The sequence below is a fragment of the Anas acuta genome, chromosome 3 (assembly GCF_963932015.1).
Source record: "Anas acuta chromosome 3, bAnaAcu1.1, whole genome shotgun sequence".
Lineage (NCBI taxonomy): Eukaryota > Metazoa > Chordata > Aves > Anseriformes > Anatidae > Anas > Anas acuta.
This window is the reverse complement of record NC_088981.1, coordinates 96,091,801-96,163,889: the sequence shown is the minus strand read 5'-3', so window position 1 is coordinate 96,163,889 and position 72,089 is coordinate 96,091,801. Positions and strand designations below refer to the sequence as shown.

Below are 72,089 nucleotides of genomic sequence, written 5' to 3'. Positions count from 1 at the left end.
TAGTTTGATTATAATTCAATGCAAAGCACTATAGCAGATTTTGAACAAGGGCTAATTAGTTGCATAGATGTAAATGGAACTTGCATTACAAAAGGGTTTTATCTCATGGATTTTGTCAGACTAACTTAATATCTTTTTAGATAACTAACTTCCTAGAGAGGCTAATAAAATAAAGCTAATCTATTCAGATTTAAGCTAAATATCTGATAAGATTCCTCAAAGGGAAAATAGTATTGAACATGATGACAGTGATTAACACAAGGTGTGAAAGAAAATTCTTAGAAGGGAGATTAACCCTGGCTATACTAAACAGGCTGGAGAAAAGATGTCTCAGACAAAGCCGTGGAAGTGACCGTTTGCTTATGGCTGTCCTGGATCTGGCTGGGATGGAGTTAACTTTCCCTGCAGCAGCTTGTAGATAGAACAACACTGGTGTAACACAAGTGTTTTGCCTATTGCTGAGTAATAATGGCACAGCATCAAGACTCTCTTCAACAACACCTCCTCCACTCCCTCCCCTCCCCCAACCCCAAAAGCCAGCATCTAGGGGTGGGCAAGAGGTGGGGAGGAGACATCACCAGAGCAACTGACCTAAACCAACTAAAGGGATATTCCATACCATAGGGTGTCATATTGCACTCAGCAATAAAAGGTGGACAAGGGAAAAAAGAGGGAGGGGTCTCATTATGAAGACGTCTATCCTCCCAAACAACTGATAAAGTTATTGAGGCCCTGCTTCCCAGGATGTGGCTGAGCATCACTCACTGATGGGAAGCAGAGAGTAATTCATTTTCTCTCTCTCTCTCTCTGTGCTTCCACGCAACCTTATTCCCTCCTCTTTCTTTTCCATTTAATTAAATTGTCCTTATCTCAACACAGGAGTTTTTTTCTTTCCAGCACACTTTCTTCTCCCCCTCTTATTCTAAGGAATGGAAGTGAGAGACCAGTTGAGGTGGAGTTCAGCTGCCCAGCAAGATAAAACTACCACAATGATATAGCGGTAAAAACTATGTATGCTTGGGAAATATATAAGCAACAATATGTTGAGACCACATCAAGAAGATTTGATCATCTTAAGAACAAAAATCACACAAATTACACGAGATTTAATACTGCAATATTCACTGGCATATTAATAATAAAAAATTGCTATAAAAGGGACATTTTCAATCTGATATGATGAAATGGGAAAAAAAAAAAGTGGGTATATTTGTTGGGGGTGAATATGAAGTGTCAGGTAATGTAGTTATGAAGCAAAGCTTACGCTATTGTAGAAGACATTGAGTGAACCTCTCTTCTAAGAGAGAGGAGAATGTAAATACCACTATGCAGGACACCAGCAAGACCTCATCTGGAATATTGTTTACATCCTTAATCACTTTTCTCAGGAATAATTAGTTTAAATTGGACCGGTTTCAGAGAAAGGATATGAATAAAGGAACAGAATATTTATTTTACAAAACGAGATTAAGGAGAGCACTGCTTGTTTAGCCTAGCCACAGAAGGTTAAGAGGCAATATAATGACTTTTTATAACTACATTGAGAGGGGATATATCAAGGCAGGAAAAATCCTGCCTTGAAATCCAGTCGACTGGCTGAACTTTTTCCCCCTCATAGGGATGCTATTGATCATAGGGATGCCTATTGAGTAAGATTCGAGCTCTCAGTTATACTGAGTGCTTCCCCGGGAAACCTAACATTCGCTATAGAATTGTTTCATAAGTTTGCACATGCGTAGTTGGTTGTGTTTGTCATATTCTTGGTATTTGAACATGCTTTTCAGACAGTGTATTTATCACTAGCAATCCAAAAGAATCTGTAATCTTGTTGCTTCAATAAGCTTCACCAGTCATTTGCTAGATTGAAAGTATATTGTGCTATTTGTGCATTCATGATCATGATTAATGTGACTGGACTTACAGAACTGCAATATTGTGCTATTTGTGCATCTGTGATAATATAGTGAATGAGACTGGACTTCTAGTGCTGAATTGGGCATCACTCAGAATCTAAGTCCAAATGCCCCCAGCCTCTCTGATATCTGAGGACAAGCTGGAACACAAGGGGCTTTAGGTCCTGCCAAACTACCTTACCCTTTACTGGGTAACTGGTGACAAGAATATTTTGTGAAACTGTGTTTTAGTGCCTCTGTACAGTTGGAAAAGATATTGAAATCTATAGTATTAGGTTTTTTTTTGGCAAGTTGTGTATTTTATTGCATTATACATAGTTAACCACCCAGATGGGTTGCCTGTTCAAACTCTGGATTAAATTGATTATCCATCCAGAGGTCAGAATGTAATTTTTTTCAAGACTAATCAAAAACTAGGAGGAATTCCATCATTCATTTGTGGTGTATGTGTGTAAGATCTTTACATAAAACCACAAAGAATTTAATTTCATAAATTCTTTAATGGACCTAGATCAACCTTGATCTTTCATCTTCCTGTATGTCATTAGAGACTTATGGGGTTTCATGGTCTTTATATTTTAACTTTATTTAAGATATTGAGAGTTTCTGAGGATTTTGCTGTTATGTAATTGTTTTATTGGCTCTTCCACACTCATCTCTTAAGGTGTATTTATTTTACCCAATTTTAAGTATCATAAAGTTAAATGCAAAGTTCTGAGCAACTTAATCTTGACCCTTCTATAGTCAATAGACAGACACAGAGACTTAATATGGTGTTTTGTATGATATATTTATATGAGTTCTGCCCAGAAAAATTGTGGATGCCCCATCTCTGGAGGTGTTCAAAAAAGAGGTTGGACAAGGCCCTGGGCAACCTGATCTAGTGGGTGGCCCATGGAAGGGGGGTTGGAAATCTTTGAGGTCCCTTCCAACCCAAGCCATTCTATGATTCTATGATCTAATTTATCCATACAGACAACGTTCAGATACTTAGAAAAGCTTCAGATACTTTACAAAAAGCTTCTTTATTTTGCATTTGAAATTTCACAAGACAGGATTAAAAACCCAGGAGGTCCTCTCCATGCCTATTGGTTTGCATTCCTAAGTGCTCAAACTTCTACCTTGTTCTTTGTTTCAGAAGAGCAGAGAGAACTTGTATATTAGTTTGGATAGCATGATATCAGAGATTATGGGGTTGTGCCTTGGTGTTCTAGCATGAGAACTTGGAATATCTGCAGCACTTTCTTTTGTCTTGTGTACTGCTCTTATTTTTCTTTTTGTACCATCAATAAGCTTAATCATATAGTTGTTTGCTTTGTTTTTTTTTGTGGTCAATTTTAACACATTGTGTGGTATAACTGAAAATTTTAGAAGAGAAAGGAGAGCTGCCCGGAACTCCCAAAAGCCAGACTTCTCTGTTGAGAGATATGTTTGACTTTCATCTTAGCATCTCCTATCAAATCAAATTTTATGCCAATTCAGTAATTTCAGACAAGGGCTCAAAGATTTCTAAGAATATTATGAAAACCAGGAGCTGGACACAAGGTGAAGATCTGAATCTGTGTCCATAGACAGGAAAAATCAGTTATAACTCAACCTCTTATCTATGCCACAAGACAGCAGCCAGCTGCCAATATACTTCTTATCAAGCAATTTATCAGTATTTTTTCAATATATATTGCTTATTGCATTCCTGTGTACTGGGTCTGGCTGGGATGAGCTAACTTTCTTCATATTAGCCTGCACTGTGGTATGTTTTGCATTTTTTACTAAAATAGTAACAGTATTGATAATACATCACTGTTTTGGCTATTGATGAACAGAGCTAGCACTGTTCCAAGATCTTCTCTTTGTCTCGTCCAGCCCCCAAAATCAGTAGGCTGGGGTCAGTAAGAGGAGGGAAGTGGCCATAGCCAAGACAGTGTACCCAAACTGACCAAAGGAATATTCAATATGACATATAACATCAAACTCAAATAAAAACTTAGGGAATGAAGGAGGAAGTGGGAACATACATGGTTATGTTGTTTGTCTTCCCAAGCAACTGCTGTGTGATGAGGGCCCACTTCCCAGGAAGTGGCTAGACTGCAGATGGGAGGTAATGAATTAATTTCTCTTTTTGTTTTGTTTGTGAAAACAGATTTTGCTTTTGTTATGAAATTATCATTTTCTTGGTCCATGAGTCTTTTCACCTTCCTTCTATTTTTCTTCCACAAGGAGAGGATGGTGAGTGAAAGGCAGGTGTGTGTTTGCCTCCTGGTCAAGGTCAATCCACCACAATCTATAACAAATGTTTGTGTCTGAATCATCCATTGCTGCCACTTGACCAGCTGACTCCTTCAAGCTGGAGGCTTGAAGGGAACAGGAAACTACCAAAAAAAGGAAGGTGAGAGTACTGGAGAACAGAGATCAATTCTTTGTCAATAAACAGAACTGCCTCATATACTCAGCTGTTATTATTTATTCTTTCTTCCTAGTGAAAACTGAATTTTAGCTAAACACTCAGTCAAGCAGGGCAATTTGAAGAAAATAGGGAAAACTAGATCCTAATTCTCATTGCACTTGTAGTTATTAATGGTTTTTTTTTTTTATCAGAATCTGATCCAAAGTATTTTCATTAGTTAAAATTTTATTAGATTCAGTCTCCAAAGTTGAAGGAAAATATATTTGTTTTCCAGTCTTTTTAACATTTATATTTGATATGATATAAAATAAGCAGTGAGTATATCAAAATACTTTTAAACAACTGAGATATTTTCATAAATCCTATTTGTTTCTTTGCAATGTGTTATTTTGTAAAAGAAATGCACAGTACAGCTATTTACATGTATTTACTTCAACAGGATGAAGTAAGAAACATAGGAAGCTTCTTCCTGTGTTTCCCAAAGCTAGAGAGAAGGTGATGTTCTGATAAAACAGATCTGACAAGAACTTAAGATCAAGTAAATTCATTTTGTCACAAAACATAGAGAGCTTCTTGAAAAACAACTATAAAAAAATGCACACAACAATCAACTCCGGAAAAGCTGCTTCCTGTTCCAGTGTATCCTGCAGGGAGGTGGCAACATTTCTTACAGAATCTCTTACAGAAATTAATATATGTGTATATATATATATATTGTAAGATAAAGAGATATAATTACATATAAAAATGGAGATTATAGCATTAAAATACCACACAACATAAAATATAATATTATTAGGCACCATAACACCACAGTACTCCACTATGTGTGGAAGAATTGAACCTTATTTTCAATATCCTGTCTTTGTGAATTAATAAAACAATTTATATCCTTTTAAATGGTTAGAGCTGTTTGAATTATCATTTGGATTGTAGCTAATTCATTCATCAGTATAAATAAATAAATAAGCTATTTAATAAAACTGTAGTGAATGTTTGTGATGATCAGTAACCTAACTGAACATCAATACATGAAGAATCAAAAGAATGCTCTAAAGCTATCCTTTAATTTTCTGAAGTTACATTAGCTTGAATTGCAATCAACATATTATTTGGCAGCATCAAATTATTATGAACTTTTCTGTTAAATTTCCAATTAAAGTGATCCTTATAAATTAAATGCTAGCAAAAGTATGCTGCCTTTATCATTTTCAGTTTCCACTTTTGCAGAACAGCTGGCTTACAGAGTCCTCACATAGAGCCTCAGAGGAATCCAAACCTTTTCATAACATTATTGCGCCATCTTCTCCCACTAAACCGAGTTTCAACTTCTTACTTTGCTCTTTTCTCCCGCCCCAAGTGGAAAGTGGAGGACCAAAGCAAACAGACAAAATTTCTGGGGAAAATAATCTCTTTAGGTAATTCGCGATGCTTGTTCTTGTTCTCTCTCTGAAATGTAACATTTTATTATTATTATTATTATTATTATTATTATTATTATTATTATTATTATTATTATTATCTAATGAGGAAGAATTGAAGTAGACATTAGGCAACACTTCAGAGGGCTGAGGTGATGGGGTATGGGCCAAAGCTCAATGGTATCCATGAGGTATCTTTTTTTTTTGGTCTACATTGTCTATTAACTGAAAGGACTTCTGAAGGCAAGGTGAGCTGAGGAGGATGTAAATAAAATGTAGATGCCACATTTGGAAACTTTTATGTACTATTTCAAAATTGTACTACATTTGACAATAAAGAAATTCCAATGATTTTTAGCATACTGAATGCAGGTGACAAAGTGTTGGCAGGTGGGGGCTGCAGGGGCAACCTCTGTAAGAAGAGACTGGGGCTGCCCCATGCCAGATACAGCCAGCTTCAATGGCCCCACCTCAGGGCATGGCTTGGCCCAGCAGCCAAAGTGGTGGAACCTCAGATATAGGAAAGGTCAAAATGCTGCACAACTTGGCAGGGGGGAGTGTCAATCCTGTGAACACAGATAAAAGAAGCGGGGGAGGAGATGTTCCAGGCACTGGAGCTGGGATTCTCCTGCAGCCGATAGAGAACAGGGTAAAAGTGTAAGGAGGAGGATACAGCAGAAAGAAACCACTAGAGTGACCACATCCCCCATTCCCCATCTTTCTTGCACTGCTTGGTGGGGGAATTGTACTGGGTCTGAGATGGAGATAACTTTCCCTGCAGCAGCCCATACAGTGATGTGCTCTGCACTTGTAGCTAGAACAGCACTGGTATCACACCAGTGTTGTGTCTGCTGCTGAGCAATACTGGCACCACATCAGGCCTCCCTCCAACACCCACAGAGAGCCAGCAGGCTGGGGGTGGGCAAGAGGTAGGCTGGGGACACCTCCAGGGCAGCTGACCTAAACCAACCAAAGTGATATTCCACACCATATGATGTCACGCTCAGCAATAAAAGGTGGAAAAAGGAAGGAGAGGGAAGAGATGGGCTCTCATTGTGAAAATGTCTGTCCTCCCAAACAACAGCTACGTGCATTGAGGCCCTGCTCCAAGGACATGGCCAAGCATTGCTCGTTGGTAGGAAGTAGAGAATAATTTATTTCCTCTCTCTTTGTGCTTCCACATGGCCTTTGTTTTTTGTTTTTTGTTTTTGTTTTTTTTTTGTATTATTTTCTCCCCCCTTCCTTTTCTCTTTAGTTAAATTATTTAATTTTCTCTTAATAATAATAATTTTACCTTAATAATTATTTTTCCTTTAATTAAATTATCCTTATTTGAACATGTGAATTTTTTTTTTTCTTTTCTTCTTCCCCTCCTCTTCTGAGGAGGGGGAGTGAGAGAACAGTTGTGGTGGAGTTCTGGCAAGGTAAAACCAACAGAGGAATGTAGAGGAATCAGGATGAAAGAAGTGAAATTGAGCCTTGGAAGAATAAGTAGGGTGAAGGGTATTGTTTTAATTTCTTTTGCCATCATTTCTTACCATCCTACTGTATTTTTAATGGGTAATAAATTCAATTAATAAACTTACTCATGATGGTAATTGATCTCCCTCCCTATCTTCATCTCAACCTATGAGCTTCTTCCATCTTATTTTCTCTCCCTGTCCTCTTGATGAGGGGGTGTGAAAGAGCGCCTGGGTGGGAGTTTTGCCCTTAGCCATCTTTAACCCACCACAGTGTATCAAACTAAAATAATTATACATATGATTTGTGGAAAAAAAAAATCTTAAATCATTTTAGACCTTCATATAATTATTCTTCTAATTATTCTTCTATAATTCATATAATGTTTTTGCTTAATATTTTAAAATGTCATTTGATCTAGCAAAAAGAGATTTTGTCTGGAGAGTTAGAATCATACTGCACAGACACACAGACACTTATGAAGAGAATGTTATTTAAGAACAAAACAAAACTTAATTTACTGATATTTTTGCACCAGGTAAACACTCACATAAGGATTAGATCTCTCAAACAGGAGACTGTCACTGGTGACAGGAGTCTTTCATGCAAGGATCCTTGCGATGACATAACACCAGAGAGAGGAGATCTGCACCTCCTTCTCTACTCCCTCTGGTGAGAAAGCTGTAGACCACAATGAGGTCACCCTTCAGTCTCCTTTTCTTTAAGCCAAACCAACTATGCAACCTCAGCCACACCTCATGTGTCTTGCCCTCTAGACCTTTCTCCATTTTTGTAGCCCACCTTTGTAGTTGGCTACATAATAGTTTTATGTCCTTCCTATATTGTGGCACCCAAAACTATACGCAGTACTACACGCAGTGAGAGCACACCAGAGCAGAGTGGGACAGTCACTTCCCTCACCTGGCTAGCAATGTTGTGCCTAATGCACCCAAGGGCATAGTTGTTCCTTTTGGCTGACACAGCACAATGTTGACTCATGTTCAACTTGCTGTTGACCAAAAAAATCTTTCTGCAGGGCTGCTCTTGAGCCTCTCATTCTGCAGTCTATCCAGGGTTGCCCCATCCCAGGTGCAGAATCTGGCACTTGCTGTTGTCAAATTTAATACAACTGATAATTTCCCAAGCCCTCTAATTTGAAAAAAATGTCTCTGCAAGGCCTCTATTTCCTTGAAGGAGAGGGACTGTCTTTAATACTGTTATCATATATTTTGTTGAATGAACCAACAGATTAAAAACTTACAGAGATAGACAGGAAGGTATCATATAGACATATATAAAACTCTCATTTTACAGGAATATAGGCTTAAAAGGAATGTTCGCATGTTTAGGTATTGACTTAGGTTATTATTCAGGTTATTTGGGTTCTGCTCCCTTTGCTCAGAAGTATTGATATAACCTACTTAATCTTTTGCTTTCCCTTGTCTGTCCTGCATGCCAGTGACAGCCTTATTAATTAATACAAAATATAACTATTGGTATGTGGGAGTGCAAATGTTACTTTAATTGTAGCGTGGGTTGTTTAGTCATTTTAGTCATTTAGCAAATAATAAAAGGAATACAGAATTAATTTTGTTCAAATGCAGATATATATACATGCCTATCTATGTTAATTTGATCTAGTTGTGCTGTGCCTCTGGTCATGATAGAAGAGACCATATATTTTGTTTTAAGCTATCTAGATATCTCCCTAGGAATTTTCATTCTATTTAGTCCTAGTTTAAGTACAAAGAGGGCATGTTCTGCTTTTAGTTACTCTAGTATATATCATGACATTATCATAAAACTTGATTTTTACGTTTATTTTTTGTTTTGATAGAGTATAGGAGAATTGCTCTTTTAACACTGATTAAAAAACAAAAACAAACAGTATATTTATACTCATTTATCTTTGAGTAGAATTTAGATTTTCATTTTAAACATATATTCAAACTCACTTAAAGCTCCCAATTTACTGTGAAACATGATTACCTCTGCATATTTTTATACCTAACATGCATTTTTACGGAATGAAAATGCAATATTTTGCTGTGTTCTATAAACATAAGTCCATATTTACTCATGGTATTCACCAAAAAATATTTTTCACCTGATAGGAACATTAAAGTTTTACTATATTTCATAGCTACCATACTATTTTTGGTTTCAAACCTGCTTCAAACTGCATTGGTATTCAAACCTCACTTCAGGAAGCGCAGCCTAGATGAGTGGATGGTGAGGTGGATTGGAAACTGTCTGGATGGCAGAGCTCAGAGGGTTGTGCTTAGTGGTGTGGAATTTAGTTGGAGGCTGGAAGCTAGCGGTGTCTCCCAGGGGACAGTAATGGGTCCGTTGTTCTTCAATTTATTCATCAACAACCCAGATGATGGAACGCAATGCTCTCTCAGCAAGTTTGCTGCAACACAAAGCTGGGAAGAGTGGCTGATACCCCAAGGGGCTGTGCTGCCATTCAGAGGGACCTTGACAGACTGGAGGGTAGAACTGAGAGGAACCTCATGAAGTTCAACAAGGGCAAGTGCAGGGTCCTGCACCTAGGGAGGAATAACCCCAAACATCAGTACAGACTGGGGGCTGATGTGCTAGAGAGCAGCTCTGCAGAGAGAGACCTGGGAGTCCTGGTGGACAGCAGGCTGACCACAAGTCAGTAATGTCCTCATGGCCAAGAAAGCCAATGGGATCCTGGGATGCATTTGAAAGAATGTTGATAGCAGGTCAAGGAAAGTGATCCTCCCCCTCTTCTCAGCTCTGGTGAGGCCATACCTGGAGTACTGTGTCCAGTTCTGGGCTCCCCAGTACAAGGACATAGAAGTACTGGAGCAAATCCAGAGGAGGGATACGAAGATTATTGAAGGACTGAAGCACCTGTCATATGAGGACAGGCTGAGAGAACTTGGACTGTTTAGCCTGGAAACAAGAACACTGAGGGGAGATCTCATCAATGTGTATAAATATCTGAGGGAAGGTGTTGAGAAGATGGATCTAGTCTCTTTTCAGTTGTGCCCAGTGACAGGAAAAGAGGCAATGGACACAAACTGAAGCACAGGAAATTCTGGCTGAATATGAGGGGGTATTTCTTTACTGTGAGGGTGACAGAGCACTGGAACAGGTTGCCCAGAGAGGTTGTGAAGTCTCCTTCTCTGGAGATATTCAAAACTCGCCATCATGCACAACATTCTCTAGGTGATCCTGCTTGGCATGGAGGTTGGACTAGATGATCTTCAGAGGTCCCTTCCAACCTCAGCCATTCTGTGATTTACTGGGAAAAAATAAGCCCTATTAGTAGCGTAATTATAGCAAGTTTTTTGATATAAAGGTCTCTGCTTTTACTATTCATATAATGAAGTGATTCCTAAATGTGGAAAATTATGTCTTTATTTCCATCAAACAGTGAGAATAATTTTAATTTTTTGTAAATGCAGAGCTAATCTTGTATAAAGTTGAAAGATTATGGATCCAGCTTTGTATTTGTTTATATATATATTTATATGTGTATCTAATAATGTTTTTCTGCTTGTTGCTTAGGATATTTTCCACTCATTTGAAAAACAGTGTTGAGATAAATGCTTTTGCAAATCCATAATACATATTAAAATGCTCAGAGTATTATTCCTCTGAATAATTTACAGGATTATTGAAAAGTGATCCTCTTATCACTAATAACGAATTTCCCTTTTGTGAACCATTACTAATTCAGACCAGTCAGTTAGTGGAACATAGGTATTGAAATTGATGCAAATAATTTAATTTATTCTCATTTAGTAAACATCTAATTCATTTAAGACAAAACAGCTTGATAAATTTCAGTTAAATCTATCTAAAAGTGACTTTATTTCTTAGAAAGTCTTAGAAGGACATCCCCTGAATAACAGCCATACAGAAGGTAGAAGTCAAGCCACACAAAACTTTCTTTGGCACCTGTACTTAAAAGTAAAAATAGATACTGTATTTACAAAAAGCAGTAGGCTACCTGATATTAAAGAGGAATACACAAACAATTTCTCAGTTATTTTAATCACTGAAATGATACTTGGGAGACAGAGAGAACAAAAACTAATGAAAACATACTCTTCAAATAAGAGAAGAGAAATGAGAGGGAAGGGAAGGGAAGGGAAGGGAAAGGGAGGGGAGGATTATTTCAGTTGGAAGAGACTTTCAAAGATCATCTAGTCCAACTGCATGACTTCTTCAGAGCTATCCCAAAGTTAAAGCATATTACTAAGGGCATTGTCCAAACATCTCTTGAACACTTATAGGCATGGGATATCAACCACCTCTCAAGGAAGCCTTTTACAGTGTTCGACCACCCTTGCCATAACGAATGTTTTCCTAACATCCAGACCAATCTTCCCCTGGCACAGCTTTGTGCCATTGCAGTGTGTACCATCGTTGGTTACTACGAAGACTGGTGCCTCTCTCTCTTCTTCCTTCCCTCAGGAAGCTGTAGAGAGCAATGAGGTCACCCCTCAGCCTTCTCTACTCCACACTAGACAAACCAAGTGTCCTCAGCCTCTCCTCACAGGACATGCCTTCCAGGCCTTTTAAGAGCTTTGTTGCCCTCCCTCCTCTGAAGGAGAGAAAGTGCCTTTCAGTATCCCTCAGGACAATCTTCTCCATAAGCATACCAGGGACTGAGGACTACAGACAAAGTGTGTAGTTTCCTAGGTCTTATCTCATGCCGTTTTTGTAGCTGGATATATATATATATATTCAAATACCAAGTCTAAGATCTCACAGAGACTGGCAGAATATTTATGCCACAAGATACAATTAAATTAGTTTCCTGTGCCCACAGGACCTTTTGGATGTAGATTTATAGCATGTGCTCCTCCTCAGAATTTGCTCTCCCATTTCATTGTTCTATCTTTCCAGTTTTGAAGCATATTTGTATGATATTCTTTCTGATGGTGTAACTGAGTTGGCTAACTGCACATTTTATTTTCTGCCTACCAGTGGTTAGGCAACCTTTTGTGACACTCATCTCAAAAATATTTCATTGCCCAGAACTAAAGATACACTGTTACTATTTACGGAAATTGATTTTCTGGGAATGTCTAGGACTGGTCCACTTCAAAACATACTGCAGAATTATAGAAATCTATTTGTATAATGTCTGTTAAGAGGGGAAAGGTTAACAGCTTCAGGTCTATTTCATATAAAGTTGCAACAACGCAGATGTATGCCTGCATATATATATTGATGTTGCTTATAAAGAGGGAAGATAATGGAAATTTCCAGTAGTGACTTATCCTTTTCTTTCAGTCAATGACAACTTAGATAGGATGTGAAAGTTCCTATAAGGCTTTCAAGACTTTAGGGTTGTCAGATTGCTAGGTTTTAGTGTTATGCATGGGTTTTGGTGGTGGTGGTGGAGGGTTTTTTGTTGTTGTTATTTTTGATTTCTCTCAGTCTTAGTCTATAAATTCACAAAGCTCGTTTCACTTAAGTGATAATAGGAGGCAGAATCTCATCTTTAAGATGTGATGTTCAGCCCTGGGAAGATTTCTGAGATATTTGCTATGAAAGCGAATGCTAAAAAAAACATTAAAGTAAAATAAAAATCTCACTGAGCACTGTTTACATCAATGGGATTTGCACATCGAAGTGGGGAGAGTGGATGTTAAATTTCTAGCTTAGGAGAATTCTGACAGTTTTTCACTATTGAGAATTTGTACAATAATATTTAAGGGAACTTAGAGAGTAGTCACTAGATCACCTACTACACATCTAATAATAGAATACTGCAACTTTCCCTCAATTTAAACTAAATATGATATTCCTTATCCTCTTGCTGTTTCTGTGTATCATGTGTTCTGTGTGTAAGCTGTATTTTTTTCAGTTTGTCCTGATTTTAGGAAGAATGTCAAAGCTGAAAACATTTATTTCTGAAAGTAAGTATTTTTAAAAAAGCTCTAAATGCTGATTTTACAAATACATCCTTTAAATATCCCCACTTTATTATTTTTTGATAGTAGCCTTTTTTGAAAAATGTGGAAAACAGTTGGAAAGTTGAACCAATTTACACTTATTTTCCATCCATTGGTTGTCATGGCCTAAGGATTCTAAAATTATAGGGGACACAGCCATTCTAGTTCTGTACTTAAATAGTGACACATATATTCCTACAAAATTTGCTGAATATTCTACATTTTTTTATGTTCCCAGTAATTAATATATTGTACATATTTTCTAAGTTTTAAGACTTTGCATTAAAAGCTAATGTGACTAATCTGTAGAAGGGAAAGCTAGGAGATTTTTTTATAGGATGCCATTTTACTCCAGTAATTTTACATACTTTCCTGAACAATTAATATCATCAGCATTCTGCCTTTAGAAGATATGAAATAAAAATGAAACAGGTTGTCAAGTTGTCATCGCCTAAACTGCAGATCTAAAAAGATTTCATGCAAATGTATTTTTTTTTAAGTATCACAGCATCCATTCCATATAGTTTGTTCACTTGAAGAGGAAAAAATTGTCGTTCAAACACCAAAATGTCAAATCTGCTGTAAAGCTGTCTTTTGTATACACTCAAAGTTCCAATTAACATTATTAAGTAAAGAACATAGAAAAATCATGATGCTCTTGGTTCTGGAGTACTAAGGAGTTAATAGTCTTGCTTCTCAGTAAATCTACAGCATTCACTTGACACCTAGTCTTAGACAGCTAGTCTAAGAATAGTCTCCTATACTTTCTTTAAACCTCTGCATGTTGCTCTACTTTGAGCACTATATCCCATTTTATCGTAAGCACCAAAAAGTGTGGGGCAGGGAGACCATCATTTGCTTTTGTGTGCAGATGACTATGTGTGACTAGTTCAGACTTAGACACCTTACTTTTTTAGATGTCTGGTGGTGGGTAAGTCACATATTGAGGGTTTTTATGTTTGCTGATCTAGGTTTTTTAAAATACTTTTTACTGATAATTGAAAAAAGAATATGAATAAGTAATAATCTGAAATATTAATACAATGGCAAGCTTTCAGTAAAATAATGGCGCTTTGTATTATTAACTTGAACTTCAGTTTTAAAAATATCACCAAGCTCTTTCTGGCTTTTTGGAGTGGGTGGTTGTAAATTGTTGCTTGGTCTATATTTTGTTTCTTACAGGCTGTGGTGTTCCCTATTTTACCCCTCTAAACATGAACATGAATTTGTTTGTCAAGGCACTCAACAGGATTACATCATCTTGCTTGTCAGAGAATTAAATAGCTTTTAAGCAGTGACAAATATTAAGTGTTGCAAATTCTAACATCCAGGAGAGAAGGTAAAATTAGTGCAGTAACAGAAGGCAAACAGAAATATATTGGGCTTGCAGCCCAGAAGACCAACTACATACTGGGCTGCATTAAAAGAGGAGTGGTCAGCAGGTCAAGGGAGGTGATTGTCCCCTTCTACTCTGCTCTTGTGAGGCCCCACTTGGAGTACTGCATCCAGGTCTGGAGCCCCCAGCACAAGAAGGATATGGAGCTGAGGACAACCACAAAGAGAAACACAAAGGCGATCAAGGGGCTGGAGCACCTCTTTACGACAATAGGCTGAGAGTTGGGCCTGTTCAGCCTACAGAAGAGAAGGCTCCAGGATGACCTTATTGCAACCTTTCAGTACTTGAAGGGCTCTTATAAAAAAGATGGGACGCAACTCTTTGCTCAATGGGGTATTGATAGGATGAGGGGGAATGGTTTGAATCTAAAAGAGGGGAGGTTTAGATCAGAGGTTAGAAGGAAATTCTTCACTCAGAGGGTAGTGAGGCACTGGAACAGGTAGCCCAGAGAGGTGCCCCATCCCTGGAGGTGTTCAAGAGCAGGTTAGGTGAATCCCCAAGAAACCTGATCTAGTGGGTGGCATCCTTGCCTATGGCAGGGGAGTTGGAACTAGATGATCTTTGAGGTCCCTTGCAATCCAGGCCATTCTATGATTTTATAATATATGCTTCTTCCACCAAAATCTGTGTTTATGCTTGTTTCTTACAAAGAACTTCCTAGGAAAATCAGTGCTACAGGAACAATGCACCTCTGCCAGTGTTTAATCTCACAACATTAGCTCAAGGCTTCCCCCTTATACTGAATTATCTTTTTGAACTATCTCAGAAATCCCTCATTAAATCTATTACTCTGTTTAATCACCGTACTCCTACAAAGTAGAGAGTAAGATTCAATTAGATGATTGGGAAGATGTTGAAACAGGAAGGAATTCTAAAGGAAATGGGGAAAGGATGTGATCTTGTAGTTTAAGTACAAAGCTACAATGAGTAGTGGTTTCTATCTTTGATTCTATCATGAACTGTTTGAGACACTAGGGGCCAAATTTCCAGTGACATGAAATGCTTCCAGGTACATGTTACTGTACTGGGTCTGGCTGGAATGTTAACTTTCCCGGCAGCAGCCCATACAGTGCCGTACTCTGTACTTGTAGCTGGAACAGCAGTGTTATCACACGTGTTGTGTCTACTGCTGAGCAGCAGTGGCACAGCATTGGGCCTTTCTCTAACCTTCCTAGGGGATGGGTAAAAAGTGAGGAGAGAAACATCACTAGGGCAGCTGACCTAAACCAATCAAGGGGATATTCCATACCATGTGGTGTCACACTCAGCAGTAAAAGGTGGAAACAGGAAGAAGAGGGGAAGGGTGGGCTCTCATTGAGAAGACGTCGGTTCTCCTCTCGAACACCGGCTGCGTGCGTTGAGGCCTTGCTTCAAGGACGTGGTCAATCATTGCTCATTTGTGGAAAGTAGAGAGTAATTTCTTTCCTCTGCACTTCCATATAGCTTTCATTTATTTTGTTTGTTTGTTTTCCTCCCTTCTTTTTATTTTCCCTTTTCCCCTCCCTTTTCCCCTTTCCCTTTTTATTTCCCCTTAGTTAAATTGTTTAGTTCATAATAATCTTTATTTAATTATTATAATTATTTCCCTTTAATTAAATTATCCTTATCTCAACCCGTGAGTTGTTCTTTGCTTTACTTCTCCCCCTCCTCATCTAAAGGAGGGGGAGTGAGAGGGCGGTTGTGGGGTTTAGCTGCCCAGCACGGCAAAACCACCACAGTTACTATGCAATCAGCACAAACACTTACAGCTCATGGACAGCAGTGAGGGAGGAACTATAACTAAACAAGAAGATGAGAACTTCTTCCAAATTTTGGGTGGATCTGTATCTCTTTTCCAAATCCCTGATGTTAAAAACAAACACACTTTATGCCAAAAGGAGATGAAAATAAATTTCTAAACACATTGTGAAATTACATTCTTGTTTTCTTGCTTTTAACAATTAATTTAACAGTGTTCACATGCTCAAAGTGCTATCTAACAGTTACATAGAGTAACAGCTTAACTACCACAGTTCCTCAATTTTTAGACATTTCTAACAGACTTGTTCTTTAGGAGAGACTTTTATTTATTTTTTTTTTTAGAAATTTAGTCACTAGCAAAAAAAAATTTTTATAATAAATTACAGTGACCTGTTACAGCTATCTTATAGAAAATGATATTGCCATTAAAATGTTTATTGTATAACTATGTGTTCTGAATGATCTCTGAGCCCTTGCACTTCTGTATTATGTAGCTGCAAATAAATGATCAAAAGTGGTTAATCAACTAGTGATTCTTGGACAGCATTCTTTTTTGTTATGGAATTGTATAACTTGGAATGGACAATTTCTTTTCAGAAAGCAGATTCCTTTGAACAATGCCTTTTGAGGATCAGATCTGTTTTCTTCCCTGCTTGGCCTTCTCTTCAGATCTATTAAAGAGATATGAACACACAGAATGTTTCAGTTTGTTCAAAATAGGTTGAGATACTTCAACATACTAACTTATAAATAAAAGTTTCTGGGATAACAGTTTGGAAGTGGTAACAGTGAAGTGCACTAGGATAAGCTTCAAAGGAGCAGGAGCGATGACAGAATAACTGTATAAAGTTTGCCTTGAACTTTAGGGCAGCTTCTATTCCTCATCTAAACACATTTTTGTTCAGCATCTCCCTGAAATTCTGAAAAGATTCCCTGGAATGAAAACTACGAATACAGTTGTATTAGTAACTTTATTCCTAGCAAGCATAAAAGAAATGTGCTTATGTTCATTGCTCAAACCACTATTTTTGTGCTTTCAAACTTTTCATGTATAAAGAACTTGCAACCCAGCCCTTTTAGAAGATAACATAAAAGAAGCAATACATACCAATACAAAAAGGAACAAACACTCATGAATTAATTCACTTTACATTTATATCTCTGAGGAATTGTTTTTTTTTTCAGCTGAATGTCAGCATAGAAAATTGTAAGAAAGAGCAAATAAAAAGGGGGCTTTTCAACTAAATTAAACCTGCTTCAATTGACTATATAGTTAAACTGTTCACTCCTGCTAGATTACATGTATACTGCATATCAGCTACTACTCATGAATAATTAATATTCATTATAAATCAAGAGTTTCTCTGAGGTTTTCTCTGCCTGGATTCAGACAGATAATGACAGTCCCTTCAGGTCATCTTTGCCCACGTTTACGTCCATATTGTCAGGATATTTGACTATCATGACAGCAAGACAATATATGAGGTTGCTTTATTATATTGCTGAATTATATACTGGGAAGAAACGTCATGACCTTTAATTAAAATAGTTGGACCAGCATGGTCCTATCTATTGCCTCATTTTAGTCCTTCAAATAACAATGTTTCCTTGTTTTCTCCCTGAACTCAGATGACAGGTTTCTGGCCATGGCTGCCAGTGGTAGACAGCAAATATTATTTAGTATAATTTGAAAGAACTACATACATAGATTGCACAACAGCAGAGTTTGGCTACTAGGCTGTTGCAGAAGCACATCAGGTGTTCTTGCAAGTTTCTGACTGCTAGCATTTACTTCAGCAACACACAGAACTGATCATGCAAGTTCTATTTTCATTACTTATTTTTAATGCAAGAAGAGAAACAAAGATAAACACATAGAACTCTGAAGATTAGACCTTTCAATAGGTTGTAAACATCACTGTGAACTTTGCCTAAAAACCTTTTGGTATCTGGTGTGACTTGGAGAACAGCTTGTATAATACAGTATTTGATATCAATATTACATGATTTGAAGTAGCTTTCATCTTTAGAATATGCAACAAATGATAGAACCTCTAAGTATCAAATTGCTGTTTCAAAAGGATAAACCTATATTTTGATTAATTTACTCTGACATAGTCAAAAAGAAAGCACAAATATATATCTTTAGATCTATATAAGTCTCCTTAATATCAACCACATGCTCAGTTTCACACGTTGTATAAGACAGTAAAAGTTAAAACAACCTGATTAAAAATCAAAGAGGCCAAGCGGAAGTGAGAAGCTTATGCTGATGCCATTTTACATAGCTGGGAAAAGCAACATTCTCCATGTTAAGGGAAGTTTCATTTTCTTATCCCTGTATCTTTCCCTTTATTCCACAAATCCCACTGGAAGTGAATGTATTTAAAACAATTTTTACCACTTACATTAGCTTGCTAGTATTAAACTTTCTCGGTAAGTTTTTTCCAGTTTTCATAGTACTTAATTTTATTAAGACCAGCCATAACCTTGACTGGTCCTTATCTGCAGGAACATTCTCTGAAAAGGATAAACAATGAACTTAAAGGCCACCAAAAGAAAAACATGGGCAGCCAGCCTTAAGCAATCCTTTTACAAGACTGTTCAGATTCAAAAGGAGATTATGGTTAACATTGCTAACAGCAGCTATAAATCTAAGAGAATTGACATAGAGATGTCTTCATCTACCATGAGTGTAAAGAAAGCTTGAATAAAAGTTTGAGCTAATTCCAGTTGAAATAGTTTCAGTTACTTACTTGGTCATGTTGCCCTTTCAATATTTGAAGCTGAAGCAAAAGACATGGGAATCATTGCTTCTAAAAACAGCGCAGTTCTCTGTGCTGTGCTTTGCACACTGTTAAACAAAGCCAGATAAACAAAAACAACAAAGCTGCTGCTCATCCTGCTGATTTTTTTTTTTTTTTTTTTTTTGCTTTGCTTTGCCCTGCCCCTTTCCCAGGTGTTTGGTTGTGTGCCAGGTGGGCCTAATGGTATATAAGCTGCAGGTGTCGGTGTCCTACCAGAGAGCTCTTTTTACCTGAGTGGTACTTTGGAGGTGAGTGTTTTGTTTTTCCTTCAGCCCCTTGCAGGGTTCTTTAGATGGGTCAGAGTATATGGGCTAAGATGTTTCTAAGTTGAGAGAGATAAGCATGCCTTTTTGAGGTAATAACTAGTAGGGTCTTTCAGAGTAAAGCAAACTGTATAGTAGTAGGTACCTTTACTGCATGCAGCTCTTCTTCAGGTGAGTAATTTTTACAGTGTGCTTGTGGATAGGAAGATGATGTTATTTTATGTGTTTGCTTTGTGGTTCTAGGTCTCTTATGAGTTTTGCAGAATTATGGGGCTTACTGTGAATGTAACCTCATGCCTTCATTTATATGTTAAATATTGTCAAACTTACCACCTTGCTGTTAAAGCAATGGGAAATGTATCATCCAAGTTCCCTGTGCCAGTGAGTATCTAAAAACAGTAAAAGTAAGTACATAAGGTATAGTTTCCTCAATGGCTACAGGCAGTTTCTTATATTTCTGGAGCTTTTTTTCCTGCTGTTTTGTTGGCTGTAGAGTCTTTAGACCTTGTAGCCTTCTAGATATTAAGTGCTTGGAATTCCCATAATGTTTAGCAGAGGTTGCCAGCTAACTTGTTTTTGCAGTGTGGTGGGGTACACTTCTGGTTTTGGGTTATGTTTTAATCTCTGACTATATCAAGCCATTTGTTTAACTCTCTAGAGGATTTACAAAGAGCTTCAGTAGGCACTGCAAGGGGCTTGACTACATAGGTGTAGTGTTACCAAGAGACTGAGCAGGGTCACCTTTCCTTTCACCTGGAAATAATGAAAAGGATGTGTTGCATTCTCCTCACTTAAGCTATTTTGAGACTTAGATACAATTCAAATATCTAAATTTCTGAAAATGCTACTACAATATATATGATTGAAATCATCTATAAAGTTACATATGCTGAGAATGCAGAACCTCTCCCCCTATTAAAATGTAAGGAATCATTGATGCTTGAATATTGGGGCAACTTCTGCCATAAGCATACTCTGTTGTAAAAGGTTTATTTAATAATAAATAATAAAAAGGAAGTTATTTTTTATCAAGATAAAAGTGCAAATGAGGATTAGCCATAATTATAGAAGCGATGGAAAACACAATTTGCACAAATTTTCTTTTTTAAGTTATCAGTACTTCCTTGTCTTGCATTGAATTGTGGGATGTACTTGGTTTGAACATACCCATATTTAATTGCTCATTATATATTTGTTCAAATACTTAAAATTGCTGTAGTGTTCATATCATCATTCTCCTGTGATTTAATACCAGTTAATTCATATAGAGACTAAGGTATTTGCAAACCAGTAGCAGGTACTTCTGCCTGATTCTTTTCTCAGACAACATGATGTAAAGCACATTGAAACAAGGCTTACAAATATGGCTTTTAAATAAAATATTTACTTGAATTTGTTCAATTCTGAATTTAGGCTAAGTCCTATAAGGCATTTTTCTGTTTCATGTATCTACAGCTAACCTAAAAATAGTTTTGTGAACACTAGAGCAAAGTGAATCCTGGTATTTTATATAGCTAGTGGTTTAACCATAATTTCAGCTAATTGCTCTTCCAATTTTTTCCACTTCAGTACCCGCAGTACCATCATCACCCTTTCCATTTCTTACCTTAATACTTACAAATCTCTTTAGTTTATTAGGACTTACAAAGTAGGAAAAGCAAGTTTAGAGGCAAGACAACTGTTGCCATGTGTCTAGTTCATAAGTCTAAAGAGCTCTCTTCAGCTGCTGAAGATGAAACAACTGTCTCTAGGAGAGCTCTGTGAAGACTTTTCATACCCTTCTTATCTGAGCTTATGTAGTGTATATATCTTGTTCTGCTAAGTTAAGCAGAAACTAGCCAAAGATTTAAAGTATCTAGAAAAGAGATTTAAAAGACAATAGAGACTATATGATCACATAATTTTTTCTCCATAGAAATTCATCCAAAAACTAGGAGCTCTAAAATATTTTCATTTTAATGAAGAATAACTATATAAATACAGGCATAAAAAAATCAGTATGTATGGTTGAACACTAGCAATGAAACGTGGCTGTAATGGAATCATGGTGTCATATCAAAAATGTTTTGTGATAATCCTGAAGCTCTCATGACCAACGAGAATAAACATGTATAGTCATTGAAATGTATGTACAAATACACTTTAATATACAAATAAAACTGACAACTTCATAATTACAGATTCACAAGATGTATGAGGTTGGAAGGGACCTCTGAAGATCATCTAGCCCAACCTCCACGCCAAGCATGATCACCTACAGCATGTTGTGCAGGATGGCATCCAGGTGGGTTTTGAATAGCTCTCAGGGAAGGAGACTCCACAACCTCTTCAGGCAACTTGTTCCAGTGCTCTGTCACCCTCACAGTAAAGAAATGCCCTCTCATATTCAGCCAGAACCTCCTGTGCTTCAGATTGTGCCTGCTGCCTCTTGTCCTGTCACTGGTCACAGTGATAATAGTGCTTACTTGTTTGTTTAGCTGACAGACTTTCAGCTGTAGAGTTTTTCAGCCTGTAGACAAAAATATTTGACAGTGATATTCAGAACTCTTTTTTCTGGGGGGGGATCAGTTTTGCAAATATTTTTTAAAAGTTATTGAAAATAGTTAAACTATTTAATTTGCATTTTCATTTATGGGCATCAGAAATAGCATGCAAGTAATCTTACGTAGAAACACTGAAATTGTCAATATGTTCTCTATTATGAGTTCTTCAAAAGGTATTTCAAAGTATCTGTGCTAGTAGAAGAAAATCTCTTCCCCATCTGATCAGTTTTCTTTGTTTCTAACGTTAATATTTCCTTTACTCATCCAAGTATTTTTCTAGAAGTATAAACCAGGCATTAAAAGCCACTTAAACTGGAGGTACTCATTAACCACAATTTGATTCAATTGGTCTTGCAATCAAACCTCACTGACAGTTACCAAAAGATCTCTCTTTGACTTGCTCTTACTGACAAATGCATGCTCATTTGTTAAAATGATGATTTGACTATGATGAATGCAAGTTAATATTTTTGTAGTATGCTATGCAAAAAAGGCTTAAGGAATAATAGATGGTGGCTTCCAGGTGACTGTAGCAAGATATTACAACCTGGCCTTGACTAGAGCTAAGTGACTGAACATCATTATCTGTAACAGACAAGACAATTCAAATAAGAACGGAATGCAGTGTGCTTTGGTAGGGGCCCAGTAACAACGAGTGACAGGAGAACACCTGAGACTGATGGATAGGTGCAGTGCAATATTGCCATGGACTGACTTGATTGATGGCTTGTACTAACATGTGGCCACAACCCCTCACCCTCCAAGGATAGAGACTGGGGAAAACACTGCTACACAGATGTGCAGCATTGCATATGAACAGAACCCATACCAGGGCCAAACCTCTGTCCAGAGCTTCACCCTGAGCATGGCTAGGGCAACCACCTCATTTTCCCAAGCTGGGCTCTTCTGACCCTCTGAAATGGTGCCAAGTTTCAGCTAACTGCAATTTTGCTTGTGTGCATGTTTCTCAAAGATGAGGTGCCAATTATTTTACCTCAGTTAAAAAAAAAAAAGTACCTGATACTCAAGGCTGGTTATCTGTTGTATTGTGTAAAGAATAGAATTTATGTAAAAGGTGATTGCAATCTTACATCTCTCCTGATGCTGGGATCCTTGGCTGTTGCAACATTGGATGAGACCTGCATGTGAATCACAGTATCTTTGGTGTATTTTCCATCTATGGTGGGGATGGCCAGCCTCTCTGTTCCTCACATCTTTATAATAAATACTCTAAGTGCACAAAGCTATCAGTCTCGTATCTGTACATTGCTGAAATTCGTAGGTGGTGCACAGAGACTTTCTGAGGGCATTACACTCTTACACATCTCTGTAGAAGAGCAGTATATAGTTAGGCAGTACATGCTGACATCACAGTAGATCACTCAAACTAACATACAGGTCTTTAAAATTAAGGCCTATGGTTATAGTCTGTATAGCCTATATTCTGCTTGACATCACTATTTTGTTATAACTATATTTTCCTTGGTGGCCCACTACTGTGTACATAAGTCTCTTTCTGTAGATATATGCTAAGCTATTTCCAGCATAGCCTATCCCTCATTTGGTCATCTTTATAGACTGATTTTTGCAGTGCCAGTGGACCTTTTTTCCTATTTTGCCTCATGGCATTAATAGGATATTTCAAACTAGATTGCTAGTGTAGGACATAGGACCTGACATCTAGAGTTTCAAAAGTGATTAAATTCAATTGCAACATTTTGCCAGGTAGCTGTTCTTGAGACATACTGAAGAGACCGGATTCTGTGTGTGGCAGACTCCTTAATATAACATCTTAGATATTTTTTTCTCTGTATACTTGTTTTGAGTTAACCCTAGTAGGCAGCTAAACCCCATGCAGCCACTTGATGACTGGAATGGGAGAGAGGATGGGAAGAGTAAAAATATTAAAACTCCTGGGTTAAGATAAAGAGAACTTAAAAGGTGAAGCAAAAGTTGTAGAAAGGGAGGAAGGACGAAAGAAAAACATTCTCTACTTCCCATATACAGAAAGATGTTTAGTCATTTCTAGGAAATATGAAATTTGTCATATATAATGGTTGCTTAGGAAGACATGCATTAACTCTGAATAGCCCCCTTTTTAGCTTCTTTCCCTGAGCTTTTATTGTTAAGCACTGTGTCATATTGTATGGAATATCCCTTTGGTCATCTGGGGTCAGTTATTCTGTCTGCGTCCCCTTTCAGCTTCTTGTGCACCTTCTGGTCTTTTCATGGGGGAATGCAGTGAGAAACAAAGTCCTTGATATTTTGCAAGTACTTTTGAGTAATAGCTAAAACATCAGTGTTTTACTAAGACTATTTTGATTTTTGAATCTAAAACATACCACCATATGAGCTTCTACAATGATCAACTCCAACCCCACCTGATCTAGTGCAATAGTTCAGAGCTTTTCATGTAACTTTGTCTAGAGTGTATTTGATCTGTTGGTTGGTTGTTCTTTAAGTATTGACATGAGCCAAAAAAAATCACACTGATCATTAGAATCAATACTGAGTAAAACTGCCATATCCTGGAGTAACTTTTCTATGACCTTGGAGGAAACCTAAGCACAGATATAGGCTGAAGGTTGTGTTCACAGCACTTCAAAGACCATGCTCTACTAAAAAAAGTGTTACAACTTGGGACGAAGATATTTTCTCTGTCTTTTCCTGTCTTGATGACTGAAGCATGATTAGATATGTCAACAACAACTTAGTAATTTGTTAAGCTAAAGTTTCATTTGGTTTTAAATTCATTTTAATACTAAGGGTAATGTAAAATATCCTTGGACATAATGCTTAAAAAATAGAATTTCACATCACAAGTTTGTCGAATTATAATGGAAAGAAATGTTATTACCACTCTTTTCTCTTGACATATGACTTACAATTCTAATGTCTATCCTTCTTTGAAACTTTAAATTAATGTGTTCACTGATTGACAATGACACAAGGTAAAATCTTACAGAATTCATCTGTATTTGCTGTGATTATTGGACAAGTATTTTGATAAAACCCAAGGTGAATAAATTGTTGTGACCTTAAATAGATGATCTGAGATCCTGAAAATAAAAAAAAAATACATCAATCCCAACCCTCTTTACCCTTTTCCTATAAAATGTTGTTTGCAAGTTAAATTGTTCCAGTAGCTTTCTTACTTATTATTCTCCACTTCTTTTTAACTTCCTTTACAGCTTCTAATCTTCATTTTTTTTTACAAGTAGAATTTATTATGAAGCTTAGTGGTTTTTTTGTTGTTTAGCAATACAAAGCTTAAATATCATGGAGCAGTAACAACCTGGTTGCAAAATCTCCCACATAGAAGACTGAAAAAAATACTTTGTCTACATTATTTATAGAATATACATTAGCAGTTCAGCAGCCCAAATGGATAAGAAAATAAATATGGAATTTCAAACCAAAATCATCTTAAAACTAAAACTAAATTCTAATATTCAGCTGAGCCCCTGAGTTGTTTGTTGAGTGGAAGAAACAGCAGAAATCCTTGGCTCACATTTTCCATGCTCCTCTTGATTTGACAAGTGTTGTCATCTGCTTGTTGTTTCTTTCCAAGATTGAATAATTTTATTTTTTGGCATTTACATTTAGAAGCCTCTGTTTTGTATCTTCTGTTTTTGAGATTGGATATTTGAAACTACTCACATTAAGAGATGAGTACACCCTGGATTTATTACTGTGACATAAGGATGTTTTTTTTTTTTTACCCTGTTCCTTTCCTAATATTTCAAACATTCAGTTTTGTTTTTGTTGTTAATAGTGAGTAGAGAGCTAATACACATATGGATACAAACAATACATATCAATACACTTGCTGGATCTTCCTGTAACTAAGATGAGGTGGATAATTTGTTTCTGTTTTTGTTTGTTTTGGGGTGTGGCTGTATTTAGTTTGGTTTTGTTTGCTGCACATAGTGGCAGCATTACAGTGTGCCATGAAACAGATAGCTATATCAAATGGGAAAGGGAAATGTTTCCAAATGTATGCTACAAAAACTCCTGCTTTGGCATTTAGAATCAAGAAAACTGAACTGTGCTCATGGACTGTTCAAAAATTATGCAAATGAAAAGTTCTTTATATGCTGGGTGTAAAAGAAGTTGGTAATATGTCTTCAAATGATTTGCAAGTTCTCTTACTATGATTACTTCATAACTTATATCTAAAACTGTTAGATGAGCTGCATGTATTTTTAGTTAAAAGTTGCATGTGTAATTTACTCAACAAAAACAATTATTACTGTTCTTCATAATTCAGTTGTTGAACTGTTGGCAAAAGACATAACACTAGTAATAAAATGGACTCCTACAAAATATTGTAAAATAAAGTGATTAAAGCCTAGCAGAATAAAGGCAAGTAAAAAGCATCATTTTGCTACTGGGACTGTGAGTAAATTGCTTGTTTAAAAAAGAAAAGGTTAATGTGTGGCTTGGGGGAAATAGAATTGTTTGATAGCTCAGTAGAGAACTGACCCACCTGTATCTCAGACTTGAAACAATATGACTAAGTAATATAGTAAATTATGAGAAAAGCTTTGTGATTTTAGTGAGGGTAACAGCAGTTAACCTTTTAAAGCTGTTACATAAACAGTTTAAGACTTTCTATTAAACCAGTGGAGAAAGCATTTTCATAGATTATGGAAATGGCACAAAATCACCTAGTCTCTAAACTGCTGGTGACTTCAGACTGTTTCTACTTTTATACATTTTTTTGAAGTGCCTGAATTAAGGAAATTAACAGAGCATTGCTGGTTCAGAGTTTAAATGATCCATTAAGGGACCAGTTAGTGCATGTATGTACAAAAAGAAACAACCCAAAAGTGGTAAAGTGAGGGTAATTTGACCTTACCACATGCCCTAGAATTTCTTTATCAATAAAGAGAGCTACTAACAATGCCAGGGAGATCCATCTATATTAAAGAAACTGTGCAACAAGCAGGAAGCAGTACAATGACAGTGTACTCATACGCCATAAACTTTCTTCTTCATCTCATGATTCAAGTGATTGTCAGTCTAAGGACAAAGTGTTACCAAAAGTACAGTTATGTGAAAATAAAAGCAGATCATTTCCAACCCTAAGCAAAGACTATAGAAGATCATATGTATATTCATGAGTTTGCAAATTAAGATTAGATTGAACTAAAAGCAATGTTTTATTTGTTTAGTCTAGATGATAATTGAGTTCAAATTCCATTACAATTTAAGAAATAAGATTTAAACTGGAGTTTAGTACAAGGTTACTTATTAATTGTAATTTACCAGGGGTTTATCAGAGATAAAATGATCCATGGAAACATGGGTTTAAACTGCTACCTGATTTTATCAGATAAAAGCTCTGAAGAGCAGTTCATGGGAAAGACATAAAACAGTTTCTAAACACAAACTCCACAGCATGCTTTGGACTAATGATATGTACCAAAATTACCAAGAAGTACAATGTGTTGGAAGTTGGCTGATATAATTTAATCTGTTCAACTGCCCCTTTTCTTAGACAAAAGAAAGAAAGGCTCTACAAGAGAAGATTTAGGAGACCAGACCTAGCAGGCTGAACTTTCAAGTTATTGAACAGGAACAAGAAAAATAGTAATTAAGATTACATCAAATCAATGATTTGATAACATACCTTCTAAAATGGTTTCAGTGCTGCTTTAGAGTTAGAAGTTTTTATTAAAGAAGTTTATAATAGAAATAATGAAAGGAATCCAGGCATTACTTTTGTTTTGTCCTGTAGAGTAGAAAGTTTAAATAAACCCAGAATTCCCATAACCAACAGTGGAAATCTATGATATGAAAGACATGCAATTATTTAATATTTGACATGACATAGTATTCCCAAAAGACATCATATTTAGCACTCCTGGTTATTTGTGCTTATGGTAATTACATGAATTCTTCACACACTTGTAATTAGCCCAAAATGAACTTTTCTTATTATGGAATTTCATAACAAAGCTAAACAAATTGAATGGAAAATTCCTGTAGAAATTCATATTAAAAATTTGTGAGAATAGTCAGAAGAAAGGCTTCAGCCTGTCTTCCCACAATCACAGGATAATGTTATTGGTTATTTTTCTCAACAAAATCCTATCCTGGACCTAAGATAATATCCTATTTTATTTTATTAAAACTGAGGCACTTGCCTTCCAATAAAAAGTATTATAAATAGTTCTTCTTGTAAAAGGCAAAAAAAAAATCCAGAATATAACATAAGACATGTCATACCCTTTACTGGAAGTTAAAAGAATTACTGACATGAGTATTTTGGTGCAAGTCCCAGTGCAAGATGCATTTTTGTGCTGTAAGAAATGTTTCCTGTTTAATCTTCAAATGTAGTGCCTGTGAATAACATAGAAGTCTATGTAATGTTTTCTTAGGAATGGCTTCCTTCATGGATAAGATTTGTAGCTCTCAATATAAGAATTCTGTAACCCCTAGGGCCTTCAGAAGTAGATTTATGAGTTTGGTTTGGGCTGAAGATGTGTTATTGAATTTTTTGCCTTTACCTTTCTGCCTGAGAAAGGCCTGGTCATTTATAATAACTTCAAGGATATTTGAAAAAGGATGGAAATTCCTGTGGTACCTCTATTCCTGCAATTTACTAATCTGTGAAACCCAAAGGCCATAATTCTGAGTTCTGTAAAAGGAAAATACAAATAGCACTATGCAGAATATCAGGGTTTAATAAAAGAATAGGATCTTTAGTGGTGTAAATCAACAGATGTAAGCGGATTTATACTATTTGAGGTTATTGCCTATAGACTAATAGAGGACATTTTCTGGCACACACAGATACCTTCATTTCACAGTTAAATTTGTAATTATCAAGATCTGACTCATTCTCTAAAAAGCCCTAATGATACTTATGTTGCTGATTTAAAAGGAACAATATACTATTAATAAAATTCTGAGTATTCATAGAGGAAATAACTTTTTCTTCATGATGGGAACAGGCCTGATTTTTCAGATATCAATATTGGCTACAGGTGTTCAAGAACCCAGGAAATAAGTCAATATATTAAAATATGTCAATAAACATACTAGACTATTATACATATAATAGTCTATATAGAGAGCAATAAGGCAAGTAAGTAATATTTCTAGCAAACTTTTAGGCAGTTTAGATTGCAAAAAGGTACATAATATCAAGCTTTATTATTTGAGAACCATAAGTTTCTCACTTATGCCCACGTAAATGTTAAAAGAAAACCTTTATTAGATAGAAGACATGATTGCATATTGTCATGGTTTTTGCTGGGATGGAGTTAATTTTCTTAATAGTATCTGGATAGTGTTGTTTTTTTTTTCTTTTGGATTGATACTGAAAGTAGTGTTGATAACATACAGATGTTGCTGAGCAGTGCTTACAGAGTCAAGGACTTTGTTTCTCATGCTGCACTACTAGCACAGAGGCTGGGTGTAGGACATAACCAGGATGGCTGGCCCAAATGGACCAAAGCAATATTCTATACCATATGACCTTATGATATGAAGTTCTGAAGACCTAAAGACTGAAGTAAATAAGGAGAAGAGAGGATGTTCAGAGTTAAGGTGTTTGTGTTCCCAAGTAGTGGTTACCTGTGATGGAGCCCTGCTTTCCTGGAAATGGCTAAATATCTGCTTGTCAATGGAAGCAGTGAATGAATTCCTCACTCTGCTTTGCCTGTGCATGCAGCTTTTGCTGCATGAAGTTCAACCGTCAACCTGACCTGCAGTGTCCCAGCACTAAACCATGCCCCTTAGTGGCATACCCACACATCTCTTCAATACCTCTAGGAATGGGTGTTCCACCACTTCCCTGGAGATCCCATTACAATGCTTGACACCCTCTGCATGAAGAAATTCTTCCTAATGTCCAATATAAACCTCCCTTGTCACAACTTGAGACTGTTTCCTCACACTCTGTCACCTGAGAAAAGAGATCAATGCTTTTCTCTCTGCAGCCTCTTCAGGTATTTATTGAGCATGATGAGGTCTCTCCTGACCCTCCTTTTCTCCAGAATAAACAACTCAGATTCCCTCAGCTGCTCCTCCTATGTCTTGTTTTCTAGTCCCTTTACTGGCTTCATTGCTCTTTTCTGAACATGCTCAAACAACTCAGTATCTGTCTTGTAGTGAGGGGCCCCAAACTGTGCAGTATACAAAGGAAAAATCAGTTCCCTAGTCCTGCTGGACACACTATTTCTGATACAGGCAGACAGCTTTTCTGAACAGACAGCTTTTTTTTTTTCTGAACAGTTTATTATTTTATTTTCCTCTTATTCTTGCAAGTGTACTTCCTACTTGTAACTCTTCTCTGGGAGTAAAATCTAGTACTTACAACAGTTGCAATCACAGATTTATGTGATGAATAATTTCTGTAATCTTAGCATCTGTGTTCAGCCAGCTTAATTAGGTATTTATAAGTACACTGGCAGTCCACTTGTCCTGTTCTTACTTGAATAAAAAAGCTACAAGATGCTCTTTATTGAGGTCTAGCATTTGGGGGGAAGCAGTTGTGGTATTTTTAGATCTCACAAGGTGGCTAGTAAGCTCAAAGTGTACCTGAAAAAGAATCAGTTTTATAGATGGGGAAGTTGATAATGAAATAAATCAGATATACACGTATGAAGATGGAGTTCTACAGATACATAGCTATTCTAGATGTTAACCGGATCATAATCACTGTGGAATACACAGATTTCATGAAAACAGTCTTGAACTTAGTATTGAATTGCATCTCATATGAAAGTGCAAAGAAAGCATGAATTTAATTTATTGTTTTATATTGAAATTCTACATCATGATATATAGAAATATTCTACATTGAACAACTCTGTTAGCTGTTAATCTGAATATAATTTAAATTGTCTTTTTTTTTTTAACAGCAGTTTGTTATATTTAACAGATTCTATAGCTAAACATTTAGTGATGGTACTAATTTTTTCAAAACCTACTTTCGCAACCCTGTATGAGAAAGTGGGGTTTGTTTTCTATGACTCAATGTGAAGACAAATTTGAAGCCTTGTATAGAGTAAGAATGGTGTTAACTGTTAATAAAATATCTTAGTTCTCCCTTAATTTTACTCAATCTGCAACATATCTTGAACACATTAATAGCCTAGAAAAAAATAAAGTTTTGTGAAAACAAGCACATATCCTTAGTCCCATGGCTTGGCAGTTCTAACAGTATTCAGTCTGAGGTCAGAATTTCTTAATCTGTTCCTTCATGAGCAAGTCTGGGTGCAACTACACCTGTATAAACTGCCTAGGAACAAGGCGTGTCCTTAAGCACTGTCTCTTGATCCAGAATTCCATGTACCTGTTTGCACAATTTGGTCTATGCCTGCTAATACTCACCCAGATTATACCCAGGCACAGTTAAAGGACAGGCACAGTCAGAGGACAGGAACCGCTTGTTCTGGTTTAAGGATGATGGGCAGCAGAGAGCTGCCACACATGATGCGAGCACCACACAGCTGCTCTCTCACTCCCCCTCCTCTACAGGACGGGGAGAAAATATGATGAAGAAAAGTTCACAGGTTGAGATAACAGGGAGATTGTTCACAGATCACCATCACAGGCAAAATAAGTTTGTCTTGGGGAAGTTGTGTTTAACTTATTATCAATTAATAACAGCACAGAGTAGTAATAATTAAAGTAAACGTAAAACACCTTCCTCCTCTACCCAAGCAGTACAGGGGAATGGGGATTGTAGTCAGTTTACAGTGCTTCTTGCCACTCCTTCATCCTTATTCTTTTCCTCTGCTCAAGCACTGAGTCCCTCTTGTGTGATGCACTCCTTCCCATCCTTCAGTAATTGATCCAAAGTTAGCTTACCACAGATTTCAGTTCTTCAAGAACTGCTCAAATATGGGTTCATATCACAGGGTAACAAAGCTGGAGAAGGGTCTAGAGAACAAGTCTTATGAACATCTAAGAAAACTAGGGTTACTTAGCTTAGAGAAATGAAATCTCAGCAGAGATCTTATTGTTCTCTACAACTATCTCAAAGGAGGTTGCAGTGAGGTGGGGGTCAGTCTTCTCCCAAGCAACAAGCAAGGGGACAAGAGAAAATGGCCTCAGATTGTGCCAGGGGAGCTTTAGGTCAGATATTAGGAAAAATTTCTTCTCTGAAAGGGTTCTGAAGCATTGTAACAGGCTGTCCAGGGAAGCAGTTGGGTAATCATCCCTGGGGGTATTTTAAAGGTGTGTAGGTGTGGTGCTTAGGGATGTGGTTTAGTAGTAGACTGACAGTGTTAATGATTGGATTTGATGATATTTGATGTCTTTTCCAACCTAAATAATTCTGTGATTCTGTGGCCATACTGTGCAGTTCTTCAGGAATGGATTACACTAGCATGGGTCCCCACAGGCTGTACCTCCTGCCAGAACCCCTGCTCCACCAATGACTCCTCTACACAGGATTTAGTTTTCTTCAGGTCATATCTACTCATCCCAGTGTGGGCTCTTTCACAGGCTGCAGGATGGATATCTCTTCTGCTGTAGTACACCATGGGCTACAGGGGGACAGATTGCATCTTCATGATATCATCCACAGGATACAGGGGACCTTTTGGTCTGGAGCCCGGAGGACCTCATCCCCCTCCTTCTTCACTGACTTCGTGTCTGCATAGTTGTTTCTCCCACTCCGCTCTCACAGCTTTTATTGCAATTTTCTTTTCCTTTCTTAAATATGCACCACAGAGGTGTGAGTGACTACACAATGTCAATTATTGGATTAGCTTTGGCCAACGGTGGAGCATGTTTTTGGCATATTTGTGAGTCTTGCTCAACTCCCTAGTATACACAGATAATTGGGAATGCTGGATAGACATAAGGAGTGAGATCCTAGTCACCTAATATATTTAATTTCCTTTAGTTGCTGGTTTGAAACAGTCCCCCTAGTGCATGTAAGTTTCCTGTCTTGTCAAAGAAAAGTGATAGGAGTCTTTCAGGGTCATGTGTGAGACTCCTTTTTTTCCATCTGGGGCACAGAACTTAGGGAAGCTGGACCCCACGCAGGTTTTTCAGTAATAGATGCAGCAAGGAGCTGTCTGATTACATTCATGACCTACCTCTGAACACTTTCTGACTCTTCATAAATGATTAAACATTCATCCTCACATCACTGCTGTGATTTAAGGAGATAGCCTTTGTTTATAGGGGTATAACTGAGATCTGGAGAGATTAAACAGACTAGTCTCAAAGCCTAATAAAGACTGGTATTGATTTGAATGAGAATTAGACCAGGCCATTTGTGAATTAAATTCCTAAGTGTGAACATCTGTCTAAATCTATTTTTAGTACTAATACTTTTAACACAAGCACACCCTTTAAATTTTGTATTACTATACCTTGTGGGGTGGGGTGATTTTTCTAAATGCCCTTCTGTCTGTCAAGGAAAGATATATATTTACTTCTATATTATAAAACATGTACTGGGAAGGATGTTTTGAGATATGTTTAACTGGAAAAAATTGAAACATTTAAGCAAAATCTTGTGTTTTGTCAGACAGTAATGCAACTGTAGTTGAAGTATTTATTTAATATTTTGACATCAGTTATATAATATTTAAGCAAACTGACTAAAGTTATGAAAAATATAGCAGGAGAGTCTATTAAATTATATATGGAATAGAACTTCTGAAATATATATCTTCATCTTTCCCGTGAGTCAGATTATTTTAATATGTTAACAATAGTCCTTTTAAATTCTGAATTCATAAGTTCCTCTGAAACAGTGAAGGAGGGGAAAGGGATTTTATATTCATTTTGTAGGAAATCTGTTGCATCTTTTCTTCATTTAAATTACAGTACCTTCAAGATCTAGAGATAACTACAAAGCCCTGAAGCCATCCCAGAGGAAGAGATGACAGAATTTTGTGTATATTTTTGAGCTACAATTATACAGAAACATAATAAGAACTTCTTAGGAATTATTTTGGGGAGATACAAAGCCCAGCTTTGGTGTTGTTAACATTACATGACCCAATTTAACAGCACAGTTGACAAGCATTTCAGAGACTAGGACATATGATTACTGGAAAGAATACAGAACTGAGCACTGACAGTTACTGGTTGTATGTGACTGTTCAGGGCTCAAATGCCAAAAAAAAGAACATATTTCCATATATTTAAGAAAAAACATTTCTGGTGGAAAACAGTTCTTATCATAGAAATATTGGAAAGATGGTATGATAGGAGGAGATAGGTGTGAAAACAACATCAGAGTGAATAGATTCTGTCAAGTCAGAGTAAGGCTAAATAATTCATTATTTAGTATATGGCTCTGTAGATCAGAATTTATTTATAGGGTGCAAAGACTGTTTCCTTTAGACATGATATACTCTTAGTGGTTTATTTATAAATATCATACTTTATTCTAATTTCTCAGTGAAACTATCAAAGATGTTGTTACTGTTTCATCTGCAGTTTTAATCCGGTTAATATCAATAGTTAATTTGAATTTCAGACTGATTGCGAGTTCTAAGAAATACTTATTTACTTCACTAAGAAAATGTCAAATCTGATAAGTCTCCATTGCTCCTCAAAAACAAATTCTGATTTTATTCTCCTGCAGCTGAAATCCTCTGGCCCAGTATTTAGGTGTTTTTAGACGTTAATAAGGGAACTAAGGGATTATGTATCATTGCTATAACAGATATCTCAAAGGCAGAAATTTTTCCACACTGCCTCTATTAAGCCAAATCAGATACACCATTGTAAAAAGTTATTTTTGAAATTTTCAAGCTGATGTTGAAATAGTTTCAAAATCAGGCAAAAGGCAATACCTTCTGATCAGCTAAGCCTGATGGAAGTTTACTTGGAAAATAATACTTCATCTAAGGATGTAAAGCTGATTTCATTCAAACATCAATACTTTGTTATTATTATTATAATTAACTGAGAACCTGAAATAGGTGAATAACACAGTAAAGTACTGTGATTAACGATAAAATGTAATTATGAAAAAACTTTAAGGAGGAATAAATTTGGTAAGGTTATTGTACTGGGTTTACGTGGCAAGGGCTTGGTAGCAGGGGTCTGCAGGGGTGGCCTCTGTGAGCAGAGCCCAGCAGCTGCCCCCTGTTGGATCAGAGCCAGCTGGCTCCAAAGGACCTGCTGCTGGCCAGACCCGAGCCAGGGAGCGACGTTGGGTGGGCCGCCGGGAGAGCAGATGAGGAACCAGCCCTGCAGACCCCAAGGTGAGTGCAAAAGAAGGGCAGAAGGTGCTCCAGGTGCTGGAGCAGAAGTTCCCCTGAGGCCTGGTGGAGCAGGCTGTCCCCCTGCAGCCCATGGGTTCCACACGGAGCAGATCTCTACACTGCAGCCCATGGAGGAGCCCCCGGTGGAGCAGGTGGATGTGGCCTGGAGGAGGCTGCAGCCCATGGAGAGCCCCCGCAGGAGCAGACCCTGGCCCAGAGCTGCAGCCCGTGGAGAGGAGCCCACGCAGGAGCAGGGGGCTTGGGGGGAGCTGCTGCCCACCTGTGGGGGACCTCAGGAGAGGTCCCAGTAGACTGGTGGCTAGCAAATGTGACGCCCATCTATAAGAAGAGCTGGAAGAGGCCTGTCAGTCTGACCTCAGTGCCAGGGAAGCTCACGGAGCAGATTGTCTTGAGTGACATCACAAAGCAGTTACAGGACAACCAAGTGATCAGGCCCGGTCAGCATGGGTTTGTGAATGCCATGCCAGGTCCTGCTTGACTAACCTGATCTTCTACAGCAAGGTGACACACTCAGTAGATAAGGGAAAGGCTGTGGACGTGGTCTACCCAGACTTCAGTAAGGCTTTTGACACTGTTTTCCACAACATTCTCCTGGAAAAGCTGCCTGCTCAAGCCCTGGATGGGTGTGCGCTTTGCTGGGTTGAAAATTGAGTGGTGGGGCCAAAAGAGTTGTGGTGAATGGAATTAAATCTAATTGGTGGTCAGTCACAAGTTGTGTCCCCCAAGGCTCAGTACTGGGGACAGTTCTCTTTAACAACTTAATCAGTGATCAGAATGAGGGGATCGAGTGCACCCTCAGTAAGTTTGCAGACAATGCTAACTTGTGTGGGAGTACAGATTTGCTCAAGGGCAGGAGGGCTCTGCAGAGGAATCTGGATAGGTTGGATTGATGGGCTGAAGCCAACCATATGAAGCTTAACAAGGCTAAGTACTGGGTCCTGCACTTAGGGCACAATAGCCCCATGCAATGCTACAGGTTGCGGGAAGTGTGGGAGTTTTCTTCACAAGGGGGAACAGAGAGGCAGGTACTGAGCTCTTTTCTCTGGTGACCAGTGATAGGATTCAGGGGAATGGCTTGAAGATGCAACAGGGGAGGTTCAGAATGGTTATCAGGAAAAGGTTCTTCACTGAGAGGGTGGTTGAGCACTGGAACAGGATCCCCGGGGAACTGGTCACAGCACCAAGCCTGCCAGAATTAAAGAATTGTTCGAACAACGCTCTCAGATTTTGTGTGTGTGTGTGTTTTCTTTGTTATGTAGCTAATGCAGCACATTAGTTTGATGGCAGCAAACTAATGATAGAGTTGGCTACGACACTGAGACATGGGAGAGCTGGGTTCTCATCCTGGTCTAGCTTTCTGAGTGTTCTTTGGGAATCCATACTCCTCATAAAGCTTCATTTTCAAAATCTACATTATATTGATAAACACTAAGCTAAGTAGCTGTACTGGGTCTGGCTGGGATGTTAACTTTCCCTGCAGCAGCCCATACAGTGCTGTGCTCTGCACTTGTAGCTGGAACAGCAGTGTTATCACACCAGTATTGTGTCTACTTCTGAGCAGTGCTGGTACAGCATCAGGCCTCTCTCTAACCCTCCTAGGGGGTGGGCAAAAAGTGAGAAGAGAAACATCACCAGGGCAGCTGACTAAACCAACCAAAGGGATATTCCATACCATGTGATGTCACACTCAGCAATAAAAGGTGGAAACAGGAGAAAGAGGGCAGGGGTGGGCTCTTCTTGTGAAAATGTCAGTCCTCCTCCCGAACACTGGCTACGTGCGTTGAGGCCCTGCTTCAAGGACGTTGTCAATCATCGCTCATTTGTGGGAAGTAGAGAGTAATTTCTTTCCTCTGCACTTCCACATAGCCTTCATTTGTTTTATTCCTTTGTTTTCCTCCCTTTTTTTTTTATTTTCCCTTTCCCCCTCCCCTTTCTATTTCCCTTTAGTTAAATTGTTTAGTTCATAATAATCTTTCTTTAATTATTATAATTATTTCCCTTTAATTAAATTATCCTTATCTCAACCCGGGAGTTGTCCTTTGCTTTACTTCTCCCCCTCCTCATCTAAGGAGGAGGAGTGAGAGAGCGGTTGTGGTGTTTAGCTGCCCAGCACAGTAAAACCACCACAGTAGCCTTTCAGATAAAGCAATTGAATTAAAGAATAAAATATATTAAGTGATTTATAAATTTTTTCTTTAGTTTGTCAGAAGAACGGGAAACAACCTCTACTTTCTCATTAGTCTCATCCTGGAATAACATATTCATTATTTACAGTGTTATCATTTGAATACATTAATTCTTGAGATAAGGCAAGGAGAGATACTGCTGGATTTTCTAACTACAGCTTTGCTACAGAGCATACCTCATTTATACGGTGGATATGTTTTATTGATTAAAATATGTTTAAAAATGCATTACATTGGGTTTATATAATGAGAAAATTAAGCATGTCTTTTTAGTAGATTTACTCCTGTTTCTGAATGATAGGGATGACTGCAAAGCTGTAATATAAACTGCTCTGCAAGGTTTTAGGGAAAGGTTAAGTACACATTGGCAATTTGGTATTATGGCAGTGTGCTGGAAAAATTTGGCTATATTTCAGTACATAGACTTAAAGCAGCAGTGGAAGCCTCAGCCACTAGGGACTGGGCTCTCTGGAGGCATTGTTCCTCCATCTTAAGAGCCCACAAGTGTGGGCAGCTGTACAAAATTGTTTTCTCAGTCTGTCCTATCCTGCATAGCACCGTGTTTATAACCATTGGGAAGCATAGCTTTGCATGCAGTTTGCAATGAGTTTACATGGCTTTAGAAAGCAATCCTCCTCCAGCCTGAGAGGATATTGCCCTAGTTCTTTGGCATCATTGATTGGTCAGTTGATACAGTCATAAGAAGGTAGACATTGTCCCAGTGTTTATATTAAACTTCTAGGATATACTGTGTATGTTTTTATCAAATGATAAACTACGCATATTTTACTTCTTTAAGAACTTATTTCAGTCCTCAGTTTTTGTAGATATCTTTGTGCTCTAGTTAAAATAATAGAAAATAATAGATAAATGTTTTTTAAAAAACTTATTTCAAAATTGGTGAGCATCATAAATATATTATGCTTTTTATGATGGATGTATTTTATGATGTGATAGGCAGTGCTTTAAAATCTGTGGAAAAATGTTCTTTAAAATATAAATTTATAACTGAAATGCCGACCCTGTTTCTTTTGGACAATTGTGCCTAAGGATATATGTTAGCAATTGAATGCTCTAGATTGTTTGCATAAGTTTTGTCATAGTCTGGATATTTTAATTCAAAGTTCTTCTGATCAGGCCATCTTACCTGCTTGCAATTGCTCAAATTGTAAATGGGCAAGAAAGCAATCAGATATTATCCTTGAAAGAAATGCAGCTGTTGCTTAAATAGAAACTGAAGTTAGGAAAAAGTTACATGCATTATTAGCTGCCTTTTAATGCTGTTATCTGAAGGGAAATAAAGTATAACATTCTTATGTCAGCTGCTCAGCTTTTTGTAGACATCCACTTGTGGCTGTTGTAGAATCCACAACAGAAATCCAATTTTTGTACTATTTTTCTTGATTATGAGTTATACACACAGCAGATTGTTAGGTCAGTTTTGACCTCGATACTATGAATATACCAGGTATCCCTATGGTGGCTCTGACTAGATCAAGTAAAGCAAATTAAACGCAGCCCTGGCAGGGAAGAAAGCCAAGGACTGTGGGAATGTGCAAGACATATTTAGGGGTAAACACCAAATGTAGTAAGAGGTGAAATAAGCGTGAATTAGGAACAAATGTTGGAAAATGGAGAATCTGGTAAAAGAGACTAGGTGGTGTGTAAACAGAGCACTTGTCAATATGCTTGTGTGTGGGTGAGACTTATACTTGACCGCTGCTATCTATCCTACACTGCAATCCTTTATGTAAGTGTCTCCTTTGTGGGTGAACTCTCTATTCTGAGTTTGGGTGTAAGCACAGGCAAAAGTGAAGCAAGAATAACAAGAGAGTATGGTAAGAGGTTTTGAGTGCCAGCAACCAGAGTGAGAAACCATGAGACCAAGGGGCTTGGAGGTCTGGGAAATTGGGATAGATCAAGTGTCTGAAACCTGTTACAAAGCATCCCTTAGTATGTATCTGTTTTTTAACTGTAGTGAAGTCAGTCCTCATCAGCCACAAGGGAAGAAGAGGATCAGGACATCTCTGATGTTCAATATTTATGTGAGTGATTTGTATTCTGTGTGTGTCAGTGAAGGCACCGCTTCATTCTGTCCATCTTGAACTGCATGGTTGGCTGCGTTAGTACTGTGTTGGCATGTGTGTGTGTAAGTGCGTGTGTGTGTCTGTATGCCTGGCTTCTGGGCACACTGGGGGCATAGCACTAGGGCAGCCTCACCTCTACGGGGCTGGGACTGGAGAATTTCCCTAGGTCCTGAAGCCCGCTACTTTCATAAGGTCTTATATGGTTCAGCTGGCCCTTAGGAGCTTACAGACACTCAGCTAACCAAAAAGGGTAGATAATATTAGTTGGTCAGATAATCCTCTATCACCAGCTTTATAGAGAGAGATCCTAATATCATTAAGTCATATAATTACTAATTTACAGGCGGTATATGCAACCATTTCTGCTCTGGTATCCTTGGCAGCTCTTTCCAACTTCTGTGTATCCTGGCATGTCAGTACAGGGCCTTCTGTACGAGAGTCACTATCAGCATGTTTCGACTGTGCTGCTATTAGTGTCTGCATGTGTTAGTTTTAAGAAGGTCTTCTTCCCTAAACAGTCTCATGCATAATTGTCGGGTAGAGTGATGTCTAATACAAGCTTTATTAACTGAAGTCTTCTCTCTAATGGATTTAACTGATTTTTTTTTTTTTCACTGAAATATTTATTTATATGTATAATAGATATTAAATATGTAATTTAATTTGAAATTAGTAGAAGAATCCACTTTTTTCAGTAACTGTCTCTGCCTTGTGTAAAATGGTGTGATTTTGGTTTTAAATTATTCCAGTGAGAGGATACTTATACTCTACCTTACATGAGGCATAGTTTACCTAAATGGAAATAGTGATATGGTCACTGTCCTTTGTTAGGCTACATATTGTCATGAATCTTAGGAACACAATAATTTACCATTAAATATGCAATTGAACTTGGTTAATGATTTGAAATTTGTTTGAATATGCAGAAATACACAGAGATAATATGTTCACATAATTTCTTGAGGAAAGCAGGATAAAATGGATTCATGAGACATTCTCATTTCTATGTCATCCCATTTATTCACTTCTTGCCAAAAGAATCAACTGTTAGGCATATGGCTGAAACAGCTCTTGCAGAATAGCTTCAAGTTATTTTGTCTTTCATGTTCCCCTCATAAGAGGCATGTGCCAATCCCTTGTCTGCTACTTCACATTTCCACAAGGAAGTCATTTCACACCACGCTGGGAAAGCTTTCAAGATTTACTTTTTTTATTTATTTATTTATCCATGATTTTTTTCCCTGAATTCATAGGTTGACTTTAAACATTTCAATCAAACTCTTTAGCTGTTAATACTAAAATTCCACTACTGTGATAAAAGTAATCTTACTTCCTGAAATCATGAGTTGCCACTGAAGTCAGTGGAAACTCTTGTTGCTTACTGCTTCTAAAAAAAACTACCACTTTAATACAAGTGTTTGAATTAGGATCATACAATGTTGAGGAAACTTACAAATGATTAGACAGAAAACTATTAGAAAAATTACTTATTTTGTAGGTCTCAACAGAAATGAAAAAAAAAAAAAAAAAAAGGACTCTATTTAAATAAATTCCATATGTAATTTTACTATCCGAAATAGATTTTAAATCTTCCAAATTTTGTCCTCATCTACACATTTCTGAGAGGATTCTGTAACTTCTCAGCTGCTGTATTTGGGATTAGTGGTGTAACCACTAATTATAACCACGTAACTACAAATGACCACTAACCACTAAAAATTTAATTTATTTTATTTTATTAAAATTAATAAAGAAATTTTAAAATATGCTGAAAGCTTTATTATAGAAGATACCTTGATCCTATCGAAGTAAATCAGAGCCAATCTGGGAATGCTTTCTGAAGGGTCCCAGAGTTTGTAGAGGTTATTGTTCCTACTTCCTGTGCCTTGTTTAGGCAGCACTGTTTAAATACAACGGTTCTGGGCTTGTGCAGAAAAGTTAGATAATATATTAGAGAGTTTTTACAAGGTTCATTAGCAGTAGGACTCAAGTTTGAAACAGGTGAATAGTAGAAATGCAGATAAAACTAGATGCAGATGTAAAAAGAAAGGACGGAATTTTAAGCATGTTATTGGGCACGCTGGTTGTGCTCAAATCCTTTTTTCTTCTTTATATGTTTACAACTTATACCACTTCCAGTTGTTTCTTTAAGGATGGATTTGGTGGTCTTTATCCCAGAGAACAAATTATTCAAAAGTATGTTAATTTTTAAAGGATGTTTTGTCTCAGCAGTAGCATTGCAGTTTGGCCCACCAACAGCAGTTAAAAACCCACTCCTTAGATTTGCAAAATTGTCTTTCAGTACTAATGTACTTTCCATCCAGATTTACCACAGTTCACAAATTGTTAACTTCATTAACAAAACAGCCAAGAAGTGAACATGGACAGAATTTAAACAACCCTTATCCTTCCTTGAACTGTTTAGGCATGAAGTTTTAGTGACATGGGGTGTTCGTATTACTAACAGATAGTCTGTGACAGAAACTTCATTTTCAAAGGTTGTTAGAAGGAGAATTTCCACATACAGACAATTTATATAATTTATTATTATTATTATTATTGTGAAAAATAAAAAATATACTAAAAAAACTCTCTGGCAAATAGATTTGTTAAAGTAATTTACTATTCTATGATGTTCAACAGCTGTCTCACATAAAACATTCTTCATCCTAGTTGCAGAAGAATAACCGTGGGATGTTGTTCAATCAAGAAAGGTCATTCTCACCTTTCAGGAATTAGTTCTGTTAAATTGCTAGTGGTAGTAAGTGGCCCTAAATGAAACTTCTCTATCCACCTTAAGATATTTTTTAATCTGTTAAATATTATATTTTTCAAATGGTTGGATTTTAATTTTAATAAAATCTGAAATACTCTCAGTAACAGTGCAATGCTATTCTGAGGTGGGGAGGTGAGGGAGGGAGGGGAGAATGGAAGAGAGGGTGGGGAAGATGGGGAAGGAGGGGAGAGGAGAGAGAGAATTAAATTTGCTAGACATAAAATTCATGCATAAAATTATTAAGAAAAAAAAAAAAACCACAACACTGTTCTACATGTGTATGTACAAATGCTATATACAGATTATTCTGTATTCACAGAGTATTACCCATCCTTACCTGTCATGCTAATGTTAATGTGTTTATTCTCATTCTTAAGAGGTACTGTGTAAAATAAATTTTCATTTTGCCAGAAACAAATCACATTTTAGTAGTAGTATCTCTCAGAATGTTATGAGAGAAGCCATGCAAGTATGGCCTGATTGTTATGTTATATTTACTGTGGAATAGCTGAGAGAACAAACCATACCACTCAGTGACATAAAATCCAACATTTATGGGTATAGTGGGAAGATAGTGATTTCTAGTCGAAGATCTTCTAAAATACAAGTACATTTCTGAAAGCTGTTGGATGTTTGTGGATGTGTACCTACTGAGAATACTGTTTTATTGTTTTTAAACTTACATTGTCATTATAAAACTTAATTTGCCTTAATAATCCAAAGCAACCCTAGGCCAATCTCATTGACCTTTTCCATATTTAAAACCACTTAGCAGTTGTTGCCTAGGTTTCTCTGCCCTTGTTGCCTCCTGTTCCAAACATGTTACAAAGAAGTAAAATTTTTAAGAGTTCTGGGCTTCACAGTTTCCTTCCTGAGTGCAAATAATAATTGTGGAGCAGAGGTAGTCCAGATCTTTTGGACATATCTGCACAATAACAATTACTTGTGCTGCTTTGTTCTTCCAGGATTGAGTACGGCTGGACAGACTGGATCCAGGTCTCATTTATTCTGAATGGTGCTTTTGGGTAGGCTTTGCTCTGTATATTAGAAGTTCCCGTGTTGGCTGCTCATGGCAGCTCCACTCTAATTCCTGGGTGAGAGAGGAGACCTTAGTCTTTACACGAGGTGTTGCAAAATAATGTGTGCTTGTGATTGCAAATGAAATTATAATTTCCTGTATTTTTTACTCTGTGTATCAGTAGCTGTATAAGCATGATCATGACTCAGAGAGAAATCCAGAGAGAAATTAACATTTTTATAAGTCCTTGAAGAGGCCTAGTTGATTTAGGCTCTGAGCATTTTAAAAACAGATTATCACCGATTTATTCTGTTTAGCTCAAAACATAAATAGATAAATTGAGGTGCCAGTACCCATCTGTTGCTTAAGAGCCTCTTGGCTCAAATATAATTTGAGTTTATTTCCCTCTTATAGTTCCCTCCTTAGATCAAGGTGCTTCATTTCTAATACAGTGTTTGTGTGGAACTCTGTATGCCCTTCCCAGAGTTTAGTTCTCTAATGGCTTAACTAAAATCAGACTCATTCTATTTGTTTTATTTGGATCAGTAAGAATCATGTTCTTTAACGGAACTTTATGTTCTCCAAACAATTTGCAGTCAAATGAGTAGAGCACTCATCTCAGAAGCAAGGAATGTGTCCTTAAGCATGTTAAGGCTAAAGCTGGAGTTCAGGGTTGAACTTCCTAGTTAAGTATTCGGGATAATTGCGAAATGTTGTTTCAGCAGCTCCTCCTACAGCTATTGTGGCTTGGAAGCATTGAAACCTTCTGAAGATAGATTACTTTAGATGTGTGCTCAGTATGTAATATTTTTGAGTCACTCTTCATAGTCGTTAGTCATTCTTCATCAGTTATCCTTTCCATATGTCATATAAGAAGTGTTAGGTATCTAAACTGTATGTTCTGAACCACAGTCCTGGGGCTCGGTATCTATATTTTAAAACACTGCCTTGTCTTCATTGGTAATGTCTAAGTGGAGTTTCTGTATCTCATGTGTATACTTATGTCAAACATTTAGTCACCAATTAAAGCTGTAAAAATCCAACTCCGTCTCTGCTGAAATCCAAAAGGTCCTATGAACTACGATGTTTAGCAGTGATCGGATTATGCAAGTTCAGAAAACTCTTGTTAGATCTTTTGGGGATCTGTATACTGGAAACAAAATCAATTGGAAATGTTGTTGCTTAATATTTCAAAAGTGGTTTCTAAAACCTACTTCAAAAGCTTAATCCCTAAATGATTGCAACAAAAATCACATCTAAGTGTGAATTTAGTTCATTTCATGAATTACTAATAGACATCCATCTGAAGCACTGGGCACCTTTACAACAAATTACAAATTGTATTACCAGTCTAACAAACAGAGGCAATAAATATATTCCAAGAGTTTCCTGAAGAAGTAATCATATACATTGCCCACCATTGCAAGCTTTTTCTAAAAGACAAAAATGTCATACATTGCAGAATGTATTAGTAATATTTAATTTCTGTAAGACACACTACAAAAGCTTACTACTCTTTACTTGTGTACATGGAGCTTTGATTTTCATGGAATCTTTTGAGCATGTAATTGGTAGAGTTCAGTGATTCACAGCTTTCTAATTCAGCTGATATTTTGGCTAGTTATTAGCCAGCTGCTCTTTATTGAAGCAGATGTTATGAACCATGCATAAAATTGTCAAGGTTGCAGTCAGTACAACTAAAGCTCTATCGTTCTCTTGTCAGGCTTTGTAATAAAACATCTAATGACATCATTTGGAAAATCAGCTTCAGAAACTTGGTATTGCTCAAGTTCACCCCCCATTATTTTGTGCTCTTCTTGAATCTTTTCTTTCACCTTCTCTTTATGGCCAACTTTCTTCAATCCTTAATTTCATTTTAGTAAAGCTTGTATTTTGTTGTCACATCCTCAGCTTCTAGCCTTCTTTCATGCTGATTTCTGCACTTGAAAACGTCCTTCAGTTAGTATTTTTCAGCTCTTCACTTGTGCTTCTTTTAATTCCTCTGACATAAAACTGAATAATCTGTAGGGGCTACCTTTTCTTCTTTCTACAATGATTGTTCTGCATATCTCAAAAGCAATAATAGGACAGCCACAGAATACTAGTTCAGTATAATGGACCTACTCACAGCCAGATATTGCTGCCTCTTTGGGGCAAGAAATGGGTTTGTCTAGTATTTTTTCTTCATTGTAAATCACAATGTGTGACTGTACATCTCCTGTACAGAACGTGACTGGGATGGAAAAAGTACAAAGTGTTATTTCACTAAAATCTGAGATTATCACTTCAATATTTGCATCATTACTTATATTTTCTAATACTTACTATAAAATATAATGTGAAGAATGACAATGCATGAGACAGGTAGCAAGAGTTGAGTTTAAGAATTGTAGCATTAAAAATTTAAGCCTGTATTATATTATACCTGTATTTTTTTCTTTAAACAGTTGTTATTCTTTCTAGATTTTTATAACTTGCCAGTAGAGTAGTACAGTATCTGTTTGAATAATTAAGTGGAAAAAAAAAAAGAAAAGTATTTATCTAGGGTTTGCCTAATCATAGCTCTATATGATCTACATCTACTAATATAGTTGTTGCCTAAAGACTGCAAATAGTCATTATATAACCACCCATTATAACCACCACATTAATTTCAGCTGAAATAACTAAGTTTTGAGTTTGACTCTGAAGTCTGTTTTTCATACAGAAAATATTTGAGAAATATATTACATACATTTGTCATTAGTCTATTATGTACCTTTACAGCACAGTAATTTATTGATATTCTTAGCAATTCTGGTTGTTGTTATTATAACTACTATTTTATTTATTTAATTAATTTTACCTCTAGATAATTTGACAAAACCCAGATAGTCTCCTTGCATACAAAAACTTGCTTCTTTTTCCTTACTAATATTTTCAATAGGCAATTATCCACATATCTATCTCATCATTTATACATAACTAGGCATGATCAGGGCATACAGTAATTGCATTCAGGTGCGCTATTGTGATTACTCTTTTCCATATGTAATTTAGGAAGTCACAAAATGAATATATGCTACTTTTAATGACACTGCTAAGTATTCTTATACAGGCATAGTACAAAAATGACCTAGCTTCTGAAGTCACAGACAAATGAGACAGAATAAGCATGACCTCTTTGTAGCAGATCATTTTGATGTTTTGTATGCAAAAGGAAGTCAAAATATATTTTAAATTAAACCTTGATGAAATCACAAATTTATTCTCCAACATCTATATGATAATTTGGTATGAGACAATGTAAAGTCAGATACTGTTCTCAGCTGAAGTAAAGGTAAAAACTCAACAGTTAATGAATCTGATTTCAAGCATAGGAATCTACATGTAAAATGCTTGGTGGAAAAGAAAACAAATGTTTTGGTTTTTGGCTTTAAATCATAAGAAGGAGCAAGAGTACCTTTGTATATAGAGAGGCTAATGGAAGCTAAAATTTACAGAAATGATTTCAAATAAGAAAAATATTGAGATATTGCTTCCTTTGGGACAGAAACATTAATGTGTCTCTGTAAAACTTCCTGAAGAAAACTGTAGTACAACTGTTGCTAGTGGTCATTAAAAATGACTTAACAGCAACAAATTCTGAAGCCAAATGCAGTGTTGCTCTTCCACAACCTGCAACAAGTATTGAAAGAAAATATATATTGTTATATTTTACCTAAGTATTGATTATTCTTTCTATCCACTAGAGGTAATTATAAAAGTATAAATGATTTGAAATACACTGGTTATCTTGAAATCCTGTAGATAAATTTTTAAGTGGCAGTTAAAAAAAAAAAAAAAAAAACAGTTACACAACTTATTTTTGAAAGGTTCTGTTTGCCAAACAACTACTTTGGCAATTGTTATGAAATTTGGACCATGTGAAAAAGGAAACATAAAAAGGTTATTTAGATAAGTTACAACTTGCTATTTGTCTTTTAGTACTCTAAACAAAAACATGCAAACAACATTTTCCTGTTGCTTAAAAGTAATGTGAAAGTATTAGTATGAAAATAACCACAAGCAAAGAATATAACTGTTTAAAATAATTAAACTGGAAATAAGTGTTATTTTCTAGCTTTTTAAGCTATAATAACAATATGTCATTGTAGACCTCACTGACATCTGTGCACGTAGAGCCATTTTCATTGTTAACATCCCTATTCTGTTCTTCTATACTGAAAGCAATTATGCATGTTATACCCTCAGAAGTACATTAGTGCTTCCTACTTTTTTGAAGTACAGTGCAGTAAATCACTATATCCTTATTTCTCTTTATTGCAGAATGTTAAACAGTTCTATATACATTTTCCCTACACACTGATCAAAAATGAACTTCACAGAACATTTATTCTGTTTACCAGATGGCCAGTTGCATCCATCTATGAAAGACATGGACTCCTTTATCTGGAAAAGTTTTCCTGAGTAGTTTTAAACTCTAATAGCTGCATCTGTGTTGTTGTTGTTGTTATGGTTTGGTTTGGTTTTCCATCTTGAACAATAGAGGAAAGATGCACATTTATGTTGAATTTGTAAAACTTGAATATGTATTGAAATCTACAGGTTTGAACAGACCCCAGTACAGCTTACAGTTATTTTGATTATTATGAATAAAAGATATGTATGAAATAATTATGATTAATTTGATTTATTTACTTTACAAGTTCAACGTAGCATTTTACTGTATATCAACATACTGCTATCAAGCAGCAGAAGGTGTGGTTTAAGCCCAGCAGGCAGCCAAGTACCACACAGCTGCTCACTGGCTCTCCCCAGATGGGATGGGGGAGAGAATCAGAAAGATAACAGTACATCAAATCATTCACTGAGAAAAAGATAGTTTACTAGGTAAAGCAAAAGCTGCACATGTGCAAGCAAAGCAAAACAAGGATTTCATTCACTACTTCCCATTGGCAGACAGGTGTTCAGCCACTTCCAGGAAAGCAGGGCTCAATATGTGTAATGCTTTCTAGGGAAGACAAATGCTGTCACAAATGTCCCTTCCTTCCTCCTTCTGTACACCAGCTTTTATTTTTCAGCATGATGTCACAGGGTATGGAACACCCCTTCGGCCAGCCTAGGCCAGCTGTCCTGGCTGTGCCCCCTCCCATCTCATGGTGCACCCCCAGCCTCCTTGCAGGCAGAGCAGCATGAGGAGCAGAACAGTCCTTGGCTCTGTGTGAGCACTTCTCTGCAACAACTAAAACATCAGTATCTTATCAACACCATTTTCATCAAAAAATCCAAAATGTGGAATCATATGAACCTCTACAATTAACTCTACCCCAGCCAAAACCATGGCAAGCTGTTCCAGACTAAGACCCAGAACAATGCAAACTCCAGAAGGAGAATCAGTGGTGATATAAACTGTCTGAGAGACACCTGGGAAGATTTTCTGATTAAGATTCATTCAGCCTGACTGAAAATACATAACAGAAGAATAGTATTTTCTGGTCAAGATAAAGGGACTTCCATAAACAAAGCCCCTAATGCTCCAAAATTTGTTCCTGCAGTCTCTCTAGAGAGTCTCTCTCTTGAAGGCACTCCTCTCCCCAGTTCCCAGTCTGAGACATTGTGGAAACTATCCTCACTGGAATCCCACTAAATTGTTATTGCATGTTGCGGTGAAAGGCAAGAAGGACATTGTGTGTCAAGGTCTGCTTGTGAGATAAGTGTCTTTTCTAGATTTTTGTAAGAAACGTAACTTTGAGAGCTTTGTTTAACAAATGCAAGACACATATATTATGCTTAAGGTGATATGCTCTTATTCTGTAGATTCCTGGAGCCGCTGGCATTTCTTTTCTGTAGGAGCTTAACCAGATCCAGGAAGGACAGTTTACAGATAATGTAGATAGGATCAAGAGAGAAGGAGTTGGATTTGATGATCCTTGTAGGTCCCTTCCAACTCAGAGTATTCTCTGATTCTATGACCTCATGAAATAAAAGGTCATGGGAGAGATCTGCAAATTAGAATTGTTTTCTTGAAAGGGTAGGTTTATGAGAGGTCTTTCTAAGCATGTCTGACTCCAGTGCTTGGAGCATACTACTTCCTTGATGGAATCTGCCTCATAGGAGCAGAATTGTGGAAAGGGGAAAAAGTAAGGGAATGGAAAATACATGCAGTTATGTTCACTGGTGAATGAAGAAGAAGTTCTGGTTGTGTGAGCATCCTGTGAACCAGGGACACCACCTGAAGCTGCAGAAAGAGCCACCCACATCTATAGACAGCCATCACATATGGAAAACCTCTTACCAGGTATCCCTCCAGCTTATGGGACACTAATCCTGAATCAGATCCAAGACACATTCTATTTTGCAATGAGAAAAGAAGAATATTTGACTGTGTCATGGCAGGAAAACATAAAAAGGATGAAAGTCCAGGAATCCCATATGTCCATGGATAAGGAGGGTAATACAGGCAAGACCAACCACAGTGTATATGGACACTTTATCACTTTACTTTTGTAGAGTGATAGGAGTAGAGAGACGTAGAAAAGTCCTTGGCTCTTTGGAAGCACTGCTCTTCAAAAAGTAAAAACATTAGTGTATCACCGGTATTTTCATGAAAAATCCAAGACACAGAATTATGTGAGCCTCAACAAAGAAAATTAAATCTATCCCAAACATATACATGGCACGAGGCCATGTATATGCAATTGGAGAGCAAATGTGTGCATGGCTTCATGTTCCTATGTACACTTTCTGCATTATGAGACTATCTTCAAATCTTAATATATGAACAGTGAAACATAAGTGTTTTGCCCATTGTTCATTATAAAAAGTTAAATGACAAAGATGACCATTGCATTAAATAGCGTGTGGTGACAATTATCAAGTAAACTGTTGCTTTTATGAGAAGTATCATAATTAATTTGTTGTCAGTTATTTAAGCATTAAATAAGGCTTTCCTAATTTTATCAAAACTTCATTTTCATTGATTTTCTGTTATTACGTACCTGTTAAAATCTTTGTCATGCACAACAGTACTATAGTTAGGATATTTTAGATGATATTGCTGGGATATTAATCAACAACATTTAGCAAAAAAAGGCAGCAGAAAAGTTTTCAAGGATTTATAGAACATTACCTTTTATTTTTTTTTCTTTCTCTTTTTGTTCGTGAAAAGTAGGTCTCACTACATGAAGTATTCATAATTGCTGAAAAGAATAATCAATCAGTTTAATTACTTTAATCTAAATTAATGTACATATTAATTCTCCTTTTGAATAGAAAAAAAAAATCTTAGCTGAACACTTGCATCTAGATATTTTTTAAAAGTATTTTATTTTCAGGTGAAAAAATGCAAATAATATATATCATTTCTTCTAACTATAGGCACTTTTGCCTTCCTTGAAGTGCTGGAGTTTATTCAGTGCATAAGTTAAGACTAATGTTATGCATCTGCAATGCAAAACTGTTAATGCTGTCATGTGGCCTGCTCTTCTACTTATGATTACTTATGTCCTAAGTCTTATCTCAATGTTTTTAAATTAAAAAATGATTTTCTATTAGACAAGCTATAATTTAAAGGATAATAATAATAATAATAATAATAATAATAATAATAATAATAATAATAATAATAATAATAATAATAAAGATCCTGAGGGTTCATCATTGTTGAAGATCCTGTGGCACCTTTTGATGCTTTACTGAATCTACTCTGTTTCACACTGTTGTGGGTTAACCCTAGTAGGCAGCTAAGCACCACAAAGCTGCTCACTCACTTTTCCTTCTACTTTATGTGGGATGGGGGAAGAATAAAACCAAGAAAGCTAAAGTCAAGATAAAAATCTTTTAATAAGTGAAGAAGTGGAAGAAGAGAGAAAACAAAACAAACAAAAAAATAAGCAATGCAAAGGCAATCAAACACCACCTTCCAAGTGTAGACCAGTGTCCAACAAGCTCCTTAACCTATCCAGCCCCTGCTCCACTTCATTTTACTGTTGAGAATGATGTTCTTTAGCATGGATTATCTCCAGTGAGTTCAGGTCATCTGCTTCGTTGTGTTCCTTCCCAGCCTCTTATACACTCTTGAATCTATTCGATGGCAGGGCAATGTGAGCAACAAAGTTGCTTGGTGCCATGTGAACACTGCTCAGCCAGTACTGAAACATTGGTGTACTGTCAGCATTGTTTTGGTTACAAATCTAAAACACAACACCATAAGAGCTGTTAATGAAGAAAATTAATTCCATCCCAGCTAGACCCAGTATGGATATATTTTAAATAAGTATGTAAATATGCTTTCAGTATCATTATGACAATTTATGCTGAAGGATTTTGCCTGATCAGAACCTATAAGATTCAAGCATTAGTTATTCACCAGCACGGGGATAGGCTACTGCATTTTCTGCAAATATAAGGTGATACTTGACAATCTTTCTTTGACAGCCTGCCCTCCCAACCCTCCTTATTGCCCTGTCCCCCTTCCCCCCTCCCCCCCCCACCAAAAAAAACAAACAAACAAACAAAAAAAACCACACACACAAATAAAATAATCTTCTACATCTTAATTTTTACATTCCTGTAAATGGTAATGCCCCAGGGTCAGATCAGGTCCTGTGTTTTTAATTCACAATTGCATTTGGTCAACCTGACCTGAGGGTGAAAGGTTTTGTTTGTTTGTTTTTGTTTTTGTTTTGTGTGTTTTGGCTTAATAATACAAAAGGCTGAACACCATGGAAGCAAGTATCAAAAGTTAATTCATCCTGGCTGAGCAGCAGGTATTTTCTGTGGACGTCAACAGAAGTCCATTATTTATTCATGCTTAACATTGTTATTGAGTATCAACCAAATGGAACTCGCTTCTTGATACAAAACAGTAAAGGGACAGAATTTCACCTACACAAGATGGCTGTAGAAATAGAACAGACATTGACCCAATCCTGTGCTATCACAGATCTCTGATAAGACAATCCTTTTCATAAACTTACCATCTTTTAAGATCCATGTTAAAACCAATTTTCTGATCAATATTACACTGAATAGAAATCCATCCTAGAACTAGATATCTTTACCAATTAAGGTCATTTTCACACAGATATAATTCTTGTTTTATAAATTAAGTCATTGGCCTTAAATTTAAATATTTTTCCATCTTTTTTAGGTTTACACTGATGTGTTCATCAACACTTGTCAAATTCACCCTTTCCTTTTACTAGTCTAGAAAACAACAAAGACAAAAAATTATTAGATAATCTTGGGCTGCATAAAAAGAAACATGACCAGCAGGTCAAAGAAGGCGACTCTCCCCCTCCACTCCGCTCTCATGAGACCGCACTGTGAACACTGCATTCAGCTCTGGGGCCTCCAGCAGTTGTGTGTCTATATATCTTCTCTCATAGGCATGTATCTCAGTCAAGCTGTGGAAAGCATTCACAGGAATTAATGTATTTCTGATTTGCTGTGTGAAGCACTTACCAAAACTAGCTACAGCTGTGAACAATGTTATCACTAGATGAATAATTCAAGGAAGAAAGTGGCCTCATAAAAAAGACATATAGTGCACAGTATAAAAATTTAGCTCTCCAACAGCAAAGTTTGACTTAAATAATCTACTTCATTCTATATAAATTCATTGTTTTTTCTTCCAAAACTAGTATATATTCAGGGTGTTGATCCTAATTTATAAAGAACTTACTTTTGCATTGTTCTAGCTCTTTTAGAGACTAAGTTTTTGGAGATCACATTAAAGGTGTCACAGAAAAAAGCTAAATAAAATAAAATAAAGTTTGTGAGCTTTCTACTGTAAACCTTCCAAATCAGTAGCTGACATAGCTCTGTATGCAAGAAACGTGATCTGTCATTAACGTGACAGATGAATCAATTAAGTTATCTTCTTGATAAAACTATTACTGATAATTATATGTAAAGAAAGATTTAGGAAAATATTACAATACAGTAAAATTAACAGAGAGTAAAAATAAATAAGAGAAGTCTATTATTTTGATGTTTATATTTTACATTAATACATGGACAACAAAGATGACTGCAATACAACACTTTATTGATAACTGTGATTTCCAATTAAAAATTATCAATCTTCTTGCTTCTATTTTCAATTTCAGTATTTTGTACCTGCAGAAAGTGAAATATTAACATTCAAGGAACATATGTCATCTTAAATATCATCTATTACAGAAAAATACACATAATGATTCAAATTACAAAAGATCCTCTGTATGCTTCTAAACTGCCATTCTCTCCCAAACAATCATAACAGAAAAGGGGATATCAGTCTTCAACAAATGGTTATTTCTTTAGTTAGAAAAACAGCTGTGAATCAACAGACTTTTAGACTACAATATTCTCACTGCATATTGTGTATCACATAAAATTATAATGTAAGTCTTGTTTTAAATAGTGCACATTAGGAGTAATCACTATAGTTAATAATATATCAATATATGTTAAGTAATCAATCAGGTATTTAATCAATGGTTAAATCCATGTATTATGCCTGGCATTTGAATGTCAGTATTATAGAATCATTTAGGTTGAAAAAAACTCTAAATTCAAGTCCAGCTGTTAAGCTAACACTGCCAAGTCCACCATTAAACCATATACTTAAGCACCATTATCTACCTGTCTTTTGAATACCTTCAGGGATGGTGACTTAACTTCTTCCCTGGGTAGCCTGTTCCAGTACTTCACAGGCCTTTAAATGAAGAAATTTTTTCTAATAGTCTGACCTTAACCTCCCCTGGCACAACCTGAGGCCATTTTCTCTTGTCCTATTTCTTGTTGCTTGGGAGAAGAGACTTACCCCCACCTCACTACAACCTCCTTAGAAGTAATTATACAGAGTGATATGGTCTCCCCTGAACCTTCTTTTCACCAGGTTCCCAGTTCCCCCAACCCCAGTTTCCTCAGCTACACTTCATAAGACTTATTCTCTAGACCCTTCACCAGCTTAATTGCCCTTCTTTGGACATACTTCAGCACCTCAGTGTCTTTCTTGTAATGAGGGGCCCAAAACTTAACACAGTATTCAAGATGTGGCCTCAACAGGGCTGAGTACAGAGGGTCTGCTACTTCCCTAGCTGTGCTGGCCACACTTTCTGATACAAGCCAGGGTGCTGTTGGCCTTCTTGGCCACTTGAGCACACTATTAACTCATATTCAGCAAGCTATTGACTAATAGCCCCATGTCCCTTTCTGCTGGGCAGCTTTCCAGCCACTCTTAGAATCATAGAATCATAGAATATATGAGTTGGAAGGGACCCACAAGGATCATTGAGTCCAAGGATCATCTTTGGCTCAGCATAATCACTGCTCTCTAAAATTTAAAAAAAAAATAAAATGTTTATATCAGTTTTTAGGAACATATATTTTTATACAAGTGAAGTCAAAAAACAGGCACTACTCTCTATTAACATACTGTTACTAGTGCCATAATGTAGGCCACCTATTTTGCTTTGAAATAACAGTTTCTTTGTATTTAACAGTTTGGAAAACCAAGATGTTATTGAATTTATAAATTCTTACAGTTTGAAATTTGTGTGATTATGATTACTATCATTTTGCAACTGATGAGTTTTAAATGGATGATTTTCTAAAGAAACATCCCACTTTCACTCAACATAGATAATTTAATCACTTTAACTTTTGAAGCAATGGAAAAGCGGTGAGAGACACAGTATAATTTTTATCAACTTGGTCGTCTGAAAAATCATTGCAATAGTCTAGGATTCTGAGTTACTGAGGCAATTTGAAAGAAGTAATGGAGTTTATGGTTCGATTGGGTGTAATTTTTAGTACAACTTGTGTATTGTACATATTAAAAAAGCACAGCTCAGCATAATTGTATATTGAATATACTACATATTTTTATTATGCATGCTAAATCCATGCAAGAGTGCCAACTAAATATTGTTCAATTGTGAAGTAGGGTGGGAGCATTGCACATGATCAGATATATAAAATAAACCTGGCTCTACAGTAGTTTACACTGGTCACAGTTATTTGTAATTTGCCTTGTCTTATTTATTTGTGTCTGCAGTATTTTAATCTTTGGCTAAGGGAGTTGTGATTTCCCACTACAATATGCTAATGCTTTATGTGTTAGTGATAATGTCAGAACTGTAGATCTAGGAGTGCTAAATTAACTATCTACCTTCTCAAATTGATCTGGGACTTAAAATCTACTACCTAAGTGTATATAAAGTAACACTAGACAATATTACACAGGCATTCAAGAAAGGTTTTGGTTCTGAAATTATTTCCTTTCTCTGTGTGGGTGAAACTTTCTTCTGTGATGAGGTCTTTACCACATGATCCTTATGCACATTTTGTCAACTCTGATAAACTACTTTGTACTACAGTAAAAGTTGAATAAGCATTATATTGAACATGTCATATCCTTCAAATAATCTTAAATCATCTAGTAATGTATGTGTCAACCTTTTCTTTTATCAAGAATCAAACCCTTAGTTTGTTCTGAGAGAAATAGTTTTCTCAGTATGACATAACTATTTGTGGTTAAATACAATGGGCAAACAAGGTAAATGCTAACATATTGTAGTTTTGCAGTGTTTGAGGGTCTCTGTAGTAACTTTCTGATTAGTAGGTACTGTAAAACTTACTTCCTTACTATAACTCACTTGTGATACAGCCTGGACAGACGTTTTCTGCGAGTTTCTTCTGTACTTTGAGTAAAAAGAGGGTAAAAGAGCTTACTTTTCCGTTCTATTTTTGAAGAAGGAGGTTTAAACCAGCATAGAAGTGAAAAATAATGCTATTATTTCCATTATCAATAGTAGAAGTTCCAATATCTGAAATGTACGAATTTCAAACAAAATATAGACAAAGTTGGGAAAATATGTCTATTTTAATTTTTAACATATAATGCCCTACCAATTTATTTTATTCAATTCCTTCTGTACCTCAAGGTTTTGAATATGTTTGTCTTTTTATGAATATAATGTGTGTAGCAGGATTAGCTACAAGGAGCAGGATTAGCTAATTGAAGCCTCAAATAGTGTTTGCTCAGTGGTTTCTTTAATGAGCTGTAAAGTTCCTTTGACATGTGTAATTAGTCAATGCCTGCATGATGTTACAAATGCCACTTCATATAGCATCAGCACTTACTAGTCTCTAACTGATTTTCTTCCTCAGTAATCTGAATTAGGGTTTAGTAGAACAGGGAAGAGTTACACTGAGGTAAAGAAATCTCATCTGAAGACAGCTGAAGAACTATTGTTAAAGATGTTTGTCTTTCCTATTTTCCTACACTGCACAATTTTGTTCTTTGTCAGGAATTCATACAGAAATTTCTGCTGAGATTCATTCAACCCACTGAAGAATTATAATAAAAAATGCAAAGTCCTTATCTAATTTTTTTTCTTTCAACTTATTTTGTTGATTCATACTTCACCATTTCACTCTCTGTTAGGCCTTAATGCTTAATGTTTCTGAAAAACATTTATCTACAGAATTAGAACAACTGTTTTGGATTAGTGGCAATGTTCTTCTACTTGATAAGAGGTAATGTTACTTTGTTTTGTTTATTATTAGTTTTTATTGATTATTGTGATTATTAATGATAAAATATGTACAGCATCCATGAAAATAAATAAATAAATAATGCCCTTTCTTTAAAGCAGAAATGAGTACACTGTTTTTCTCTTCCTGTATCATCATAACTGTGTAATAACTGTTTTAATTCTTTCTGGTATTAGATATACTGCAGATTGTTCTTCAAATCACATTTGTTTCTTTTGGGTTAAGCCTTTAATGTAAACTTCTTTACATTAAGATGTAAGATCTTGTGGCTATAATATATTTAAGAAGGAGCAAAAATTGATTTTTTTGAGTTTGAAAGGTCTAGTAACAAGTGAGAGCAAAATCATCTTATCAGGATTTATTTTTTTATCTTAGTTTTTTTTATCTTACTTTTCTCTCTTATTTTTTTTTTTCTTCAACTACTTTCCACTGCTTCTTTGATTTTTGATTTTTTTGTGTGTGTGACATTTTAATTTCCTTGTATCTTTCTTGTAAGACAGAGTTAGAATATAATTTCTCTAGGTTCTCCACTTATTGCTTAGAGATTGTGTGTTGGATTTACATTGCAAAGTTTTGGTAGAAGGAGGCTGCAGGGATGTGGCCCCCATAGGAAGAATCCACAAGCTGACCTGTGTTAGATAACGGCCAGTTTCAGCCGGTTTCAAAGGGAGCTGCTGCTGGCCAGAGCTGAGCCAATAAGCAATGTTGTTTGTGCCTCTGTGAGAGCAGTTTCAAGAAAGGAAAAGAAAAATAATCCTGCTGCACCACAGCACCTGGGAGAATAAGGAGTGAGAAGCAGCCCTGCAGACAACAAGGTCAGTGAAGAAGGAGGGGGAGGAGTTCAATCAATCTCACTGTGCTGACTCTGTTTTGCCTGTGATGATAATTGTTGAGTGAGCTCCTGTCCTTAATTCAACCCTTGAGTCCTTTGCATCCTATTTTCTCCCCCTGTCCCTTTGAGGAGGGAGAGTGAGAGAGCAGTTCTAGCAGAGTTTGGCTGCCCAGCTGGGTAAAACCACTACGGATTATGTTATTTTGCTATGCCTTATCTAAACATGAAATACATGTAAGGTATTTTTATATGCTTTATTGTATCTCAAACTATGTGGAGAATAATTTTGCCTTTCTTTCAAGTCTAAGCTTACTGCTCATTGAGCTTAATGGTTAGGATCCCTCCAGACTTCTTTAATGTTTGTCACAGAGTTGTGTTAACCATAGAATCATAGAATGGCCTGAGCTGGAAGGGACCTCAAAGATCATTTAGTTCCAATCTGTCTGCCATAGGCAGGGACACCACCCACTATATCAGGTTGCTCGGGGATTCATCTAACCTTGTCTTGAACACCTCCAGGTATGGGGCATGCACAACCTCTCTGGGCAAACTGTTCCAGTGCCTTACCACCCTCGGAGTAAAAAATTTCCTTCTAGCCTCGAATCTAAATCTCCCCTCTTTCAGTTTAAAACCATAACCCCTTGTCCTATCGTTATCTACCCAAGTAAAGTGCCTGTCTCCATCCTTTTTATAAGACCCCTTCAAGTATTGAAAGGATGTGATGAGATCACCCTGGAGCCTTCTCTTCTGTAGGTTGAACACCCCCAGCTCTCAGCCTTTCTTCATAGGAGAGGTGCTCCAGCCCTCTGACCATCTTTGTGGCCCTCCTCTGGACCCGCTCTAACAGGTCCACGTTGTTCTTGTACTGGGGGTTCCAGACCTGGACAGGGTACTGCAAGTGGGGCCTCATAAGGGCTGAGTAGAGAGCAACAATCACCTCCCTTGACCAGGATGTCATGTGGGACCATATCAAAGGCCTAGTAGAAGTCCATCAATCAGTCTTCCTTTGTCAACTGATGCAATCACTCCATCGTAGAGAGACACCAGATGATTTGGCATGATTTGCCATTGGTAAAGCCATGCTGGCTGTCTCTGATCACCTCTTTGTCTAGCATGTGCCTCGACATTGCGCCCAGGAGGATCTTTTCCATAATTTTGCCAGGCACAGAAGTGAGGTCTGTAATATTATTCTGCTAGCTTAACTGTATAAAAATTCTTCCTTAGCTAAAAGTTAAATGAAGTCTAATGAGAATTAGAGGTCAGAAAGAATTTCTAATGAGATTATGGACTGATAAAGTAGTAATTGAAGCTACTTCAGCATGTAGTTTCTAAAGAAGTAGAGTCTATTAATATATTTTAAAAGGCATAAGCAGAAGGGAAAAACATGTTAGTGGGTTCATAGTCCTACTCACCTATTAAATATACAGCTGTTATCTTTCTCCAGTGTCCTGGTATTTCCAAGATCTTCTAGGGCTTCTTCCATTAGCACCTAAGTATTTTTCAAAATTAGTCACCCCTGATGATAGTAATTTATTGAGGATTGCAGCTCAAACGCCTATGAGAACTAATTGAGATCCCTAAATGAAATGTATATGGGTTGTCATTTCAAGTGATAACTAGTAGTTTTAGGTCACTGCTTAACACTGAGATATTCAGCATAACTATTGTGTTCTGTAAACTTTCAGGGCTTCAAAAGAATATCATCATATGTTTTTTAACCATAATTAAAAGAAGCAGCTACCTCTCTCACGTAACAGGTCTTAAATTCCTGAGTTTCTTTAAGTCGAGCATTTGACAATAAAACATAATATACATCTTGGTAAAACACTACTCACTCGATCTTTATCTGTGTAATGTTCTCAGTTTCCTTCTTTTCTCATGTTACTGTCTTATTCTGCAGTGTCGTATTATCCTTTTGTATGTCTGCACACATACGGTTTTGAATATAATATTTTTTTCAGTGACATTTTGCAAATAAGATTCTCTGATGCTATTAACTGCTATAAATTGATTTGTCAAGCGATCTGTTAAACGACTTTACTACCCCAATTTTCGGTTGCTATTTTCATCTCAGGAGGCTTGTCTTTATGCAGGAAAATGCTTATTTGCTATTGCTTTATATTTGTATTTAAATTCTTATGCTTATATCTGAACTTGTCTTTAGAGCTCAGTTCAGAAGTTATTTACCTGTGATGTATGTGATACCTGGAATCTCTCATCAATTAATACAATATAGTACTGCTATGTGTATAACAGATTTATCTAGCATTTCCACCTAATTATACTAGACCTGTCTTGGTCTTGACTGATTGTTTGGGTGATATTAATATCTGAATGGTGGAGAATTTTTATGAAGATAAATCCCACTAAGCCTGGCATTTTATTAACAAGTTCTAGAAACTTGTTGGATATTGCTGTTTCTCTGGCAAAGTTAATTAACTTTGATAAATAATACAATACTAACATCTTTGACTATAAACACTTTAGGAGCTACCATATTTTATTTTTGAATTTGTCAATTGATGAGCATTCACATTTTTTAACAAGTTTTATTCATATTTGCTGCTTAGTATCATCATGCTGAGTTCCATGAACAATTGAAGAATATGAGATGTTAAAAAGTGCTTTTATTATCCTAGATGGTAGTTATAACAATACAATATTTTCCCAGCCTATGCTGTTCTGAAATTATTCTTGATAGCTAAAGCTGCTTTCAGAGTTTTATTTACTGGACGTTATTTTTTCTTCTAACTTCACTTGTCATATCTGTCCCTTGATTAATATTTTAAATAGAAAGCTGAATTGTGTTTTGTTAATTTGCTTGTTTGTTTGCTTTGCAGGGGTTAGGGGAGGTTGGTTACCTGTAAGGCCATTAAAATACACTGCCTCAAGATATTTTTCTTATTTGCTTTTATTTATGTCACTACTTATTGTCCCTTTCTATATGAGAAAAAAAAAATACTGATTTGTTTTCAAGCTCATATAGTTTGAAAAAAATGCACTATGACCCATGTTTTTGAAATTATAGTTTTGTTTATATCTAGAGAACCTCATACATTTTAGTCCACTGTCCAAACTAATGAAGGATATGTTTGATACTGATTTTAATTATGTATGAATTACAAACTAGCTCTGGACATGCAGTAAAATCACAGAGGAAACTATTAATGCAGTATGTATTTTTTTTATACTGTATGCATATGTATATTATTTCAAAATGTTTATTATTTATACTATTTTATAATGTATGTACAAAATCTTGTGCGGATAGTAGATATTGGATAACTATAGTAAATATTCAAAATGGTAAGAATTATGTAGTCAATAAAATGGCAGATGCAATAATCAGACAGTCTTTTAAAAAACGTGAGCCCTAAAAATGCAGAAGTTGGCCTTCAGAAAAGCCATATGGATGGTAATCCACTACTGAGTACCTAGCTGAAGAACATAGGTCCTGTGGATTCACTCATACATGCCATACTTTAGCATCAGCTAAAATCCATTTTGTTACTTTTGTGTAAAAGCAATGAGATTTACTGAGCTTATGCAGGGATACTAAGATGATGTAGAAATGGTAATGACAGACATGGAGAAGGCTGAGATACTTAACAAATTCTTTGCCTTGGTCTTCACTAGTGGTCAGGCTACCCACATCTCTCGAGTCCCCAAACCTCTAGGCATGGGCTGGGGGAGCAGAATCCCTCCCACTGTAAATGAAGAGCAAGTTCCAGACCTCCTGGGGCAACTTAACAACTGCAAGTCTATGGGCCTCGATGACATGCATCCTAGGGTCCTGAGGGAACTGGCTGATGTCAGTCAGGCAAAGGCCCTGGTGACTAGAAAACGGGAAACGTCACTCCCATTTTTAAAAAGGGTAGAAAGGAAAACCCGGGGAACTATAGCCTGGTGAGGCTTATCTCTGTACCTAGCAAGATCACGGAAAGGAACCTCCTGGCAGGAATGTCAAGGCATGTGCAGGACATGGAGGTGATCTGAGACAGCCAGCATGGCTACACCAAAGGCAAATCATGCCTGACCATTCTGGTGGCCTTCCATGATGGAGTGACTGCATCAGTCAACAAGGGAAGACCAACCAATGTCATCTACATGGACTTCTGTAAGGCCTTTGACAAGGTCCCACATGACATCCTAATCTCTAAATTGGAAAGATATGGATTCAAAGGGTGGAGCAGCTGGTGGATAAGGAATTGGTTAGATGGCCACACCCAGAGAGTAGTGGTCAATGGTTCTAAGTTCAGGTGCAAGCCAGTGATGAGCAATGTCCCTCAGGGGTTTGTCTTGTGACCTGTGTTTTTCAGTATCTTCATTAATGACATAGACAATGGGAATGAGTGTACCCTCAGCAAGTTTGCAGATTACACCAAACTGAGTGTTACAGTTGTTGATACAACAGAAGGAAGAGATGCTATTCAAAAGAAGTGGGTGCATGTGAACCGAATGAGATTCAACAAGTCTGAGTGCAAGGTGCTGCACCTGGGCCAGGGAAATTCCACACAGCAGTACAGATTAGGAGAAGAACTCATTGAGAACAGCAATGTGGAGAAGGACTTGGAGGTTCTGGTGGATAAAAGGCTCAACATGAGCCATCAGTGAACGCTTGCGGCCCAGAAGGCCAACAGCATCCTGGGCTGCATCAAAAGAGGTGAGACCAGACGGCTGAGAGAGGTGGTTTTTCCCCTCTATTCTGCCCTTTTGAAGCGTCACCCGGAGTAGCATCCAGGTTTGGGGCCCCCAGCACAAGGAAGATGTGGACCTGTTCAAGTGAGTCCAGAGGAAGACTATAAAGATAGTCAGAGGGCTGGAGCACCACTCCTATGAAGAAAGGATGAGAGAGCTAGGCTTGTTTATTAGCTTGGAGAAGAGAAGGCTCTGGGGAGACCTCCTTGCAGCCTTACAATAGTCAAAGGGGTCTAATAAAATGGATGGAGAGGGACTCTTTATTTTAGTAGATAATGACAGGACAAGGGGGAATGGTCTTAAACTGAAAGACAGATTTAGACTAGACATTAAGAAGAAATTCTTTACTGTGAGGGTGGTGAGGCACTGGAACAGGTTTTCCAGAGGAGCCGTGGATGCCCCATCCCTGGAGGTGTTCAAGGCCAGGTTGGATGGGGCCTTAGCCAACCTGATCTAGTGGGTGGCATCCCTGCCACCCACTAGAGAGGGAGGGAGGTTGGAACTAGATGATCTTTAAAGACCCTCCCAACTCAGGCCATTATATGACTCTATGATTCTAAAGTGTGTAAACACAGAACCTGAGAGTAATACATGGCCCTCTATCTCTGTTTCAGTCTCCAGTAACATGCCAAAATAAATCTGTTTTGGATAAAACCAAAGGAAGATGGAAAAGATCATTTAGTCAGGTTTCTGTTTAACTCCAGTAAACTCCTCTGTTTATTTTCCATTGTGGTTTAGGTTATCTTTCAATATCTCAGGTTTCTAGATTTCCCTTGGAAATATTTGCATTGGGAATTTTAAGCAACCCTTTTAAAAAAAATCATTAAGAAAAGTTTTAAATTTCTACAAACTTCTCAGTCTTTATCGTACCCTTTATTCTTTTACAGAAATATACTAAAAATTTTTAGTTATGTGGTACTCAGCTAAATCAAATATTATTGTCCGTATACCAATCTGTCTCAATCTGTCCCTGTCCCTTTTTGACTGATTTCTCTGTGTTGATTACTGTTTATACTTCTCTCAGTGCCATAGCAGCTGTTAATTTTACTGACACATCCACTGTTCTTTCTTACTCGTGATATCATTGATGAGAAATTGCTATTTTAAATTCAGTAGCTTTTGTGGCCATGGAAGATCAGATACATATTTTTTTTTGGAAATGATTTTGCATTTTAAACTTATAAATAAATAGATAAATAAATAAATAAAAGTAGGCTTTGGTTAGAAATAAGGAAGAGATTCTTCATGATCAGTGTGGTGAGGCTGGAACAGGCTGTCCAGAGAAGCTGTGCATTGTCCCTGGAAGTGTTCAAGGCCAGGGCTTTGATCAACCTGGCCTAGTGGGAGGTGTTCCTGCTCTTGGCAGGGGCTTGGAACTAGATGATCTTTAAGGTCTCTTCCAACCCAAACCATTCTATGATTCTGTGATCTGAGATATTAAAAAATAATTGTTGGTAATACATACATAGGTAACATAGTTATACATTCTTTGAATTGGTATTAGCATTCTGTGTAAAATGAATTATTTATTTATGGTTATTTTCTTATGGTTGCATTGAAGTTCTGCCTTGTTAACCTTGCTGTTCAACATCTCACCTCATGGAACTGTACATATATAATATAGATAAGAATATACTAAGCTCAGTACGTCTTAATACTCCTTTTAAGATTAAAACCTTTCCCTTCCGATAAAATCAAGTAGCTCTTATACATTCTAAATTGACTGCTGTAGTTCAGAACCGTTACTTCCTGTAAACAAAGTTCAGCCAAAAAATTCATAATCATAAATAGACATGGTGTAAGACATTCAAATCAGTCTTAAGTACTACTCTGTAACTTATTTGCTGTTATGTTACAGAAGAATTTGCAATACAAATGTTGTAATTCATTAAGAAAGGTAGTGTAAACCATATCCATATCAAATAAAAGAACAAGGTCTACCTTGAAAATCTGATTTTCAAAATGTTAAAAACAAATGAAATCCACCTAAAATTTGTGATGAGTTCTCACATACAATCAGAATATTACAGGGAAAGAAAATAAATAATAAAGTTTAAGAATACTTGCTATTAACAACAAGATAACTAATTTCAGACATGGCAAAAAATCAATTCATGCTATATGAGTTAGTGAGGTGAAGAGAAAAAAAAGTGACATAATTCATATTTCATGACATTACATGAGTTATGTAATGTCAGGTAATATCTTATGAACTGTATATTATTTTTATTTTGTATTTATGGAAATTATTTGTAATAATGTTTTGAGGGCTTACTAGCAGGTTTCATAGTAATCTCACCATTTCTAAAGTGAACAGAGATACACATTTTCAGAAAAGCACAAAATGTTTTTCAAACAATATTGTCTACTTTCATTTATCATTTCACTTGGAGTTTTTTTAATATAGGTAGAGCCTAAATGATGCCTACATGATGTTATCAATTAATTTTATTTTTAAAGGAAGTGTTTTTACCTTCTTTTAAACTTACCAAAATTTTCAGATGGAAATTAATATATATATGTAGTTATGTATTTTAACAGATACAATACATTAAAATGATTTACTTCCATTCTGAAATGAGTACATACAGATTTCATAAGTGACATAGAAACTTCAATTTTAAATTTAATTAAAAAAAAAATCATTAAGTTGTTCTTGAAATAGCATGAAGAGCTACTGAATCTGCATTTTTTACATTTTTTCTTTAAGTTCTAATGATGAATCTCACTGGTGTGCTTATAATCAAGGTAAAATTGATCTTATAGATATATTTTGGACATTGGGTTCTGTAATAAGTCTAATAAATTTTCATTCTTCCATTGGATATTTGTGCATCTGCATATTAAAGACAAGGTGCCATCATATGGAATATTTCCTTTTACTTTTGACTGGTTAAATAAGAAACTTGAAGAGAAGTTTTTATTTGAACACATAAAGAAATTAGATTTTTTTTTTTAATGTATTCCTCCCTATGAAAAGTGTACAAGTGTTTATGGAAGAGGGCAGGTTGCACTATACCACCCTTTTATAAAAGTAACAGAGCAGAAATGCACAGTTTTTATCCCTGTCATTTCCCAATGAAATACACATTTTTAAAAGAAAGAATTGCTATCTATGGTTTAATTGTTATTGAATTGTTTGTTATTGAATTGTTATTGAATCTATGGTATGTATTAAGTATAATGCACATAATGAAAGTTCATTTTTAAAATTAAATTGCAACTGGAAAAATGCACAAGAAGCACAAAAATGCTACTGGAAGCATTTAAAGTGAAGTACATGAAAAATAGGAAAGAAAATTATTGTGTTGTCCATATTCAATTCAAATATTTTTCTTCCATCTTCCATAATAAATGCATACTTGTGCATTTAGTGTCATGCTCTTATTCCTTAGGAAAGATTAATTTTTAGATTCTATTGTCATTTAGTATTTCAATAGCTCAGAAATACTATTTAAATGTTTTACAAATATTATTCGCCAATTTAAAGAGAAAAAAACTGATCCACTAAAATTTCTAAGCAGTAGAAATGTGCAGGATGTGGTCAGCAGGATGTGGTCAGCAGAGGATGTGGTCATCCTCTGGAAAGGGTAGACAACAGCAATTCTAACTCCTCCACCTTTATGTTAAATTTATGGGAACAATACTGACAGCAGCAACAACAATATAACATTAACATAGTTAATAATAACAGTAATTATAAATAATGCAATCAAATTTCAGATGAGAATCTCCATTTTGCAAATATGTGGGACATTTTTATGACTCCTATTCAAGTAGGTCATTGAGTGAATGAATGTCTGCATGATGAAAAGCAACCACAATTTTGCAGAATTCCAGAAACACAGCCACACAAGTGGCTCAACACTAAAATCCATCTCATCATCAAGCTACTCATAGAAACTCTGAAAGTTAGAAATTTGGGCATGATTAATGAGGCTGTGAACCATGACTTTGTCAAAGACAAATTACAGACATGACAGAACAGATGTAAATTAGAATTGATTCAAAGAGGGACAATGAGAGCTGACATGGACATATGTTGGCAAAGGTCACAGTTTAGACAAAATGGTATTTTAATTAAAAGTCCAAAGTCCAAAATAAAATCTCTCTCTTAAAAAAAAAAAAAAAGAAAGAAAAAAACTAAAAAAAGGTGATTAATTCTGCAACACTCATTATAAGCACAACAAAACAAAACATTTTGATTAAAAAAATAAAAATCAAGTTTTCTGTGTTATACCATGGTTTTCACTTATGTTGACTTACAGAAATATTTGTCTAGGGATCAATATTTTTTTAAGATAAGTACATGTTAAGATATGGAACTGTGTTAAAATGCTGAAATGATGGACCACAAATGATGTACCAAATAACTCAAAGTCCCTGTTAAAAACAAAACAAAACAAAACAAAACAAAACAAAAAAGCAACAATAAAAGCCTACCTTGTTAAGAAATTTCCTGCAGTCAGTGAAACCAAAGTAGGAATTTCCGACAGAACTAATGAAAGCTGTTGTCTTAACACTGTAGACTTTTCTATAATGTATCAAGCACCTATCCACTCTCCTGCTTCCACTGGAAGAGTATTTGCATGCTTGTTCTATTTTCTTTTAAACCCAGCTTTCTTTCTCCAGTGTTATCTGTATTATCCTTTTCATGGTGTTTCTTACTAAGGCAAATGCTAACTTGTCAGTTATTCCACCATAACAAACTTCATTCAAACAATATTTCTAATGACATCTTAAAAATAAGAAAATATGCTGTTATTATCCTAAATAGTAAAATTTGATTTTTCATAAGGCTGCAAACATGAACGCTATTTTAAATAATGTTGAAATTGAATTTGTAATCCAGTTGATTACAAATTGTAATCCAGTTGATGCACCCACATCATCTACTTTAAATAAGACAAATATCAGGATCTGTTTGTTTCTAGTGAGGCTTCTGTTTCTAATCATGAAATAATGTAACCCAAATGCCACTAGTGTGATGATATGTGTATATAACATCTACTGTTATAAACAGAAATAATCGATAGAATAATACAAATAAGTTACTATATATATATACATTAAATTAAATGAGTTTATAGTTATTCATTTGAATAAAGCATTTGGAAAAGAACAGATTTGGATGCAAGGCAATACTGCCTCTGTAATAACAGAGAGCAATAGTGATTCAGACTTTAACAGCTGCATGAATATGCATGCTTGTATTAAAGCACCCAAAAGAAATTCTTTCAGTGGAGCATCCAAAGAAAATAATTGAAATTGAAAACACCAAAGAGCTTTCTGTTAATGATTTCCTATTAATGAAATTGTAGGAAGTTATGTATCTTGAGATTCAATGCAAGAAATATACATTTATACCTACATATATAGAGAGACAAGTTTTGATAAAAAATAACTCTGTGAATGTGCGTGCACATATGTGTGTGGCAATAGCAGTTGTATTTTAAAATGGATAATCCCTTCCATTTCATTTTTATGGCTGTCAGTGTTTTAGCTTTTAGGATGCAGTTTGTTAGATTAATTCTCAAGCCACAAAAGAATATTTTGCAAAGATTCAGCAGAGTAACCTACATTTTTTTCAAGAGCAAAATACATCTTCCTTCCATATAAAAAAGTTTATAACATTTCTGAACAGTCCTGGTGACTGAGCAGAAAGTGATCAAGGCAGGTAATGTGACAGGAAAATATTCCTTAGATAACTAAAGATCTATTGGGAAACAGATAAACACCAATTATTGTCTTTCTAGAAGTTAGAATTGCTTTAAGGGTATACACAGACAGTGTTTTATAGTCTTTGTTTTGTTTTGTCATCCAACATTCTGTTTAATATCTTCCAAATATATTGGTAATGTTAGAAAGGACATAAAACTATGCAATTAGGAGATTAGGAGAGTCGTTGGTTTTTGTTTGTTTTCTTTTTGGTAACTACATTTACAAACCCTAATTGATGCAGGACCTCACAAAGTAGAAGTATATAGTAGATTATATAAGCCTTCCAGATTTAATATAGTGTTACAACATAATAATATAATAGATATATATATAGATATAGAAGATTTTATAACCCTAAAATAAGACCCTTTTTTTTTTTTTGGTATGTAGTAGTGGTTACCTACTGAGAATAGAATATATTTAACAAAGCAAGCCCCATTAAAATAAGTCATCTCTATGACAGTACAGATCAGTACAGATACATATATACTCATTTGAGTGTGAACTAAAAAAAAAACAAAAAAACAAAAAAACAAAAAAACTGTTTAACCTTTCAAAAACAAGAGATATTTTCCCTTTTTTATGGCAAAAGTCTATGCTTTGCCACATGAATGTGATAGAAAATATCCACATATTTTAATTAATTCTTCTAATTAAATCTTAAAAATCTATCTATACTAATAAGATCAGTCATGAAAGAAAAGAATGATGTCAAGAAGATACTCAGTCTATTATTCTATCCCAAGACACAGTCATGTACTCTCCAATTTGTACACAACTTTCTTAACTGCAATACCACAAACAGACTGAAATTCCCAGCTAAAACCTCAATAATATTAAAAAGACTTGAAGACTCACATTTCATGTAAGCTGTATTGATATTTAAATACGTCAGAATGATGTTTGCCTTTTGTACAAGGCATGACATTGTTAGCTCATGTTCAACTTGTGATCTATTCCCTCCAGATCCATATTGGAAGAACAGTTGCCTGACCAGTTGTTCCCCAGCAGATATTCATGCAATTGACCATTACTGCATAAGAAAAATACCTTGTACCCTTGTTAATTCCATTCTATTCTTCAAATGAACATCTAAAAACAAAGTTGTATTTTTTTTTTAATAAATCATGTGACATTCCGTTTGTTTGTAATGTGGAATTGAGATTCCACAATCTTTTTTGTCTACAGATCAAGAACATGGGTCATAATAACATAAGGTACAAACACAAGGTTAAAGCAGTTAAGCTCATTGGACATAAATGTTACAGAAATAATGAACACACATGAGCAGGCAGTGTGTACCACCCTGAATGCTATTTGGAAAAATGTATCAATGACAAACTATGTTTGATAGGTACTCAGGAAAGAATTTAAGAAATAAATTCCACCCTCCACCTGGAGCCCTACAAGTCCATGGGTCCGGATGGGATTCATCCCCGGGTGCTGAAAGAGCTGGCGGACGTCATCGCGGAACCTCTCTCAATTATTTTTCAACGATCCTGGGAGTCTGGAGAGGTCCCGGTAGACTGGAAGCTGGCAAATGTTGTGCCGATTTTCAAGAAGGGTCAGAAAGAAGACCCTAGCAATTACAGGCCTGTCAGTCTCACGTCAGTGCCTGGTAAAATCATGGAGAAGATGGTTCTCGAACGTATTGAGGCGCACCTGGGGGACAAAGCAGTCATTGGTCCCAGCCAGCATGGGTTTGTGAAGGGTAGGTCCTGCCTAACTAACATGATTTCCTTTTATGATAAGATCACCCGTATGGTGGACCAAAGGAAACCAGCTGATGTGATTTTTTTGGACTTCAGCAAGGCTTTTGACACGGTTTCCCATAGGATCCTACTGGACAAAATGTCCAGCATACAGCTAAATAAAAACATCATACGATGGGTGAGCAGTTGGCTAACGGGCAGGGTCCAAAGGGTTATGGTGAATGGGGCTGCGTCAGGCTGGTGGGCGGTCACCAGTGGGGTCCCTCAAGGCCCCATTTTAGGGCCGGTACTTTTCAATATTTTTATAAATGATCTGGATGTAGGAATAGAAGGTATTTTGAGCAAGTTTGCTGATGACACCAAACTTGGAGGAGTTGTGGACTCGGATGAGGGTGGAAAGGCCTTGCAGAGGGATCTGGATAGGTTGGAGAGCTGGGCGATCACCAACCGCATGAAGTTCAATAAGAGCAAGTGCCGGGTCCTACACCTGGGACGGGGAAACCCCGGCTGCACGTACAGACTGGGCGATGAGACGCTGGAGAGCAGCCTAGAAGAGAGGGATCTGGGGGTCGTGGTAGACAGCAAGTTGAATATGAGCCAGCAGTGTGCCCTGGCAGCCAGGAGGGCCAACCGTGTCCTGGGGTGCATCAAGCACGGCATCGCTAGTAGGTCGAGGGAGGTGATTGTCCCGCTCTACTCTGCGCTGGTGCGGCCTCACCTCGAGTACTGTGTGCAGTTCTGGGCACCACAGTATAAAAAGGACATGAAACTGTTGGAGAGTGTCCAGAGGAGGGCTACGAAGATGGTGAAAGGCCTGGAGGGGAAGACGTACGAGGAACGGCTGAGGGCACTGGGCCTGTTCAGCCTGGAGAAGAGGAGGTTGAGGGGAGACCTCATCGCAGTCTACAACTTCCTCGTAAGGGGGTGTCGAGAGGCAGGAGACCTTTTCTCCATTAACACCAGTGACAGGACCCGCGGGAATGGGGTTAAGCTGAGGCAGGGGAAGTTTAGGCTTGACATCAGGAGGGGGTTCTTCACAGAGAGAGTGGTTGCACACTGGAACAGGCTCCCCAGGGAAGTGGTCACTGCACCGAGCCTGACTGAGTTTAAGAAGAGATTGGACTGTGCACTTAGTCACATGGTCTGAACTTTTGGGTAGACCTGTGCGGTGTCAAGAGTTGGACTTGATGATCCTTAAAGGGTCCCTTCCAACTCAGGATATTCTATGATTCTATGATTCTATGATTTAATAATGCAGTGTAAGCATGGTGGTCAGGTGGTCATAACAGAGTGTGAAAGTTCTGTACTTATATGGTATGCAAAAGATGTAACCTGGGCAGCAGCATGGAATCAGTCTTCCCAGGGCAAATATGGGGCACAGTAGTAATTGAATAGGAACTTAAAGGTAGAAGAAATAGATCTAGGATTCAAATGTCAAAGAGAGACAAAGACAAGGAGGCTGACATTTCATCTTTAAACAATCATATATGTACAAAAGAAGTTATGCCTTGGAGAACCAATTCTGTTCTTGCCTTAAATTTACAGATGCCTTGACTGACCTCTGTATACCAGAGTCTCAAGCACTGGCCATTGAGAATGTGCATACTGGTAGTACTTGCCTTCTCTCTTGGGTTTGCAGAGATTTCCAAGAAAAAATAAGAGCAACTTAAGCATCATACAAAGTTTACAAGTTATAAAAGAATGACAGTCATATATGAAACAGAACTGCTTAAGTATTATGCATGGTTCAGATGGTTTATTCCGACAAATGAGTTTCTCCAGAAATTTTCCTTCGACTATGGTGAGACTCCTCTTGACATTTAAAATCACCTTACATTCAGAATCCCTTAGTGGCATACTGCATGTGATTGTCTTGTGTTTGAGAATGTATTCACCATGTCTAGGATGGTAAATGTACTCTGCATGAAATTTCTTGCTGTTCTTTTTATTATTATTATTATTATTATTATTATTATTATTATTATTATTATTATTATTATTATTATTATTATTTATTTTTTATTTTATTTTACAAAGTATGATAGTATCAGATTGTAGTGTCCAGGACGTAACCTTTTAATGCTCTTCTCCCCATCTTTCTAGTGGTCAAGCTTCAATAGCAGTGACAAATTCCCTGACTGTGGTACTCTCTTTAGAAACTCAAGTTATGGTTTGCTGATAAAACTGATCCAATTCCAGCCAAAACCAAAGCAATTCATAGAATCATTGAAGCGTTTGGGTTGGAAGGGACCTCAAAAATCATTTAGTTCCAACCCCCCTGCCATGGGTAGAGATGTCACCCACTGTATCAGGTTGTTCAGGACAACCTCATCTAACCTTGTCTTGAACACCTTGAACAATTTCCCTATGAAATCTATATAAAATAGATGAAGCATGAACATGTCTCCTAAGTATGGATTTA

The 72,089-nt window shown here is 36.6% G+C and overlaps 1 long non-coding RNA gene across 1 annotated transcript; it reads left to right on the top strand.

Annotated features, from left to right (window-relative positions):
- The first annotated feature begins 19,277 nt into the window (after positions 1-19,277).
- On the top strand, positions 19,278-44,182 carry LOC137853078 (uncharacterized). The gene is made up of 4 exons (XR_011094222.1): positions 19,278-19,518; positions 21,528-21,631; positions 39,272-39,338; positions 43,122-44,182. It is a non-coding gene; the product is annotated as an uncharacterized lncRNA (long non-coding RNA).
- Positions 44,183-72,089: the final 27,907 nt, after the last annotated feature.